Genomic DNA, 55,956 nt, shown 5'->3' on the forward strand with positions numbered 1-55,956 from the left:
GCTGAGTGTGTGTGTGTGTGTGTGTGTGTGTGTGTGTGTGTGTGTGTGTGTGTGTGTGTGTGTGTGTGTGTGTGTGTGTGTGTGTGTGTGTGTGTGTGTGTGTGTGTGTGTGTGTGTGTGTGCGTGCGTGCGTGCGTGCGTGCGTGCGTGCGTGCGTGCGTGCGTGCGTGTGGCGCGCCTTTATAAACATGTTTGTATAATATGTTGTGTATTTGTGAATATGCATGTCTGATGTTTGTAGGTTGAGTGTGTGTGTGTGTGTGTGTGTGTATGTGTGTGTGTGTGTGTGTGTGTGTGTGTGTGTGTGTGTGTGTGTGTGTCTGTGTGTGTGTGTGTGTGTGTGTGTGTGTGTGTGTGTGTGTGTGTGTGTGTGTGTGTGTGTGTGTGTGTGTGTGTGTGTGTGCGCGCGCGCGTGGGTGCGCACGTGTGTGTAAATTACATTTAAATGTGTGCCATACGTGTTTTTCCTGTGCACGAGTATCTTCTTTTCTCTAAACAAACAAAGATACAGATCATCTCCTTATAATGTGTGTCTTTGCCTCATCAGTCCATTCTCTTGTCAGAGAGTGTAAATACTGTGTCTGTGTGGTTACATAATCCCCTGGCCTGTTCTCTGGGACGACAACCAAAAAAACAAACCAAACAAACGACAGCAGAGAGCCGTGTGAGCCCTGCCAACCTCCCCCACACCCCCCCTACGTCCACTACCCATCTGTTGATCCCCAAATATATTCTTTGGAGGTATTCCTGTCACCTGTGTGTGTGTGTGTGTGTGTGTGTGTGTGTGTGTGTGTGTGTGTGTGTGTGTGTGTGTGTGTGTGTGTGTGTGTGTGTGTGTGTGTGTGTGTGTGTGTGTGTGCGTGCGTGCGTGCGTGCGTGCGTGCGTGCGTGCGTGCGTGCGTGCGTGCGTGCATATAACTTGTTGTTGCAACATAAGCATGCATATATCTTGTTGCAACATAAGCATGCATATAACTTGTTGCAACATACCTTAACATGCATAATCTGCCTTCTTTCGGTTGTTTGACCTTGATCCATGATCCAGAGTAAACCATATCTTCCTGTTGGATCAACGGCCCCGCAAGCGTTGACCCATAGCCTAAGGGCTCCACAACTTCCACCCTACTCTTGTGTCACCAGACCTTCCACCATGGAGGAAAGCCTGGTATTCTAAATGGTCTAAAACCAAGCCATGTGATGACTGTGATCTGGTTTAGAAAGAGAAAAAAAGAATTCCGGTTCCGGTTGGCATGCATCACATTGTTTTTGTTCCCTACATAATGCAAATCAATTAGTTTATTCTCATTAGTCGCGCTACGAGTTAGAATAAAAGATACCAAACGATTATTATACCAAAAGAAACTAAATGATTATATCGATTTAAAAGATTTGTTTTGGGGCTTTTATGCCTTTATTGATAGGACAGTAGACCGACAGGAAATGGGGAGAGAGATGGGGGTTGACACTGACACGCAGCAAAGGTAGTCGGGATCGGGACTCGAACCCGCGACACACTGTCAGGCATCAGAGCCAATGTGGTATGTGCCTGCACCGGTAGGCAAGCGGGCACCCTTAAGCCTATTTTAAACTAGAGGAATTGGAGGTGTATGTATGGCACCGGTAGTTCCGACGGTGATTTCGGACGCCTGATGACTACAAAATGACTAACAAAAAACTACAAAAGCTATTTCCGCTCTTGACCGGATCAGAAACCCGAAAATGGTATTGATCCCGGGCTACCTCCACCCAATGCTCTGTAACCATGTGAATCTTAATCCTATAGCTCCTATAGCCTCAATAAGATTAGAGATGTGGCTAATGCCACTCTGACGGGTTTAACAACGTGGCAGGTGGCTTCCTGGTGGGGCACCGGCCTTTAGTTAGCGTCGGTCCATCTGTCTACTGTTTTCATCCCTGTGTATTTGTTTTGATGCATGGCTATAGAGAGGATAAGCCAGTGAGAGAGGAGGATCCCAAGTCATGCGAGGGCGAAGGTTATCGGGGGCGGGGAACAAAACATGACACGATGTGGAGTGAACACCTGTTACCTGTTGCTGTTGTCTAGGTTTTTGTTGGTGTGTGTTCGATATATTTACAGATAGCATACATTGTATCATTCTGGCCAATTATGTCAGCATGATAATACAATTCCAAAGTGATATGAAAGATGTTAGTTTCAATGGAGGTCGGCAAAGTTTTCTTTTTCTTTTTGTTTATTTTTTTTATGTAAGGGGATGTATGGTGAAATGTATTGGCTACATTTCCATTAAACATTTTATAAATGACTTCATAGAAAAATATTTAAGCGGCTACAAAATTGAAGAGAGTAACCTTTAAATTGCCATGCAATTTAAGAGAGTTAGGGTGTATGGCTTAGCATTGTATATTGATATTATAATATCATGCATTATTGCATATTACATCACGCATTGCGATGTTTATATTATGGAAGTCTAAAGGTCCAAAAATTAAATAAAACACACCACCAAACCTTAGACTTCCATAATATATAATAAATATCATGCATTGCATTGCATTGCATTGCATTAATAGCAATAGCATGCATTGTATTTGCATTGCATATTATATTATCATGGATTGCATTTGCATTGCATTGCATATTATATTATCAAATATAATATGCATTGCATTTGCATTTGCATTGCATTGCTTTGCATTTGCACATATCATTATAATATCGAGGGCACGCGGTTGTCTGACATCATGATGACGACACCGTATAGCTCCGCCCCTCACAACGACGACCCCCCCCCCCCCCTCCCCTTACACTGCATTCCTGTTGCTTAAATCCACAGGGAATCAGGACGAAACCATTTCGCTTGTCAGTGTCACGACATTCCGTCTCCCTCCATCCTGCAAACACAACATCGACAAAACGGATAATAGGCAAACATTTACATTACAAACCGTACTGCGGTCTTGTCATTTATTTAACCATCACCGTCGTTTGTGGAAAATAAATATATTGTTTTATGCCGTGAAGTCCCACCCCCCTCTCGTTCTCATTAAAGTGGTGCGTTCCTTCCCCCGTCCATGTTGGATGGACGCAGGCAGAGCTCATCACCGATGGTGCAGTTGGAAGCAGAGTTCCCCCAATGAAAGTTTAAGGATCGTTTCCCTGATCGCGGTTCCCACGGCTTATTTTAGGACCGATCAAGGTCACTTCCCAACCGGAGGACATTCCATAAGATCTTGTTGTTTGCAGCAGCAGTAGCAGCAGCTCCGTGGTGGTGGGGCCTCCACTCCACGTTGGAGAGACACACACACACACACACACACACACCACACACACAACCCCAGATGAGATGATCCGTCTGCAGGCAGAGCAGGCCGTGGTGTCGGCGACAGAAGCCTGCTGCGGCATGGATGTTGTTGTCTCGATGTAATACTTCACACCTTGATCTGAGAAGAACAACTGCGTTTTTCGTTTTGTTTTGATTGTTTATTTATTTTGTATTGGGGGATTTATTTATTTCCCAAACCATGAACAACCACCACCACCCTCCTCCGCCGCGGCGGCTTGCAAACGTCGGCTCCATCCTGCTCACCCCGCAGGAAAACGACTGTCTGTTCAACTACCTGGGCAGGAAATGCTTCGTAAGTATTTAGTATGGCAAATAAGTACGACTCAATGCAGTTAATTTCGTTTGCATGAAGCCTGAAGAGAATGGAAATGCGTTGGTGTTGTTTAGTGCGTGTCAACTACTATGCACAGTGGGCCGCAATAATAAGTATTCCAATAACATTTTGCTGACATAATGAAGCAGTGATAAGTTGCTGTATTCGTGCCACAGTCCGCATCATGACAGCTCAGCAGCCCTTTTCCTCCTTTTGGTTTTTTACTGGAACTGGTGCAGGTTTTTTGCAAAGCTGTTGCCATGTTTGCTTATTACAAGCGACTTTGGGGTCTTGTGTTTCCTCCTGTGAAGTTGCTTGTAAATTACTAGAGGTTTGGGCTGTAGCTCTAGTTGCCGCCGCCATCACCCTAGATTAAAATATAGGCTATCATTCGACATATTTATTAATATTACTTTTATAGCAGCTGGTGAAATTGGCTTGGCATTGTTATCTTGGAAATATTACACTGCTTTCTGGATTTTAGCGATATAGGCCAGGTACTCTATAGATAGATCTATCTGTCTCTCTCTATATATACAACTATTTATAATCTAACATCTATCTAGAATTGCATGTTATGCAAGACGTTGGGGTGGAACTATTTTTGGTGCAGGAGTTTTTCCAGTTTCCACCCGGATGTTAGATACAAAAAAGCTAGATGCCTCATTTGCGGACAGCCCCGCCCCCAGCTATTCATTTCAAAGCAAGTTGCTCAGTGGTGTTTGAAGAACCCGGAAGACTGACGGAAGTAGCTGAATTGGCAAACAAAAGTGAGACAATTTTACGGAAGTGTTGAGCACCGCAAGATGCCGAGCAGGCGCACTAGGGTACGCATTAGCAGGTGCAAAAGGGTATGCAGTAGCATTAGCATACGCATTTGTGCAGTAGTGTTTAATTGCGCTCTATTTATTGGAATGTTTACATTGCCAAAGCAATTGTCCCTAGGCCCACCCTGTAGACAATATGCCTTCCGGTTGGTTCCAAGATTTCTAGCGGAAGTGCTGCGTTTAACAGAAGTTACTTTAGGGGAAAACCGGGGAAGCTCACTTCCGGGGAAGCTAACACGGCGGAAGTTGAACGCTTTCTGCCTTATATTGTCACCAGGCTTTTCTCTTCACAGATGAGTAAAGCCTGGCTACACGAGGCTACCCTAGGCCTGATGTTGCGCGGCTCAGCTGCTCTAGAGAGCTGCATTTGAAAAGACCCGCCCCCCAAAAGACACGCCCCCACACCTGCCTATGACTGGCCTAGCGTTTCTGTGACGCACCCTAACGCTTGCCTTAAAAATTGCCTGGACTGGGGCGCACGCGGACCTGCTGGTCCAGGCGCATACCACATGCTGTAGGCATTGCCACATAGGCATTGATGCCTGACGGCGTCGCCGGGGTGATTCCCGATCCGGACGACCTTTGCCGCATGTCATTCCCCGTCTCTCCCCACATTTCCTGTCAAGTCTACTGTCCTATCCAATAAAGGCATAAAAGCCCAAAAATAGAAAATTGCCTGGACTTTTTTTTACAGACCCCCAGTGCCGAAGGAGGCGTCTACATTTCTACATCACTTCCAGTTAGCGCTATTCCGGAGCGTCCGCGAGATTGAGCAAATAACACAAATGGAAGTCATTTCACGACTATAACATGGTTAATAACGTTTTCTTTTTCTTTTTTTGGGGGGGGGGGGGGGCGGGGGGCTTTTATGCATTTATTGGTAGGACAGTAGACTGACAGGAAATGGGGGCAGAGATGAGGAGTGACACAAGGCAAATGTCGTTCCGGAACGTGAATCGAACTGGCGACGCCGCCAGGCATCCATGCCTAAGTGGTATGCACCTGGACCAGTAGGCCAGCGGGCTCCCAATAATGTTTTCTAATAATAGACTAATACTTGTAGATCTGCTGTTTTCAAATATCCAATATGGATATAGGTTTAAAGTGCTCATGCGGCCTATATTATTAGTCACTTCTTTTGGTTGCTTATTTTCATAGACCTGGTTGCTTGTTTCTATCAAAACCTGGCAACACTGGACCAGACGGGGCCTGGGCTGAATCAACTGAACTAGTCTAGAAGAAACAGCAATAGCATCATGCGTTATTAGCTTGTAGATCTGCTATTCTTGCTTTTTTGCGGAAATATTTTGAATATTTGGAAAATGTAAATTATGACTGATTCTACGATTGCTACAAATTGCAGCAAAACTTGTATATCCAGTCATTTCGGGGCATAAACAAGAAGTTGAAGGATACATAATGATGGTGCTTGTTTGAGACATTGAGACTAAATGCACAGGTGACTGTATCATGTAATCAATTCCACCAATCCCCAAACCTGTTCTTTTGGGGAGCGCTGGTTTCATTGGCTCATTTGGTACCGACCTGCGCGCACATCTAGGTTTTTATCAGTGTAACATGGACAGAAATGCGTCTATAGTGACATTTTAGTCCATATGGTGCAGTCAGCCCTACCTGGCCCTCTGGCAGTGTTGCCAGATTTTGTGAGAGAAATAAGCAACCAGGTCTACTACCAGTAAGACTCCCTAATCGGGAGATAAGCGACCGTTGGTCGCTTATCTCCACAAATAGGCCAAAAGTTTGTTTTACCAATTATTACACTCTATGTGAACATTTACATCAACAAATCCCAAGTACTATGCAGAACGACCCATTTCAAGTTTTTAATGTAGAACAATATTTAGAAAATAGGTCTACAAGCTCACAATGCTACGCATTGTCCTCGTCCCTTATATTCCCATAGGTTATATGGAGATCTCAGTGTTTGTCAGTCCTTGTTCATTTATGCCCATATATGGACATCTCTATATCTACTGTAACAGTCCTTGTCCCTTTATGCCCGGAGATCTCTTAACTGTAAGTCCTTGTCCCTTTTATGCCCATATATGGATATTCCTGATGTCATCAGTATATGAACATATATGGGCTTTCTGATATGCCCATATATGGAGATCTCTTAACTGTAAGCCCTTGTCCCTTTTATGCCCATATATGGATATCCCTGATGTCATCCGTATATGCCCATATATGGGCTTTCTAATATGCCCATATATGGAGATCTCTGTATCTCCATATATGGGTATAAAAGGATACTTCAGGTCTGACATCAGGTTTGTTTATATTGGGTTGCTAGGTTTGACATCACAAACTCCATGGGCCATCTGACCTAGAAATCTATATTTGGGCATAGATGACTCATCGTGACCTCATCATGATTTCAATCGCTATAAAAGGACTCTCAGTGACATACACTCTCCACAGATAAAGCAGTCAACCAGCCTACCAGTCAACCCATTCTTTGATTACTTTGTACAACTAGATTAACTTTTCAATGGCATCCCCACTGGAATTGACCGAAATGTACGACAGACAATGCCGGTCTTATACCAGGAAAGAAGCATTTCTTCGACTCAGACCTTATCGCCAGGGTTGGCTTATAGCAGCTGTCGGTAGATAATGCCGGTCTTATATAAGGGTCATTTGTGTACGGTGTGATTTGCCATGGTTACTCATTGAAGTTGAATCTCCATATATGGAGATAACCTACGCATCACACTAAGTCTGACCTCACCAGCCCATATTTGGGCATGAGCAACTTATGTCTCCATATATGGAGATATGATGACATCACACTGTCCTCAGCCGATGATGTGGCGTGATGTCATACAATACACAAACGAGCCCAGATATGAGCAGGGCAAAGGTGTGACGTGTGACGTGTGACCGACCGACCGACCGACGGACGGACGGACGGACGGACGGACGGCCGGTGGAGGTTTTGATACTAAACTGCGACCTTACGGTCGCAATAAAAACAAGACCCAAATTTGACTATATACTGTAGGCCAGTGGTTCCCAAACTAGCTCGAGTCGAGACCCAAAAGAGAAATTCAACGTTTGCCTGTGACCCAAACTAGTGAAAATAGCAAATAGCAGATCTACAAGGTCACAAAATTGGGTCCCGACCCACTGTTTGAGAAACAGTGATGTACACATGAACACTTTAAACCTACTATATGCATCAGGATTTAGGGTTAGGGTTGATCTGCAAGTTGTGAGCTTGTAGAGTAGCTATTTAAAAAAGCGCAACCCGCAACTGCCAATACTTAGAAGTGACTTTACAGGAAAAGAAATAGCCCAAAGTCGCTTCTAATAAGCAAACATGGCAACACTGCTGATCATCATGATATTGTGTTTCAGCCTGTCGCACTGCAGACAATATGCATTCTCATGGAGGTGTACAACAAGTCAGCCTGGCTTGTCAATCCTATTTACATTTATCCTCTGCTGCTGTAGCTCTGCTGGCCATGTTGGCTATTATTGTTATGATGCCTAGAGGGGCTCTGCTCTGCAATAGATCACTGCTTCGTTGTAGCAAGAAGGCCTGCATGACTAATGACAAGTAGCCTGTTTTTTGTTGCACTTCTTGGATTTAGGCCTTCAAGCTGGTGCCAAACATATTTAGAATGGGCTTTTGTTGTCAATATAAGATCACGGTTTCTCAAACTTTTTCCATGCCAAGGACCCCCAAATGTATATACAGTATTTTCTGGACTATAAGGCGCACCTGACTATAAGGCGCACTGTCAATGAATGGTCTATTTTCAAACTGTTTTCATATATAAGGCGCACCTGACTATAAGGCGCACCTAATAGATGCTACCGTTGCGTTATGCATCCAACAGATGGAGCTGTGCTAAAGGGAATGTCAATGTCAATGAATGATCCATATATAAGGCGCACTGGACTATAAGCCGCACTGTAGTCTTTTGAGAAAATTAAAGGCTTTTAAGTGCGCCTTATAGTCCGGAAAATACGGTATATTTGGCCGGTGGACACCCATCTGACAAGTTTTCCAGAGACCCCCAGAAGAGAAGATGTTTTCAAAAAGATCTTTCCAATTGTTTTCAACAGTGCAGCACCAAGTGAGGTGCTGTGAGCTTGTACATCTGCTATTTTTGAATAGCCAACACATAAATGGATAAAGTGGTTTAAAATGATTGTGATGCTGTATTAACTACTTTATCTGGGGACCCCCTGGGGGTCCCTGGACCCCACTTTGAGCACCAAGGACTTAGATCGATTTCCCAACCAGCAAGATTCTGACCACATCAGTCGATCAGTGTGAACCTGTGGGACTTGACCTCAGCTCATTTGTACTTGGTGTCTTAATATTTTGATGTCAAGTCACAGGAGAACAACCCCAGTCACAGGTTAAACGCTCGTCTTTAACCCTGTATACTTGGTTGACTGGAGTCCCCAAAAGGTCTATACTAAGCGGCCCACCTCCCATTTTCCCTCGACAGCCAAATCTCTTGCTGAAAATGTATACTCTAGTCTAGTCTATGCTCTAGGGATGGGACGATAACGATATTATCGTTTATCGTGATTAAAAAACACTCATGATAATCGTATCGTCGACTCGTCGTGGGGATTTAATTTATCATGAAATCATCCTCCTGTCATGCCCTGGGATCAATTCACCTTTTATTTGCCGAGCTGCATATCCAGTACCATTTAAACCCTCTATTGTAAAAACATACTTATTATATGTACTTGATGCAGTCTCTTTTTCACACTCTACCAAATCTCTTTGCCAAAAAATAGCCGATCTGGACAAAAATGTCACCATAGTCTTTGATCAAATAAGTTAACCATAACTGCTATTTTTTGACAAATGTTCCGCCCCAGGATAATGGATGTTTTGGGATATTTTGATTATCGCCATGATATCGTAAATCACGATTTCTTTGGTCACAATAATCGTGATATGACATTTTCATATCGTCCCATCCCTACTATGCTCTACTGTAAAAGCATGAGTCCAAAATAATAGGTTAACCAACCTATTCCTAACCTATTTATTTTGGTCTTCATACTTATCTAATCACCAAATATTGCTTTTGCACTAATGAGACATAGTACAGCATTGTTTGAGACTTTGAGTAGACCTTCCTTGTTATGACATGGTTGAAAAGTGTTTCCTGGTGTTCCTCCTAAAAATGCTTCATAAATCACTAAGAAGGAAACCAGCCAAGTGACATTTCCTCTTCCTCGTTGGCCCTGCTAGTGAATGAAGCACAGAGTGGGTTTGTGTGCTGAGAGGAACAAAGCCCCGGACAGGATGGTCAACTCGTCGCGGCTGTACAGCATAGACCTCAAAACCACTGACAGAGAGTGGCTATCCTTTCCTTTCCTTCGTCATGCAGTGAAAGTGCAAGCCTTTTTGCGATCACTTCCAGTAGTTATGGAGAAATGCCAGATGCGTGTCTGTGCAATACCTAGCCTAATTTGGCAAATGCCTGTCAAGGATATAAGCCCATATATCTTAGCTTGGAAAGATATAGACGTGCAGCAGGACAGAAGATTTCTATATCAGCAACTTGTTCTGTTGTCGAGAGGTTCTCAAAATGTTGGGCGGGAGACGAGATCACCCCCCCACCAGGGTTCCCAAATTATTTTGGGGGGTACCCAGATGATTTGCTTAATTTGTAACAATCATTCGACAGTAAACCAAACCAATACAGTATTTTTATACAGGGTATCTATCTGCAGATTTCTAAAGTTTACATTTAATTACTTTTAAGACGTTTTTAATGCCAAATTGTCAAATATTACACAAGAAAGAGGCAAACATTGTGAAATTAGCCGATCTAGAAGCTCACAATGTGGAACAGAGTCAAACTAAATGTAATGCCTACAATTTGAAGTGATTGTCAGGGTTGGACTGATCCCCAGCTCAACTATGATTAGTTTTTCGCCCCTCCCGTTTTTATGCGAGAACTTCCGGGGACTCGATTAACCTGTACTGGACTGTCGTCTGGAACTAAAGTTAGGCCATCGTCCATGAGGGTTTTCTCACTTACTACACCACTACAACCACTAAAACCCTAGAATCCCTATTCTGAAGAGAACATTAGTAAAAAATGGTAGATCTACAAGCTATTTTCAGCAAACAGGTTTGGTGTAGAGGGTGAAAAAAGAGCAGACAAGTTTTCTAAATATTGAGTATTCAAGAGGTTAACTGTCCTAAAATACACATTAACAAGAAACCAACTCTACACAATCATAGTGCTGCCAAACGAGTCTAATCTATGATTTATATGCAAAAGTTTAACCTGCAACACAATTTCATACAATATGTAGTGGGGGTCCCTGCTTCATCTCTCTCAGCTAAGGGGTCCCTTGCCTTAAAAAAACGTTGAAGACCCCCGCTGTACACATTGTATGTACACTTCAGCATGCTATCTCTGTGTTTTGTGCACATTGTAACGGTCATCTTTCTCTGTGTGTCCACACACCCAGGCCCTTTGCTCTGCAGTGGTGCAGGTGTACGGGGCCGACCGGAGCTCCTGTTGGGTGAAGAGATGCTGTGGAGTGGCCTGTCTGATCAAAGACAACCCCCAGAGGTCCTACTACATCAGGGTGTTAGACATCAAGGTGAGTCAGTGGTGTAGCCAAACTAGCCTGGCCCTGGAGCTTGGCCCTAGAGCAAGCCACATGCAGGTGTGCAAAGTCTGCATGTGGCTTGAATTGACTGGAAACCCGGTCAATTAAATAATACAAATTTGGGACTTGTGCATAAGTGACTGGGAAGGAAAAATCCCACCCGGTGGGAGTGAGCTTTGCCTTAGCCTATAGACCGATTTCCCAGAGTGGCAACCATAACTGCGGTGTCAAGCGGCACCTATGGGTGTGTGCGGCTGTGCGCCGACACGGCAGCGCTCTGGAAAAAGCTCTATGCCATACCAAAGTACAACGTATCACTTCTAACACTTCAAGGCTGCTCAACAGCGCCACTTGAAGGTTGATCACCCAGTGGTATTGCAGCTGTTGAGGGTGTACTGATAACGTCAGACAGACAGAGAGACGGACAGACATATACACTCGGTCAAGTGTTGGAGTGGCTGGCACCGCAAAAAAAAAGGTCTATCGGAATATGATTGAAATACTAGATGATATGTGGCAGTGTCCGTATCTTTGGATATAAGCTTATGTTTTGGCACTGTTTTACTGTGATTACATTTAGGAATAACGTTAGGTTTAGGCATAGTTTACTTTACGTGTCGGACTCGGAATACCAGGTGAATACTGCCGGATTTGCCCTGGGGCGACTGTGTTTTGGTTTAACCGTTTTGGTATTCGTTGAGAATCGCTCAACTAGTATCTCCATGTAGTACTTTTGTTTGCGAAGTACGGTCGCACTGCACACTGGTTAGTGGGTTGACTAGCCAAGTCCTTCTAGTATAATCTAGCGATTCTAGCCTATTCTCCATAAGGCTGCACTGCAGACAGTGAGCTGAGATTGTCTCTTGCTGTTTGCTGATGTACAGTTCTGAGGAGCTGTTTTTTTTTTAGCTTTAAATGCAATGACACTTTGAAGGTTTGGGTTGTTGCCATTATGTTACTCCAAATTTTGGTGAGATGTCAATGTCATTAAGTCGCTAAAAAGTTTGGTAAAAAGATGCTATCATGATTTAATTCTTATACACAATAAACATGCACAGTGATTTGTCTCTGATGTATACCTACAGTACCAGATCTTCTTGATTCAAATAGTAAGATTAACACCGGATTTGTAATTTTGTGTGCAGAATCCACTTCACCTTGCCATGATAATAACCACAAACAAGCGCAAACAAACTACACAACTCAAACCTCTAGTACCAAATATGAATTGTGCTTTAAAACATTTCTGTAATTATGTTGCAATTCTAGCCTCTGCCCAAAAGCAGCCAGAACCAGGTTGAACTGTTTCTCTCTTTTCTTTTCTAGGAAGGAAAGACCATGTTTGAGCAGGAATTGTACAATAACTTCTCTATCACCAACTCCAGACCGTACTTCATTTCATTTACAGGCGATGTAAGTCTCTAACACTATCATTTAGAATGTATAGCCTCAAGTGCACAGTTTTATGTTGGCTTGCGTCTGTGACTTGGACCCTTTTTTACGGGTAGTAGTATCTCACTACTGTATTAATATGGATTTTCATGAAGGGTATTTTTATGATATGGATTGAAGGTGTATTGTCCCCCAGAGCTCTATTCTAGGACCCCTCCTTTTTTGTCCTCATCAAATCTACACCAAAAATATTAGCCTATTATGATGAGACCAGAATAGCGACGTTAAGCTTATTGTGGTTTAAGTCAGGGGTCTTCAACGTTTTTCAAGCCAAGGACCCCTTAGCTGAGAGAGAGGTGAAGCAGGGACCCCCCACTACATTCATAGTTAGTTTCATAGACTTGTTTGACCGCACAATCATTGGTGTTGTGTAAACTAATGTTTTTGTTTATTTTACGCCCTATATTTTCGATTAATATGTTTTTGGATTAATGCGTATGTTCAGACATTTACCCACACTCAACACTTAGTAAAGTTGACCATTGGTTTGGCTCTGTACTTGGTCTGCTCTTTTTTTACTAATACACCAAACCGATTTTCCTAAAATAGCAGACTTACAAGCTTCATAGCGTAGATCTTTTTGGCTAATGTTCCCCTCAGATTAGAAATGCTAAAGTTGAAGTGGTTAATGTTAAAAATAATTAAATAAAATAAAAATCATATCACATAGATTTGGTGCCCCCCCCGATAGTAACTCTGAGGACCCCCTGTCAAAAACCTCTGGTTTTAAGTGGCTTGATTTCTGTCCTGCAGAGCTGCCAGATGGGCCTGAACTTCGCCAGTGAAGAAGAGGCCAAGAGGTTCCGGGTCGCCATCAACGACCTGCTTGGTCGGCGGCAACGCAAAGCTGGTAATCCTCCACACCACTCCAGAGTCTGCTCCTCCCCCTATGCTGCCTCACTGCCAATGACTTTTCAACTTCCACTAGTTTTTCCCCACACGCTTTTACTAACATGACCAAAAAGCCTGCTCTCTAAAACCCATAGCCTGAATCACACCTAATCCCATTAGGATCTTCAGAAACTCTACAACATCACCTCCATTCGTTTCTCTTCTGTGACATTTAGTGTAGGAACATAACTGAAAACCCACTTGATGACGTAGGTGCATAGAGGCAGTAATAACATGGGGAGAAATGGGTCCAATACCTACGATAAGACTACAGATATTGCTCTACATTATACGCACCAGACACCTCCATCAAATTACTGTATGTCCATTCGTGCAGGATATTGTGGTTTCAGATGTAACGGCAGAATGGGCTACATTACATATCAAAAGTGCATGTTCTCAGTTAGATTCCATAGAAGCCAAGCATGTCTTCTATAGCAGATCTACAAGCTCCCAATGCGTCGCATTGAGAGCTGGTAAATTGACTACTGTACAAGCTTGTTGGTGGGCTATTTTAGTATTTTAACATTGGAGCACAAGTGGTCAAACTAGGAATATGTTCAGAAGCATTTTTCATAAAATCATACTGGTCTACTAGCCAATCAGCGTTGATGTTGTCCGGAGACACTGAAATGTTTTTGGTGTTTGGTTTGGGACCAGATTTTTTACCATCGCGGACCTGCACACCAAAGTGAAGCGATAATCAACTAGAATAGAAGAAATAGCTTGATGATTGAATGGATGAACTCAGCCTGTTCTCATCTTGCATTGCGTCCGAACGGACACACTAGTGGCACTGTTACGTGTAGCATGTTGGCTAATAAGCTGTGTGTGTGGGTAATGACGACGTGAAGTCTCTTTGAAAAAAGGGTATGCACTGCGCGTACGCACACACTTCAGGCAGACACGGCAGCACAAAAGAATAAAAAAGAACAACTATGAAACACAAATATATCTGGTGTGAATGTGCACTCGTAGGCAGCTCTGCGAGACAGGAGGCACTTTCCTGAACATTTAAGAGCCGTGTCGCGTGTGGCATCCTGCACGGTTAGCGATGAGGATTTATTTTATTTTATTATTATTTTCCCCAGACCCTTGACCGGGAGGTGGGAATTTCAGGCTGGGTGCGCCGCCTGGCGCAGCGAAAATAGTACATCTACAAGCTCCCAATGCGTCGAATTGAGAGCTTGTAGATTGACTACAAGCTTGTTGATCGGCTATTTTCGTGTGAGTATTCTAACATTGGAGCATTTGAAGCGGTCAAACTAGCAATATGTTAAGAAGCATTTTTCATAAATTCATAAAGGTCTTTTGATGTTTCATAAAAAAGTAAAGATTAAAGCCTCAATCTGTGCTTTATTCACCTGTTTGGCACAATGTAGAACAGCAGGAACAGTTTTAGAGCTTATAGGTCATCCACACATTTTCAGCTGTGAGATTCTATGAAAGTGACTCATGGATTGATTATAAGGCTTGGTTTGGTGGGGGCCGAGAGGCAACAGTCTGTCTTGTTCATAACTGCTGCTATACTGTAAGCACAGCGGTGTCCTGTCGGTGTGGCTCTCTAGTAACTGCAGCGGCATGTCTCTGCATTAGTTGAAAAGGAGGAGGGGTCTGCAGCGGTCCTCTCCTCTGGCTCCTGGCCAGTTCCTCCCAATCCTCTCCGCATGCCAGGCTTTTGATGTGAGGCTATTTGCACTGTGGTGACCAGTGGTGTAAAGTAAATTGACTTGAGTAATGTACTCAAGTAAAATGTTTAGTTATTTTCACTTTTACTCTTTACTTTTATTTTACTTTTAAATAACTCTACTTTTATTTGAAACCCTTAGTTACTAGTTACTTTGCAGATATAAATGATTATTATAAAACATACCTTAATCCACTTTAGCCCGATCTACAACCTCACAACGCTTTGCGGTGCGTTGTGAGATAGTAGATCTGCTATTTTAAAACATTTTGTACTCTTTTGGTACTTAAAGTGTATTTTGATGCCAATACTTTCGTACTTTTACTCAACTGCATTTTGAATTCCGGACTTTTACTTGCAACGGTATTTCTACACTGGAGTATTGAAAAAAATCTTAGTACGGTACTTGTTCCACCACTGGTGGTGAGCGAGGGTTTTCAAAGGCACACAGCTGGCAGGACAAGCGGGGGGGTGAGATCGGCACGGCAGAGAACCACAGCTCGGCTTTCATACCTCCTTTTTGTTTATAACCTCTAACCCCCTTTCTCCTCTCCGTCGAGGTTTTCCTCCCGACTTTCCTCGACTGTCTTCCTTCCTGTGAGGTAGCATGTTCTCTCTGGCTGCCTCAAACACGTGCAGGTCTGGATCAGACTGTCACATTGGCTTATACTAACTTCTTTCCAAGGCAACGCGCTTTGCCTCTCTGATAATTCGCTCTTTTCCTCCTGACTTAACCTCACGATCTCCACATATCTTCTTTTGCTAGAATTGTTTTGGATGGGTCCTTTTTATGATTTGATTTCAAAACTATAATTGTGATAATTTTTTGTTTTGCAGAGAAGAGACGTGACCCTCCAAATGGTATGTTTAATTATAACTTTAATAATGGCATTATCTTTTTTTTTTTTTTACAAAGGTTCTGTCTCAGTGTTACAGATTGTTGCATTGGCTTATCTAGACAGGGTTTATATCCATAGAAAGTCATAGTATGTCTTATGCAACAAGCAAGCAAATTTATGTCCACAAAGTGAATGCCTTCTTAGTCTCATCGTTGTCTAAACATTTTGTTTGTCACCCAGTTGTACCAAAGGGCACTTTGTTTGGGATTTTTGCTCCGGCCAAACGGATTCGCTCCTTTCTCTCTCTTTTTCTACAAGCAAACTGATGTCTTGAGAGTTTTTAACTTCAGTGCTGAACATGAAATACGTTGCAGTCGCGTGATTACGTGTGTACATACACCAGGATTGGATTGATAGTTGTCACGTGGTGCAGTCGGACATTAAGGCTAAAAGGATAACACAAAAGCAAAAGGCTCCTGTGGACTTTGATGGTCCCCAAAAGTGGTCCTATGTGGGGCGCCCGCTGGCCCACCGGTCCAGGCGCATGCCACATAAGGCTCTGTGTAGCCTGACAGCGTGTCGCTGGTTCGATTCCCGATCCCGGACAGATTTGCTGCGTGTCGCTCCCGGTTTCCTGTCGTTCTGCTGTCCTGTTAGTGAAGGCATAAACGCCCAAAACATATCTTAAAAAAGTAAAGAGTGGTCCTATGGATCAAATTCATCAACAGCATGAAAAATAAATGACAATAATCCATGTCATCAACCAATAGAGAATACTATTATGTAGAAAAGGAAAAGTGGCGGCAGTGAATGGCACCACCTTTCTATGGGGAAATTACATTTACCTCCGCTTGTGGTCTCCTGAAGTCCTGATGGTCATTTTTTTTTATAAATCAGTGATTCTCATCCTGTAATGGATGATGTCGGATTAGTGAGAATTTTCCACATATTTGTTCTATATTTTGACAGTGTCACAGAAAATAAATAACTGAGTGGTCAGTTCCTATGTTTACTAAGAATTATTTTCAAATAGTCAAATTAAAACACATTGTATCTACTGAAAAAAAAGTTTGTGTTGATGATCAGGAGATCAAGTAAATAGCATCAAGCCGTATTTGTGAGCGATTGAGGTCCTCATCATAATACTACCATATCCCAGTTGCTATCTATCGCTTACTAACACCAGGCCTGGTGTTATGAAATCACATCAGTCGTTCAACAAAAACTGTCATGGATGTCCGATGTGATAGACTTGGATGAGTATTGACTTAATTAAAACGAATAGGAAGTTTGCTGACAGCGGATCAGTGGCACACATTCTTCTATTTAAAGCATAGCTTGCAGACTGACACAATCCCCACCCCTCCGGCTCCAGGGTTGATATGGCCTAGAGGAGGCCCCATATGTAGACCACATGGCTTCCTTTCCTTCCTTCCTTCCTACCACGTCTTCTCTCTCCCTCCCCTTTTTAAATCAGTGCTGTAAAAGGAGCAAGTTCAGGGCAGAGCTAATCTCTAAAGCTTCGGTTATAGGTCACCGAATGGCTAATTTAAGGCCCAGACTCTTATGCCTGCCTTGTCAGAGCTGTTAGTGTCATGTTTTCTAAGCTGTGACTGTGTGGCATCTCCAAAGACTAAACACTTTCACCAACTCCTCCCTGGTTGTCGATAACGGGCGATGATCTAAGCCTTAGATCATAGATTCTAAGGACATGGATTAGTCTGTACAGAACAGACCAGAGTAGGGATGTGATGTCCAATTATTTTCTTTGCAATTATTCTACTGATTACTTTTCCACTTAGTTGTGAACATGTGCTTGTTTTTTGTCATTTTTGTAGAAGTCAATTTCTTTTGACTGATTAGTCAAAATTGAATTTTGCCATACAATTACAATCTGTCAACATGAGATTGTAGAGCATTGTGAGAGCTTGTACAACTGTTTCAGTGAACTCTTAGCCTGTAATGACAAGAATCTTTATTTTTATTTAGACCGATTATTGTTTACAATCGATTAGATTCATTACTTTGATTAACTGTTGCACCTCTCTCTCTCTCTCTCTCTCTCTCTCTCTCTGCCTGTTCTCAAATCTCCCCCTAAAAAGCCAGAGGCCCTGTTGAGGGGAGGGGCTAGCACTTAGCGAAAGGAGAGCAAGCTTGTGTGTGACATTTTAGTTGTCTGGCGCAGAACTAACCAGATTGAATAGTTGCCCTACATTTGACTTCATATTTGGTAGATGTTTACTTAACGTGTTCCTCTCTCTTCTTGTGCCTCAATTTGCTGTCGCGCTAATTGTCTCGCAGTATGAGTTATCATGACAAAAGAATTCCCCTGAAATTATGCTTCAGAGAGGGACTGAGGGAGAGAAATATGCTTGTATTGCCATTAGGTATGCTATGCTGCGGTTATCATGAAAGAAAACCACTCACAATAATATTCGAATCGCAGAGATTTGAATTTATGAAATGAATTGGCTTTTGAGTTGCAAATTCAGTAGCACTTAATCCTTCTGTACTTGACACAACAGACCTGTAAAGAGCGCATCTAGCTCTTTATTTCACTCTACATAAATTAATTTGCCAAAATGGCAGATCTACAAGCTCACAACACCCTGCAACATTGTAGATCGACTATGCTGGGGATTCAAGTGGTTAACAAAGGTGGCATGTTTTGATTATCGCGCTAATGTCGTCAATCAATATAATTTTTGCCACAATAATCATGACATGTAATTTTCATATCGTCCCATCCCAGCTAATTGACATGCGGTTTGAGTAATGACAAAATTATTCCCTTGAAAATATGCTTCAGGGAGAGATAATTATGCTTGTTGCCATTTCGTGACTAGTGCTGATAAATTGAGGTGGAAGGGCCTGCCATTCATTCCCTCATCACCCATTGTGAACTCTTTTCAGTGAGGGTTCTGTTAACCCTTTTAAGACCTGAGGCAAACATTTACGTGCCAAGAAAAAATTGGATATTTTCTGCCAGGGACCCCCATAGAAGAGAAGATATTTGGTATAAAAAAAAAAGAACAGAGAATCTCACAGATGCTTTCCCAGTTTTAATGGGTTAAAGTTTCAAACGGCTGTTCCTGATAACAGTGTCCGTGTCATTTGCTTACATCGGTGTCGGTTGAAAACTAAAAGCCTGTCCTCCTGTCCTCTCTGACAAGCTGCTATTCAGTCTTAGTTCTAGATACAAGGCTTTTATCGCTCCTGCTATTTTAGTTCCTGCTGCCTGTGCCAATTTTTTATCATGTCACACAATGAAGTGAACTGGCCTTTACAATAAAATATTCAGGGCCACCGCGGTAGTATGAATGGAGTGGGAAAGGCTGAATTGGACAAAAAACTGCGACGTCTCAGAGAAAACCGTCCTTAAAAGGGTGAAAGACTGGTCCTGCTGACCGTGCATGGCAGATCTCTTTTGGTCCGTTCCCAATTACTCATTATTACAGATGTTTTGACCAATGTTTTGAAAGTGCAATTAACTTGAAATTAACATGAAATTCTTAGATTTAAAGCAGCACTTCTCTTCTACCTCGGATTTGAACCTGGATATCTGTCTGCTTGCTCAGGGGATACAGTAAATTGAATCTTTGACCATCAGATTAAAATCCTTGTCAGGTCCTGTGTCTAGGTGAGACATGGCCTTTGACACAATCTAAATGTCTCAATAGAAGAGCAGGGAGACAAAATATAACCACCCCAATTGAATAAGTTATATTGTACTATTCCATACCTGGGGATGCACTGCACTGAAAAGTATTTGCAGACCATGGCAACCAAAAATGGTGACACAGCAGCTGCGAAATTGCCGGTACTGATGATTTAAAAAAAAAAAAGTCAAACGAGTGCACATCTCAAGGCATGGCAAGATTGAGATGTTGCTTTGGGGTGAACTAAGGTGGGGACATTTATAGGGCACCCAAGGGACTTGGATTAACCGTGGATTAGTGGTAATGTCAGAGGTTGTTGCTGCTACCGTTTTGCAGAGATTATATTAGAATTGAGGCTGAACAATTAATCAAAATCGCAGTATGAACTTAACTACTGCAATTTCCAAATAGCAGAGGCTGTAAATTAATTGCAAATGGACTACCAAACAAAGCTATTAGTCTTTGTCTTTTTTTCTTCTTTAATGCAGTGCCTAGTGACATTTATAATTAATACACGTTTAATCAGTTGCTTCAATCCTCTTTCTATAGTTCCACTGACCTAGTCAGTGTGCTATTGATGGTTCCCTTAACACTTTCTATACTTTATATATAGTTAATTATTTAGATAACTTTTGACTGGGTTTTTCCATTGATTGTACCTTATTTTGAAGACCCACGGAAGCCACAATGGTGTCCATGTTGTGGAAATTCACTATGTTGTAATATCAATCAACATGTTTTCTGTCACAGAAAAGAAAATGTGTTACCACGACAGGCGCGACTGTACGTCGCTTAGATAACGGGCCGGTGAAAAAAGCTTTCTCGCCGATCAACGTGATCTGGAGATCTCCCCAATTTAGTCATTATGTCAATTAGTTCCTTGGAGCCCCCACCAGGAGGTCTACTCCTCCCAGCGAACACTCCCTGCTGACAGGTGCCACCCCAGCCTGTAGGAGTGCGTGCAATGACCAATATCACCCTCTCTCATGGAGGTGTTATTGGAACTGTGTAACAGATGGTACTATATCTCTGAAAGTTGCACTTGTAGAGGAACTTGACATGGTCGGCAACTCGTATGAGAAGTACAGCAACTTGGCAATGAGCTACGTTCCGCACAAGAATAAGATGTTGGGTCATTTCCATTGGTGAAAATATATTTTAGAATTTCTATTTCTGCTAAGCAGGTAGCCGAATAAGGCTTCAACTAATTTGGTTTACAGTAAGAACATCTTAACTCATCTAGTGCCTTTCGCGTGATGTCACGCGATAAGTACTAGAGTACGTATAGTGCCGAATGCGTGATGTCGCGCGAAAAGTAATATATTACTGTAACGGCGAGTAAAAATACCTAGTACAATGGCCGACGCTCCGGAGACGAAATCCGCGCTGATTTGTCATCATCACGGCTCCACGAGCACACAATAGTCATCCCATAACATTGAGGTGGACGGCCGATCTCATCTTTAATGTCCATTATCTCAAAACAACACTTTAGAAGCGAAGATGGAGGCAGATGCTCGCTTATAAAACACATGTATAAACGCTCCTATGCAATCCAGCATGGCACCACGTAAACAATGTTCGGTTCCGTCGCAGGATCCGATGACGTCAGACCGGAAGTACTTCCGGTCTAGACTTCTGGCCTTCAAAATAAGACAATGGCCGTTAATGGGGCCGGGAGGGGGCACTCTGGACCCCCTAATCCGTTAATGTCCTGGGCTCTGGATGAGTTAAGTAGAAACGGAAATTGTGGGGACATCAGCTTTTCTGCATCTTTTCAGCGCTTCCGTTAGGAAGGACTGTTAAGGACTGTTGGCTCATAGAATTTCCAAATGCTTCCGCCTGTCTGGGGAGGCAAGAGTCACGGTGACCAGACAATAGATGTAACAAATATTCCCGCGGGGCAAAGAATGTTCATGTATAATAGAAGAGCGCCAGGTTGAGAAACAAGAGCCAGCCACATTTTCTCTCCTTCACAGATCACAGCACTATCAAGTGCAAATGGAAATGGACACCTCTGTAATACTGTACAGTTAGGGCTGGTTTATTATACACCCTGTGTAGTGAGATAAGTGTTAGTGATGTGTGGAGACGATGCTGAAGAAAGTTCTCCTTGGTTCTGGCTTAATACCAAGGCTCTCGTTTTGAGCTTATATTGAACTTGGACACATTTGTGTTACGTGTGATAATTACAAACTGACAAGAATTGTTACATCTTGCTTCCTCGTATCGTTTTATTTTGTGTTTTAGTACGTTTTTACGGCTTACAAAATATTATAAAATACAATGAATCAAGATGCAACAATTCTTGACAATTTGTTGATTTCAGTGGGTTAGACACAATAAGCCGGCAATTTCTTTATTACTATTTACAGTACTACTAGCCCCCGTAAGTCACATCTGCCCATGAAAGATTGCAGTGCATCATGGGAATGGGCTTATTGTGTCTAAAAAGACATATTTAGACACTTGTACGCATGCCCCCAGTTCAGTAAATGAAAGAACTGGGGGCAAAGAAAAGGAAACTTTTCTTTGATTACAATCTTAAAATATGAACCCTTTTTGTAAAAATGCGACATCATGCGAGAGTGCGGTCTTAGCCAACACCACCTCGGGAACTCCTGAATCGCTGCCTTCCACACACTCTCTATCTAGAATCAGTGTCTTGAGCTCTACAGTGTTGTTGGCTAAGCTGTGTCGCCACAGTGCATCTACGTAGGGTGGTGCGCTTCTTGTCTTTCCTGGCTTTGCCCTGGGTTGGCTCCCACAGTGTCGGGTTTGCTTGCCACTTGTTCCAGGCTCCTGACGGTTGCCTGTTCTCATTGCAGCCAGTACGCTCGGCTCCTGCAGTCATGCAGCTGCAATTATTTGGAAGGTTATTAACTTATAAGCAGGACCACAACTTATCCCACATGAGTTTTAGAACTCCCTCCATACTGCTGATTCAAATTAATGATCAACACGTTATTATCAAGCCCCGAAGTTGCTTAACAAACATCATTTGATACCCCGTGCTCAGATTTCCGGTTTCATAGCAGCAACATGGCAGTGTTAATGAAACACAGGAGGTTGGCTCCAGCTAAAAAGCAAGTGTCAAGTTAAATGAAGAATAAAACACTAGAGACCACGGGATCACACTCAGGCACTGACAAACACATTTGGTGCCGATCAACAGTTTGAGAGCTTAGCCACCCCCACCCCTACACACACACACACACACACACACACACACACACACACACACACACACACACACACACACCACAAACATCCAGAAGCGCCACATAACTTATTTATCATCATCGATACTTTGATATCACATTTAGTCCACAGTAAATGTGTGGTTAACTTGATAGCATCAAGAGGCTTAAAAATTAACACTGTGTTCCTGTGCCATTGGTTGAAATGGTGCTTAATTATGATATTAATGGAGAACTGGCTTTGTTGCAGATCTCCCAATCATAACTGCCCTGTGAGGGGGGTTAGGCCCACTTAAGCTCAGCCCTATGTTCCCTCAGCTTAGTATTAGTATTTGCGTTGTGGTTAGGCTTGTCATAGGCCTGAAGGAACATAGACCAGTGTTGCCAAATTCGCTTTGGGCTTGTTGTTCGGTAAAGTCACTTGTATTTTTAGTTGTGCGTTGTAGTTTTTTGGGCCGTTTCTAAAGTATAGTTGCTTATTTCGGTTTAACCATTTTAACTTTAAGTATACATCAGCTACCGGTATTTGAAAATAGCTGATCTACAAGCTCACAATGGGTCTGTGGATGTTTTGAGCTTGTAGATATGCTATTTTCAAAAGAATCTTGTTTCAAATGTTTTTTTAACCTTTTTACAACACAAATCTTGTATGAGGGTCCCTGGTACAAAATGTGTTCAGATCAAGGTCTGTGACAGTCTGATACATATTTCATTTTGGTGGGGGTCCTTGACTGAAAATGTTTGAGACCCATTGCTCTAAAATGAGACAAGGTTTGACTGAACTGCCCTAGTCGCTGATTTTGGGCTTGTTTCCATAGACCTGGTTGCTTGTTTCACAAAACCTGGCAACACTGACCCGTTCCCCTGCTCAGCCTCGTTTGATCCCAAAGCCTCATAGCAGGTGTTTTTCTGGTGGATATTGTTTTGTGGATATTGAATTATTGAGAAGTGGGGAAATTGTTGGAGGATGTTTTGACAGAGAATGTGGGTTTGGAATAAAGGTTGGAGATTTAATAGAAAGCGGAATATCACTTAGGTTTAGAAACGTTTGAATTGTTTGACCATAACCGTTTGTGTGATATAAGATACAGTAGTTAAAAGACTTATCTGTGCTAAACGGCAAAGAGTGTCATTGTAGTCCATTGAAATTATTGAATTATTGAATGTAGAGCTGGCATGAAGACACGATTTGAATGTAGAGCTAGCATGACGTGTGCTGTTTTGGCATCAGCCATTAAATGAAATGAGAGCTGATGAAAGTAATGGGCGTCCTAAGATTTCCTTCTTTTACTTCTCGTCCCCTTTTTATGGATTTCCTATCAAACATTTAAACCAAGAAAATACTTCAGGGGACAAATGCACATTTCTTTCTCTTGGCGGTTCTTTGCGATTATTATTATTTCACACTTAATTATGAACACTTTGTCACACTACCCTTGAAGTACACGTTCAACTGAAAAAGACTGTCTTTCAACACTAATTTTATGTTAAGAATTGAGTGTGTTTCAGTATCGAGCAAAAGTGTTATAGTGGCGAGGTATACAAATTTGCCTCAAGAGGGCAGAGTAGCATTTCTACAAAACCTCCCCATGTCAGAGGATAGAGAGGCATACATTAATAGCCAGCACATACGTAACATGACATAACGTCTCCCGTCCTGCCTGCCCTCCCTCCTTCCTTCCCTCCCCTTCTCTCTCCGTCCTTTTTCTATCCCTCACTCTCTCTCGTATGTCCACTCCACACACCAGGCCCAGCTCTGCCCATGGCCACGGTGGACATCAAGAACCCCGAGATCAACAATGTACGCTTCCACAACTCTCACCAGCACCACCATCATCATCACCAGCAGCAGCCCCAGCAACCCCAGCAGCAGCAGCAGCAGCCATACCACCTCAACAACATGCTCAGCCACACCGGCCTGGGCAGGAAGGACAAGAAGATGAAGGGGAAGAAGAAGAAACTCACCAAGGCCGACATCGGCACGCCCAGCAACTTCCAGTGAGTGGGGAGAGGGGACGGACGCCTCTTGATGCGACTCTCAAATGTGTTTAAATTTCAAGGACCCCCACCATAACTCTGGAGAGACTCTTACAGGTCCATTTGGTTCCATTTGTGTGCTCTCAAGAGTTAGACATGCAAGGGTCCACTTATAAGAATCACTGGACTAACTTACACTAATTGATGCTAATTTGGTCCATTATGAGTTCACGTGGGTTTCAGATTCAGGGGATTTTGTTACGGAGATGGTCATTTAGTTTGTGTCTGTTAATTGGACAGTGTGGTTGAGCGCGCTAGTAACACTTAACGTTTAGACTGCGATTTGTATTTCTTTTTGTGCGTTGGTAGGCAGCAAGACATGTTCCAGATCGTTCTGGTTTGGTGGGCAGTGTTCTTTCTGTGCACTCTGTACAGTCAAGTTGTGTGTTGAGGGACATTATTGAGGTTGGCCACTCATGTTTGAGGGGGTCTTTGCAGTGGCCTCGGACTCTTGCATTCAATGACTCGATTGTTTGGCCCGCGCGGTATGTGTGACTGTTTATGTGCGTGCGTGCATACGTGAGTGGGTTTACATGGTGTGTATATCGTCACTGTCGGGCAGAAACCTTGTATTGTATTTCCAGGTTTCAAATTTGTAATTGTTTCCGTAAAGTAAAGCCCTGCTTCATCATACAAGACTGTTGCACAAAACTAGTGAAAATGGCTGATTTACAAGCACACTACTGTACGCCTCACATCGTGAGGTGTTGGGTGCTTGTAGATCAGCTGTTTTCACTATTTTAAATCATTTCTAAAATGATAAATACAAAACGAACGGTTTTGGACATACAAGGTTTTCACCCGACAACAACCGTGTGTGTGAGAGAGAGAGGACACATGTACTGTATGCTCTTTCTTCATGTCTGTCCCCCTTGTTGTCTCCTTCTGCAGGCACATCGGCCACGTGGGCTGGGACCCAAACACAGGCTTTGACGTGAGTTAAGAGGCACACACACACACAGAGACGTGCGCACACTCTCACAGGGCACTCGCGAGAGTCACTCGCCACACAATGGTGACCCGTGTGATTGATGCATGGTTGCGCCACACAATGGGCTGTTGTTGCGTACTGGCTCATACTTTTGTTTCTTTTCTTCTATTGCATCCAATGCTGTCATAGAAAATACAATCACACAAAACTCTGAATTCGTGCTGGGTTATTTGCTTTGTGGATCATCCATCTGGCCACGTCGACGGAGAAAGTAAACGCGTTACAATGGGATGTAATTATTCTGGGTTTAGACTGGGTTTGGCACACAGGCCTGATTCAGTTCTTATTTGAGGCGTTCTGCTTTTCAGTCTTATTGTGTTCCTGCATGGTCAGAATACTGATTAATACATTTCACAACGTTGCCCCTACAGACCCGGCTGATGAATTACATTGCGTGTACGCATGCATGCACACACACACGCACACGCAGCCACCCACTCATGTCAAGTACCTACCTCAAAGGATATATGCTGTGGGAAAACAGAATCCATTGAGTTGGCAAGGGGAAACAGAGGGTATCATCATCATCATACCCGGAAGTTATGCGGGAAATCCGGGAATGCCAGAAAAGTCCTTACTGATTGCATTAAACGAAATAAAAAAAAAATCAAACTCACTTTGCCACTCAATATGCCATTCACTTTATGAATGTCCATACCCTCTATTCATACAAAAATTAATAAACTAGACAACTAGTCTAGTTTGTTCTGCTTGTTGTACAATACAGGCCATCTCCGTTGTATTTCTGCTTTCTGACCACTAGGTGTCAGACTAGCTCTTCTAATCTTGAAATCTTTTACTGCCACAAAGTGTAAATTAACTGTATCCACTGTGCATATGGCTATATGGCTAAGTGTGTATCTATAAGAAATCCCTTTGCGCTGGTTAGAGTTAACTTGGCAGTAAATACAAGTTCACAAAGAATGGAGTGAAAGGAGATGTTTTTCAGCTTGACTCCGTAAGCTTGTGCCGTTTCATGTGTCATGATGACAATGATATTCCATTCCATGATTACAGGATTAGGTCATGCCCTAATTTGAAGTTACGGGCCAATAATACAAATCGTGAATAATAATAATAATACAAATCTTGAAAATACAACGCGCGTGTGTGTGTTTTTTTCCCTGATACATTTGCCTGGTAAACTTATGATATACCCAGAATAGGGGAGCTATAGTTCATGTGGTTGAAATGTATTGTTGCAGTTGGACAGAAACCTCATCTCCATATTCAATTATTTGTTGTTGTTGTTGTAAACTAATACCCTACTTGGTCATACTACAGCGTCACGCAAAAGTAGCAGATCCACAAGCTTGAAACGTGGCACGAAGCTACACGTTTTGAGCTTTTGGATCTGCTATTATTAATATCTTTGAATTTGTATCCTGAAAAAAAAAGAAGTTGAGGTTTCCACCCGACACAAGACGATATGTATACAAACCTTAACTGAAGAAAATGTTAAATTTACCACAGAGCACAACTAGTTATTGATAATTTGCGCATTACATTAATAACATTGTATATCTTCTTGTGGCACAGCTGAACAACCTGGACCCTGAGCTGAAGAACCTGTTTGACATGTGTGGCATCTCGGAGGCCCAGCTCAAGGACAAAGAGACCTCCAAGGTCATCTACGACTTCATCGAGAAGAAGGGCGGAGTGGAGGCTGTCAAGAATGAGCTGAACGAGCTACGCCGGCAAGGTGAGCTTACTGGACCACACACCCTCGCTTCGAGCTTGTAGATCTGCTATTTTTCATACTTTTGCGTGTAGTATGATTAAGTAGGGCGTTAATTTAGGGAAAAAAACACAAGTTAAGATATGGAGATAAGAGGTTTCTGCCCAACGGCAATGTTATGGTGCGTGGTTCTCACCTCCTCCTGGTCTGTTGATGAGATGTGGTGATTGTCTCCGACTCTGCGCCAGGCCGAAGGCGCGGCCGAGACTATGCATGTGTCTGTCGGTGAGCAGCTCATCTCTAGCACAGGGGTCTTCAGCGTTTACAGGCCAAGGACCCCTCAGTTGAGAGAGAGATGAAGCAGGGACCCCCACAACCCATAGATACCATATAGTTTGACGGCGCAATCATCAGTATATTTTGGATTCATGTCAATTTGTGTTTTCAGATATTTAACCTCTTGAACCGTCCATACTTAATAAACTTGACCTTTCACTCTGTTCTTAGTCTGCCCTTTTTCCCCTCTACACCAAACCTCTTTGCCAAAAATAGCTACAAGCTCACAACGCCTCGCAGCGCGAGGCGTTGTGAGCTTGTAGATCTGCTATTTTTGTCTTAAGTACTCAGAATATGGACGCTAGGGTTCAAGTGGTTAATATAAAAAAGGAGGAGAAAAAAAGTTTCTATCACTCAATGATTTGGAGGACCCCTGTAGTAACTCTGAGGACTCCCTAGGGGTCCTGGACCCCCTGTTGAAGACCCCTGCTCTATAGTCAAGCGATCAGGACGGACTTTTCATATTCCATCCTGATTTGCAAAATACAAACTTTGCTAGCCCATAAAAACCTACCTGAGACCTGTCCTCCGAGGAGTGCTTTTTGTTTCTGTGACCTCATAAAGTTCCTCTAGGCCTGGTTTCTTGATGATATGTGATGATGTTTTTCATGTGGAGTCAATGGGATTTATGTGGTTGTTTTTCTCAGAGCTGCCCAGGTGGTGTGGTGGGTAACTATCTCATTATGAATGCGTGTGTGTGTGTGTGTGTGTGTGCCCTCTCTCTGCCCTTGTCTTCAGTTCTCTGTTGCGTGCTCTTTCTATCTCGGACTTCCTCGCTTTCTCTGCTTTTAGGGGAGCAACAGTTATTCGAACTAATCAATTATAAAATATAATTGATCATTATTTGATCATTTAATATAAGGTACAGGTATTATCATAATCACTTTTAATGCCAGCCAATTTCAGTGATTTTTCACAACCACAAGAGAGCGCTGTCTACACGTCTATCCGCTCTGTCCAGTCTTTTCTATGGCCTGGGTGACGCCAAAATCCACATCCCGATAGGGACAGAATCGGAAATCTTCATCCCCTCGACTTTACGGCACCTGCGTGCAGTCCGAAAGATGCGTAGCCAAAAGCTCCCAAGCCGCGAGTGGCGAAATCACTCCTCGTCTGTTTCTCTGCATGACGTCATGCTGTGGTTCTTACTCTTGAATCTGTCGCTCACTGTGACTGACAGGTGTCTGAGACCAGTGGCGGAAAAAAGTACTGACATGTTTTAATTAAAGGGAACTTCCACTTCAAACTTTTGGTCATTTTATCGTCTAATCAGGTTTTTATGACCACCCTGAACAGATTTTTATTTGCTAATTTAAATATTTGATGAAAGTGAAATATCCCTTTAATTAAAAGTTACAAAGTTACTCTTGTTACAAGTAAAAGTCTGGAATTCAAAATGTACTTGAGTAAAAGCATGAAAGTGTTGGCATCAACATTCACTTAAAGTACCAAAAGTAAAAGTACTAAATGTTTGAAAATAGCTTATCTACTGTACAAGCTCACAATGTGTTGCAATGCGGTGTGAGCTTGTAGATCAGCTATTTTCAAATAGCCAAGGTATACAATGGGGCTAAAGCTGTTTATGTATGTTTTATAATATTATAATTTATATCTGCAAAGTAACTAGTAACTAAAGTTTGTAAACTAAAATAAATGTATGTGAGTAAAAGTACAATATTTGGATCCGAGATGTAGTGGAGTAGAAGTAAAAGTTTTGGAAATTAGAAATACTCAAGTAAAGTACAAATACCTCAAAATTGTACTTAAGTACAGTAATTAAGTAAATGTACTTAGTTACTTTACACCACTGACCACTGATTTACTTAATTACTTAGTTACTACGGTAGTTACTTTGTAGATTTCGATTATCATCACAAAATGATCTACAATCTCACGAAGCGTCGAGATGCAACGTATCGTGAGCTTGTAGATCTGCAATTTTCAAAAGATTGTTTAAACTTGAAATGGGACTTTTGCCATATGCATACTTTTACTTTTGGTACTTTAAGTATGTTTTGAGGCCAATACTTTTGTACTTTTACTCGAGTACATTTTGACTTCCGGACTTTTACTTGTAACAGAGTATTTGTACTTAATAAAAGATGTGAGTACCTTTTGCATCCACTGCTGATAGGTTTCATTTGCTGCGCGTTGTTTTGCTCTGCTTTGACCTCATATTGACCGTTTGAAGTTTTCCTATCTTGGTTTGAGGTTTCTTTTTGCTGAGTTTGATTGAGTTTGATGTGATGATAATGATGACTGCAGTTGCATATTAATTAACACTTTTGTAAAATAAGAAAAAACATTTAGTTTGAGGCTTGGTTTTGGTTGAAAAGCATGACATTCCAAAATGATAGCGCTAATGGTTTTGTTCCGAAATCATCCTCCTCCTCGTGTTCTCTCCCCTGTCTTTTATTTATAAGGGATTTGAGGGTTTCGGACACAAAATATACAGTACCATTGTTTTACCTCGAACCATTTTGTACCTGATTTTGGTAATATTGTTTTATGAGACGACAAGGATTTGCAACTCAAAAGCGGTTTTAACAGTTTTCTGAAAGACTTGTGTTGCTATATCAGCGGTTCTCAAAACTTTGGTGGACCTATGTTGTTCAAGAGACTCCAGAAGCAGAGATTCGAGTCAAAAATATATCGTCGTTTTCGGTTGGAAACCTTGTAAGTCCAAAACCGTTCGTTTTTATCATTTAAAAAAATGAACTACACTAGTGAAAACAGCCGATCTACAAGCACACAACGGCGTTGTGTGCCTGTAGATCTGCTGTTTTCACTACTTTAGTGCGATGGCCTTAATTGTCTGATGAAGCACGGCTTTACTTCACGAAAAAACATACAAATTTGAAACTTGGAGATACAAGGTTTCTGTCCGACAGTGACGATATATATCAAACTGTCCATTAGTAGTGAAAGTAGCATATTAAACTGACAGTAATAACCTCTTTTTTTCACCCCTCAGCCCCGCCTCCTCCTCCCTCTCGTGGAGTGGGACCCCCGCTCCCTCCCGCCCACAGCTCCCCCGCGCCCCCACCCCCGCCCCCTTCACGAGGCGGGCGGGGAGCCCCGCCCCCGCCGCCTCCCTCCCGCGCCCCCACCTCGGCCCCTCCCCCACCTCCGCCCTCCAGGCCCAGCGCCCTGGGAGCTCCGCCTCCTCCCCCACCACCGACCAGAGGACACCACACCTCCTCGTCCTCCTCCCTCCATCACCACAACTCCTCCTCCTCTCTTCATCATCACCAGCAGCATCAGCAGGCCCCGCCCCCACCACCGCCACCCTCGCACGCCGCCATCGCTCCCCAGGTAAGGCCTGCTCACGCTTTTGACGTTAATTATTTGCGCCAGCAGAGCACAAGTACTGTAATTGCCGGACTGTTAATAAGCTGCGGCTTTTTTCCCATGTTTTGAACCCTGCGGCTTATACAACGGTGCGGCTTATATAGAGATCTTTACAGCAAACGGCCAGTTAGTTAGTTTTACAATGGTCTTTAACAAGGATTTATATATAGATTTGTACAGCTAATGGCCTCCAGGGGAGCTCTAGCGGGAAGCAGGAAGGACACCTGCGGCTTATAGTCAGGTGCGGCTTATATATGTAAACATTTGTTTTTGTTCTAAATTTAGCTGGTGCGGCTTATATTCAGGTGCGGCTTATAGTCCAGCAATTACGGTACTACTTTCGGTGCAGTCTGTTTCCGGCCGACAGTGCAAAGGCAGGGCCTTTAGCCACCAAATGCCACCTGATATAATTAACAAATCACAATTTGGCACCTCGACGGAGTGCCAACTTGCCCACCCACATACATAAAGACGGCACTCATCACCGATCACAGGCATACTTGTGGCACACAAGTGGGCCATATACTGTATGGCCAAGAGCGCACAAGCTGCAAGTTGGCATCTCGGCAGTTAGTCTAGTTATTAGACTCGTCTCGATCGGATATCGTGATTGGAAAACCGGGCCTGATCACGTTATTTTTAATTGAGGAAAAGATCAGATTATTATAATTTTTTATGATTAATGTAATATATTGTCCGTCTGTTGCGCAGAACATAGAGTTTGGTCTGAACTGACTAGGTTTATTTCGCTGTGCATGTATATTTACATGATCCACATGCTCTAAATGCATTGGCAAAATATCGGATCGGGACTTGATTGGTATCGGCAGGTACAAAAAATATAATGAACGGCTAAAAGTCCAACATTGAGGGAACCAGGAATCGTTTCCATATCGCATTTGGACCGGTTTCCATAACCGTCAGAAAGCCTAAAAGTCAAACAGAAATGTGATTTATTTTATTTTATTTTAAAAAGTAATCGCTGTAAAGGCAATTCATTTGTATGACGGTTAATCGTCGTAAAAGTCAAGATGTCATAATGGTAACCAAACCCTTACGTCTCCCCCCCAGGCTCCTCCCCCTCCACCCCCGCCAGCGGCAGGTGGGGGCGGCGTGGCTCCTCCTCCTCCGCCGCCTCCACCTCCCCCGCCCCCGCCCGGCCCCCCTCCCCCGCCCCAGCTGGACACCGTGGACTCTGTGGACTCGCCCGGCTCCCCTGTGGTGTCGGGGGGCGGCGGCGGCGGGGGTCCGGCGGCCCTGCTGGAGCAGATCAGAGGCGGCACGCAGCTCAAGAAGGTGGAGCCCAACAACAAGCCCCCCGTGGCCACCAGCGGGGGGCGAGACGCCCTCCTGGACCAGATCAGACAGGGCATACAGCTCAAGAACGTGAGTTATCACAGAACCGTTATTGAATTTGTTATATTATCAGTTTTATTCCACATCAGTGGATGGCACACACTGAATTAGGGACTGTTAATTGGGACTGTTGACTAAATGAACCACCCAACGTTATTGGAAACGATGCGACTGTCCCTCCAAATTATTGAAATGAATAATATAGGATGGGTTGTAAGCATGCTATGATAGTGGCAGGAGAACTTACTCAGTGTACCTATAACATTTTTAAATGTTTCAGACATGGTTGGACAGAACTAGTAGTGGCAGTGTTAATGAAGAAAGTATAGTAGTAGGCATCACCAAGTATTTTTGGCCCTGTATTTATTGACACCGGCACTGGCGCCAGTGTAAACCCTGGCAATATTGCTGTGTGTGTGTGTGTGTGTGTGTGTGTGTGTGTGTGTGTGTGTGTGTGTGTGTGTGTGTGTGTGTGTGTGTGTGTGTGTGTGTGTGTGTGTGTGTGTGTGTGTGTGTGTGTGTGTGTGTGTGTGTGTGTGTGTGTGTGTGTGTGTGTGTGTGTGTGTGTGTGTGTGTGTGTGGCTGACCCGGCATGTGTGAACACATGAATTATTGAAGCAGTACCACATGAGAACGGTGTAACCGTCTGACCTTGAGTGTGATATTGCTTTTATAGCCTATAACACTATTCTACTATCAACTATTTATGATGTTTGGGGGAAAACGTTATATTAGTTCCTTCTGCACTCCCATCCTCAACTTTTGTCAAGCCACATCATATGGTTGCACTTTAACATTATTCAGACCCAATGCAAAGCAGGTTTGTTGGCATAATTCACAAACTGTCAATAGCTCAACAGCCCATTCCTCATGTGCGGTGGCCTCCTCCAGTTCAACATATATCCTTTTTGGTTTGCGTTCTGCAACCGCCTTCTTCAGGTCCCACCAGAGATCTTATGTGCAGTTGAGATTTTTCTTTTTTAAACAACTTTGTGGTTTGTCTACTCTTAATGATAGTTAGTTACAGTGGCTGAATGTTGTTATTGTTGTTCAGGTGCCAGATATCCCAGAGTCTGGTCCTCCAACACCAACCCCATCAGCGGGCATCGTCGGGGCTCTCATGGAGGTGATGCAGAAGAGGAGCAAAGCCATCCACTCCTCAGGTGAGATGACTTCAATGAATTGTCCTGGTGATTAAGTCATTAACATGAATCGAAGGTTCTCAAACCTCTTTCCCATGTTGAGGGCCCGATTACCCAATTTCCACCCATTATGATACGCCCAGAATTGGGATACATTAAGGACTGTGTGTTCATATTGACAGGAAAGTTTGATTTTTAGTTTTATTCTTTTGAATAAAATTCCAGTTTTGTGAAGATATATTTTAGTCATCTGAAAAGTTTTACTTTTAGTCTAGTTTTAGTTGACTAAATATCATAAATCTGCAGTTGATTTAGTCAACTAAAATCTATTTTGGCAGCCTTGATGGAGTCGTAATTCCTGATTTGTAGACCGGCTATCGAAAATGGCAGATCTAGATCTGCTATTTTCCGGAGTGCGACAGCCACATGCAACCAAGCATGAAATGACTTGTCTTAGTTCTACTGCTTAGCTTTAGCTTTAGCTTTTTAGTTTTCGTTAGTGAAAAATGATATTCGTCATAGTTTCATCCAAGATAGTCAATGAAATACTAGAGTTGGTAACCTTTGGAACCAACAGTTCCCGAGCCATGTGGCCCATAGGGCAGTAGCCCATCTCGTTTCTGTAGCTCGTTTTTATAGTCTTTAATATGACCCGTGTCTGGGATTGAACCCTGACCTGTCACCTCCCAATCTCAGGCCGGACACCACAAGGCCATATTCAAAGGTGTTACCAATAATACTAATAATGAAGGCTCTGTTCCATTCTGGTCAAACAGAGTTAGGGTGCTGATATGAACCTTCAGACTTATGGGTAGTCCCCGTGTTGTGTCCGCGACCCACAAATGGGCCCCAATCCAGTGCTTTGGAACCAGTGGCCTATTCATGGGTTTCATTTGTAGTCCTACACCGTCCATGTTGAGGACCAACACGGGTGTTTGTCTCATTGGCATGGAACTACAATGCTCTACGCCAATCAGAACACCTGTGTTGGTCCTCAACATGGCCGGTGTAGGGCTACATGAATTGGATTGAGTGATGCTAGGGTGAATGTTTTGCTGAAAGGACTGTTTTCCCCTTTCCTTAGACGAAGACGAGGATGACGAGGAAGATGAGGATTTTGAGGATGACGACGAGTGGGACGACTGAGCGACGACGCCTCTCCTCCCACCCTCCCTCTGACTGACGCTAAAAAAACATGGCTTCCAAAACTAAAAACTGTAATGTAAATGTTGTATGAAAATGCTGTATATTTATTGTTGCCTTTTTTTGTTGTTGTTGCTTCCTTTTTTTTTTTTATTAATATTAATCTGTGCAATACCTCATCCATTTAATATGTAAAGTTTGTCGCGCACAACCATTCTGTATAGTTACACGTTTCCCCTTCAGACTTCCCTGTCATAGAATGCACTTATAACACTGTTAATAGCATGACATAGAGACTTATCTAGTTCAGCGCTTCCCAACCCGTGGCCCGGGGCCCCACTAGTGGGCCGCGAGGATATTGCAAGCTGGGCCCCCAAATAATTGGCAACCTACTCTGATTTATTGATAACATAACATTAATATAAAAAAAAACGTAATGTTTTATTTTATTTTTCTATATATACAGTATACATACATATATATATATATACCGATAAAGAAGACTGCGTTATAGTTCCATAGATACGATACACTTCTCATTAAAATCCTCTGAAAATGCATGCAGCCCACTAATCTGACCACCTGCTCAGATGGGTGGGCCACGAACGCTTTTTGGGGGGATTTTCAAGTGGGCCCTGATCCAAAGAAAAAAGGTTGGCGACCACTGCTCTCTAGGCTTTTCTAAACCAGAGTTATCGGCGAGCTATCGGCTAGCTAAGCTAACTAGCTGACGGCTCTTTTTAACGGCTCACTAGGTTAGCTGTTTATTAGAACGTAAAATAAATAAAGCACTGGCTGAGCCCTGGGTCTAAGCGTCTCGTTTTTGCGGGACGGAGTCCGCTTGCAGAAAATAACAGAGCGCGGCGCGGTCGAAGTTGTATATATTGAGTTTAATGCTACCTGCAGACCATTGGTGGTAAAAAAATAAAACATAGTCTTGGTTACCATGTCACCTTGCTGTGCCATGTTTATTATACCAGCTTAAAAAAAAAAACCTCTGTAACAGTGAGCTCGAGTAGTACAGTTAAACCGCGTGCAATTTATTGTTGGGGATATATTTTTTATCGGGGGGGGGGGGGTAATCTTTTTTGAATATTTCCGTTCCTTGTCTGAGAGAAAGGGAAAAGGGAGTACGTTTGTGACGTAAACAGGCGGCGTCCTCCTTTTTGTGTTGATATTGGTTTGTTTAATGCAAGATAACACTATTTTCTTATCATACTTTTTTCTGTACCTTCCAAGTTTCCTATTAAAGCCTAGTTTAGCACACTTATTTTTCATAAGACGTTCACTTCCTAGAATATTGAGGCCCTCTTGTGGTTGTTAAACGCTGTTACATAATTTGCACACAGGTGTGTGTGTGTGTGTGTGTGTGTGTGTGTGTGTGTGTGTGTGTGTGTGTGTGTGTGTGTGTGTGTGTGTGTGTGTGTGTGTGTGTGTGTGTGTGTGTGTGTGTGTGTGTGTGTGTGTGTGTGTGTGTGTGTGTGTGTGTGTGTGTGTGTGTGTGTGTGTGTGTGTGTGTGTGTGTGTGTGTGTGTGTGTCTCTCTCTCTCACTGCGTGCTTGTCTGTCTGCAAACAGAAAGGGGTTGGTTCTGGGGAAAGCTTTTGCTGAAAATAGCCAATCATTGGCTATTTTCAGTGAATGCTTTCCCCACGATAACATAAAACTGAAAAGACACTAGTAGATTATAGAGCCCTGGGGTTTAAGTGGATATATCTCTCGTCTACACAGTAAAATCCACAGTTTTATCTTCACTACGAGAGTGTAATCACTCTGCTATTTTTAGTCCACATTAAGAATTTTAAGATTCCACAGATGTAGTAGGCACTAGGCAGAGATCCAAATACAAGGGGGAAATGTTTTTAGATTTTGAACCTAAATCCCATTATTCTGATGTGAGGAGATAACACACCCATACAGTGGATGAAGATATATACATACTGTATATGTATGTGTATTAATTACATTTGTATACTGTAACTGTATATAAGTGTTTATTCATATACAGTTTATCTGCGTGTGTGTATTTATAGAGATGGGGAAGAGGGAAGTTGGGGCAAAATACCCCATTTCTTGTGTGTATTTCCCTCCATCATTGGGCTACATGACGTCTGACGTGAAACAAGGCATTTAGCTTCAGAATCTGCCAACGTTTTCCCTTATAACACAGAGGATGTTACTGTGTATACTATCAACAAGAGGTGCAAAGATGAAAGTGAGAATTTGCATTGGCGCATCTTTTTTGCGTGTGTGTGTTTAACAAGCTGCAAACATAACTCAGCGGTTGCTATTCTCACACAACCATTGAGAGCTACAGAGGAATCTTGTCCTTTTGAACTTTCCTGGGCTCAAACGCTCTGGGGAACAACTATACGCATACACATACATACTGTACAGTAAGCACGAGAAGTATCATTCATTATGCCTCCATTCGGGGCTATGTTTCTATTTGTCTTTCTGTTTTTATTTTAATTGTTTCTCCAGAAATAACACACACACACACACCCTACTGTTACCCCTCCCCCCGCCCCATAACCAAACTTCTAAGATGTTACCTGCCTGCTCAGTATTTCAACCCCCCCCCCCATCCCCCCGACATTCAAAACATCTTTCCCTTATGCCTGATCTATACTTGGGTTTATAGATCTGGTCGTTGGACTAAAGTACAAATCAGGCTTTACTTTTGTCCAATGAGTCGTTAAGAAGATTTTTATGCAAGTCTGTAATTGCCTCGCTGTACAAGGGCAAAAAATATTGAACCAAAATTTGCATTTGCAAGAAGCTTCTTGGTTTGACTGCTTTCAATGTGGCAATAACTATGCCTGTGACGTTTCCGTTATACATATGTACAGAAATAATAATGGATGCTTGTTTTAACTCTTAATGTCTGTCGAAATCATCAGTGGTTCTCAACACAAAAAAAACAGCCCTCATAACAGAGAGCGTACAAACGGACCCATTCGTATACTCTGGAGAGTTACAGACCTGCACGAGGGTCCATTTGGAACCAGCCGTCAAGGAACCCCAGAAGGGTCCCTGAGCTGGAGCCCACTTTGAGAACCACTGGTCTAAGGTTTTTACCATCCTCCACTGAGGCTTTTGCTGCATTATGAAACCGTAATACTGATATGGAACCTGTGAAATGGGTGGGTGGGTGGGGGGGGGGGGAATGATGAAAATACTAAATTGTATACTTCAAATAAATGTTAATATTTACAAAAGGCATTGGTCTTTTTTATGTATGCGTGTGTGTATGTCTCTGTGTTGTGTGTGTGTTACACTTTTCTTTTTCCTTGTTCGAACTCCCCGTTAAGTGATTCTCGACACTTTTCGTCTGAAGGACGAAATATTGGAAGATATTTTATATTAGGCATCATGAAATAATGACAACCACGTACATTTACTCTGATTTCAGTTATTTTGTAAACACATTATCGTCTTTTTATTCCAGTTAAATAAAATTGTCTAGTTTTAGTTAAGTTAGATTAAGTTCATGATAATAAAACCGACACCAGACACACAAGACAACCAATACAACAGTCAATACATGCTACAGTTGCTGTCTAAATATGTGCACGAAGAATGACATCTTATTGAGTGTCTCTCTGAAGACATGGCCGCTGTAATGAGAGCTCTCTTTTTTTTCCCCCTGTGAGAAGGAAGACATTCGTTTTGAAAACAGCTGCTCACTTGACCCCATAAATAGATTGTGAACATAGTTCTGTATTGGAAACCATCTTGGATGCTGATGGCACTAATTTGCTAATTTGAAATTTCACTGGGGCATAAGCCCCTTGAGATCTTGTTTTCGAGGGGTTCCTCAAAGAACACACAAAACTAGAAATGACATTTTCTTAAGCATAAGAAAGAAATGAAACTAGAAAGATGCAATTGGAAATTGCAAGTGTGGTTGCTGTGACGCAGGGAACACTTGCAAATATCTGTCAGTCTTGTTCCTATTTGAGTGGAGCTAACCATTCTGTGTTTTATGCTCATACATGGAGATCCCTGATGTCATCAATATTAAGCCCATATCTGGGGAATGCCCATACATGGACATATTGTGTCAGTCTCATGTGGTCTATGATGTCAGACATCTACGATGTCAGTCATCTCCATAATTGGGAAAAGTTAAATTTGTAATTCAAGTCAATCCCCCTTATATGTTTAAATACAATACATTTGGCAATCATTGTTGCAAATAAACAAACAATTATGCCAATGTAGGCTCATCTTAATAACATGATACCGTAAATTAATACAATCAGGAATAGCTGATTTAAATGCTTGCTTAAAGAGTAGACCTATACAGCAAAGTATAAATTATGAGCGAGCCCCCTCAAGCCTGATGTAGGCCAGCCTTATTATATGAAATTGCCTCCTAATTATATTGACGCCGGCTCATTAAAACTTAACGTTTGCAATCACTGCACTCCGTTCACAAGATAACTTGGATTCCCACTGTTAATTCTGAGCTGGGTGTCTGTCTTTCATTAGTCATTACTATGCCCTTGACATGTGGAAACGTCTAATCCATTTTCAAATTGGAGAACATTTCACTTGATTGCTTTAAATTGCTTCAGAGGAAGGCTGTGGTCTGTCTGTATCATCTTCATTTGTTTTGTTACTTTTTATGCAGGGTTTCGTTGGAAACGAGCTTGCTCTCTATTGACCTTCCTGCAGAATAAAGGTTTAGTGCTCTTCCGAGCAATTTAAAACAGGTCTCTGCCAGGTCAGGAAGGTTATTGTGGCCTCCTGGTGGCGCTATTTTTCCACATTTGTTTAAATAACAGACAGTGATTGACAGGTGGCTGCACCAAACCGAGTTGGACGTTTGAGAAGGATAGGATACACGGAAGAGCAAGCGGAAGAGGAGGAAGTGATCGACAGTAAAATGGCAGGTACACAAATAATGTAGCCTATTTAATAACTAACAACACAGAATGCTGAACCCTTTTTCATAGCAGCCATTTTGATGGGTAAAAACAGTTGAATTCACTGTTAACTCTGGATGCTTCATTTTGGAGTTTCTGACAGCATGAAGTGTGTCCATGCACCACAGCAGTTTAACACACAATTAGTGCTAATTACTCCTAGCTGTGTTCACCTGTCCAAAATGTCTGAAACGTTTATGTCGAAAACTCACACTGCTATTTTGCAGTGGGAAACAGTATAAGAACTTTGTTGTGGGTTTGCTTGTGAAGCCATAATAGAAACAATATAATCCTATAATGCTTTTATTTGTCTACACCAGTAAGACTCCCTAATCGGGAGATGCATACACACACTTTAGAAGGCAATGGTAGGCAATATGGGAAATGGGACAGATCCATGTTGATGACATGACTTTAGTGTGTATCGCTTTGCGTGATTTTAGGGCAAAATCTGTAGGAGCAGTGGCCAAAAATGTTTTGCAAAAATCAGCCTGATGGTAGCGCTAGACGGGACAGATGACATGACTGTAGAGATACTGTGTATCGCTTTGCGTGATTTTAGGGCCCAATCTGTAGGAGCAGTGTCCAAAAATGTGTTTATCAAGAATCGGCCTCATGGTGGCGCTAGAAGAGGGCCATGTGAGAAATGAGGTGTGGAGGTTGTGGTTTGGCAGCCAAGGAGTGTGTGTGCAACATTTGGCATGGATCGGGCCAACGGTACTGGCGGAGATAGGAAAAATGTGACGTGATGGACAGACAGACTGACTGACTGACAGACAGCCGGTGGAGCTTTTCATACATTTATTTGACACGCTGTAGCAAAATACACCAAATAGCAGAAACACATCTACCATTATAGGCAACGTAATTTAATCATATGATCTTTTTCTACTCAAAATATTGTATATACATTACACATCAGCAATTGAAATACATTATAAAGTGAAGGTTGTTTGGGACATTTTTCTTTCCATCCATGGTAGACTTCTAGCTCGTTTGCTGTGGTGGATCCACCTGAAAGCATTGGAAGATCAGACGAGGCTGGTTAGATAAATGCAACATGTGACCATGGTGGTATGCGCACGCACGCACGCACACACACACACACACACACACACACACACACACACACACACACACACACACACACACACACACACACACACGACCCATGACATCAACCATCTGTGCTAATTGGTGGATAAGTGCATGAGTGTATTTTAGGACAAGTGAACTCAGTAGAGAGCCAGAGAGAGAGAGAGAGACATGATAACAAGATGAGAGAAATAGCTTGGGATTCCATGCATTGCAATCATGTCGTTAGAGGGGTTACTTTGAGTGCACATCATTTAAGGCGACATGTATAATCATCTCTGTTAGGTGGGAACCTCTTATGTCCAAAACCAGGGTTCAAATTCAAACACGGCAAAAGTAGCAGATCTCCAAGCGCATAACGCATCGCTTCGAGCGGCGTTTCGAGCTTGTGGATCTGCTACGTTGGATGTTTTTGTGTGACGCTGTAGTATGATCAATTAGGGTGTTAATTTACAGAAAAGGTCAAAAAACACAAAGTTGAAATGGGCTATGCAGATTAGAGGTTTCTGCCCGACAGAAACAATATGGCTGCACTCTCTGGACACTGCACTTTTTACACATTGCTAGAGAGCATGTGCTGTTGTAATCGACCACTTAAATAAATCCTATAATACTTGTGTTGACCGGACTCAGGGTTCTATAATAGGCCCACTTGTAATTCCCTCTACACCAATTCTCTTTTGCCCAAAATAGCCAATCTACTAGCCTCACAAGTCACAACAATGCACAGACCGCAAAGTTTTGAGCTTGTCCAAATGTTCTAGCCCAGCATAATAACGCCCAAGTGGTTGGACTTTTAAGAAATCATATTTCCAAGTGATTGGTGAAGGAGTTGCTAGTGTGTAGTGTCAATAATACAATGGCCTGCCAAACTGGCACCAGGTGGGCACGGATTAAAGTTCTCAGTCGCCACGACGGATTTCAGTTATTTGGATTCCATAGAAGCCACCATGACTTGTATGGGAAAATAGGCCATATCTACAAGCTTACAACACATCGCAAGCTTGTAGACATGGCCTATTTATTTTAATATGAAAGAGTACTTACACATTTTAGTGTATGGGAGGGGCTTACAGTACATGTACAGTATATATGTATCAACATATTTCTTTTTGTAGGCTAATTTCTGATTTGGGCCTAACTATAGGTTAGGCCTAAATGGGTTAAGTGGTCAAACTATTGAAAGAATGCATGTTTAATATTCCATAAAACCCTATAGGGGTTCTCGGATATTTAATAAAAGCAAAGGTTAAAGCTGTGTCTGTACTGTATAATGCTGCATTCACACTGGCAGATGCAAAAGATACAAAGCTACGCAGCATATTTGTTGCTTGTTATCTTTGTAGCTTGAAGTTGATAACAGCTCCGCCTTTTTTGTAGCATGTTGGAGCTGTTGTAGCTTTTGTAAGCAGCCACAAAAGTCAGCTGTATCTTTGTCAGCTGTCTTATCTTCATGTCACTGGCCTCCACAGAAAATGAATGGTAGACTTTATCTGTTGTAGCTGAAAGTGTGAAGGCAGCCCAAGGCTACCAAAACATCATAATTTTACATAATGTGCTAATTGTTTATGACAGCACTAGCGCTTGTGAGGGGGGGGGGGCTCATTTCACGCTGTTTTCACAAGTGACAGATTTTCAGGACTTGGCCTTACAACTTTTCTTGAGTCGTGACTTGTGAGATTTTATTTTGCTTTAATCCGTGGGTGGGAAACGAACCCAGGTGGTAGTGGGTGTTCTACTTCTACCTCTATATCCCCCCCACCCCCAGACTCCCCCTTTCTCACCCATCTACTCCAATCAGTAGTGTTTTCTTTATTGTTCAATCTTTACCTTCTCTTTTTTTTTAACTAAACTTATCTGTGCACACGCACACAAACACAAGATTTAACTACTATGTTACATTATGTTTAATTATGCCTGCTGCATGTGATGTTGATTGAAATCAACTTTACTAAACTACTTGGTGGAGGGGGAAAAGTAGTGGACTAAGGATAGAGCCCTGTTATATGGGCCTCATGGCTAGGCAAGGCTTACTTATTGTCATTAATTAGAGATAAATTCAATGTTTTTAAAGAATTTCACACCGTTTTTAAATAAAAATCAAATACATTCCATACATTTAAAAACAAAATGATTATGTTAAAAGAAGTAGTGAGAATAGCCGATCTGCACGGGTCGCAATGCGGACACGTTAGGAGCTTTGTAGATCTGCTATTTTCACTATTTTGTATCCTGGGGAAGACATGTATAACATTTCTCTTTTGGGTCTCGAGGCTAAAACGTTTGTGAACAACTGATATAGACCTACTGCTTGGGTTCTTCTCACCACGCTCTGTGACAGTAAAAACCATCTCGTTCAATGTCTCAGTTAATCTGGCTCTGTCTGGAGGCTTGGGATCTATGCAGTCATCAATATACATTACTGTTGGGTTAAACCTAGCACACAACAGCTGGTCGGGGGAAGGCAGCTTGTCTGCATGTGTATCAGCGCACCGCTCCGTTCCGAGCCATTCATTCCACTTATCAAGTCAACAGCGAAAATGTCCAGCTATTTATAGCTGCCGAAGTGTGATGGAATTCACAGCATTGCAAAGGGCTGCGCTGCCATAATGACAGCAGGTCGCTCCCTCAGGGAAGTCAAGTCAAGTGTATATGTTAATTATCACTGCACCATAGGTTCAGGGGCGTCACAAGGGGGGGGGGGGGGGGGAGTGGGACTAGGGCCCAAGGTGGAGGGGCCTTAATTGTTTTTATACAGATCTGCAAGCTCACATCTACAAGCTCACAGCGCGGCACCGAGTGCCACGCTGCAAGCTTGGAGATCTGCTATTTTTGAAAAGTGAAAATGTGTCAAAATCTTTGAATATATGTGTTTTAAGCGGACATTTGTAACTCAAATTTTGCTTCTGGGGGGTCCCTGGAACTAAATATTTTGAGATGGGGGTCCGCGGCCAAATACATATCATTTTGGGGGTCCTTCACTTGAAAATGTTTGATCACCACTGACATAGAAAAGGAAAAGGATTTGAAATATTCAAAGACTTTTCACGGCTTTTCAAAAATAGCAGATATCCACAACTTTCCAACGTCCCATCGTGCATTGCGCAGAAGGAGTGTGACATTTCCGGCGACACAGCCAAGAGTGATCTACAAGCTCACAACGGTTGCATCTGCGACGCGACGTGAGCTTGTACGTCTGCTGTTCTCCGGAAGTGTCCCACAAATAATTCTACAGTAAATTCTCACGGAAACGGGAGATACTTACCTGCGATTTTTCAATAGTTAAAGCACAAAATGTGAGTGGATCCTTGTACCCAGGGCCCAGAATTTGGTGCGACACCCCTGTATAGGTTACTTCACTTTGTTCTTCACACCCTAAACTGTGTGTGTTATTTTTGGAGCCGTGGGCGGAGCCCATGTTCTCCCTCTGAGTGGCAATGTGTGTCCTGTCTCACCAGTGAGAACTGTCCCGTTGAGTTCGAACAGTACCTTTTATGACCACACATGTTAAGGGAGGGGCGCTGTTTTCAGGCCAGGCACACACACGCACACACACACACAGGGGGGAACACATAGAATCAAAAACATAGATCTGGAAGTGCTCAATTTCACGGCTCCACTTCGAACCAAGGTTTGATTTTTGCTATCTCTGTCGTGAGCAAAGATTTTTGGGAGCCACTGATGTGTTATGTTACTCCACTTGTTCTTCACACCATTCTGTGTGTATTATTTTGCTAGCACTATTCAGTGGGACATGCTTACCCTTTTTAATGACCTAATGGGAGATACTTACCCTCTTTAATGACCTAATGCTACTGCCACGAATGGCCTCCATCAGGTCATCACGGGCCGGCCGCAGCGGAGTGAGGGGCAGCAACGGCGGCTCCTCTCTCTTCTTCCGCAGGGACGGCTTCAGGGAGTTCTTCAGCTCCTTGAGAATGTCCGCGCTCTCCCTCTCGTTGGCGCCATTCTTGACCTTCTTTGATTTGGGTCTCCTGGGGCTTGATTGACCCTTTGTGTTGTTGGAGACCTCCTGCTGCTTGACCCGCTCCGCAATCGTCCTCGTCGGAATGTTCTTCTCAGGTGGCGGCTGTTCCGGGGCGGACGGCGGGGGAGGAGGAGGAGGTGGTGGCGCCGAGGGAGTCTTAATTTTACTGTGATTTACGGCGGCTTTAGAGGTCTGTAGACTCTGCGCTGATTTCTTTAGTGTCCTATTAGCACTGGCGGGGCCAGAGGGTTGAGCTTTGGGCGCGATGATGCTGGCAGGGCCAGAGGGTTGCGCTTTGGGCGCGATGATGCTGGCAGGGCCAGAGGGTTGAGCTTTGGGCGCGATGATGCTGGCAGGGCCAGAGGGTTGAGCTTTGGGCACAATGATGCTGGCAGGGCCAGAGGGTTGAGTTTTGGGTGTGATGATGCTGGCAGTGCCAGAGGGTTGTACTTTGGGCGCGATGGCGGACGCCTCTGCAGGACAACCCTGCTCCTTCTGCTGGCGCAGCCTCTTCTGCCTCTGCTGGTCCTGGTTGCGGGTCAGGATGCTGGTGGCGGTCATCCTGGGCCCCGGCAGGTCGAACTGGTACCCCAGCTTGAGCAGTGTGGTGTTCTCCCTCAGCAGCTGCACCATCTCCATCTCCACCTTGCCGCCGCAGATGTGCCTCTGGTTGTGGAAGCGCAGCTCCGCCAGCGTGCCGTTGTGGCGCAGCGCGGCCAGCAGCGCCAGGATGCCCTGGCCCGACACGAAGTTGGACTCGATGTTGACGCTGAGCACGGAGCGGTTCTCGCAGAGCATCTTGGAGAGGGCGAAGGCCACGCGGTCGTCGGCGTGCGTGTTGGCCAGGCTGAAGACGCGCACGTGCGTGTTGGCGCCCAGCGCCTCGGCGAAGCGGAGCAGCGTCTCCTGGGAGACGTCCTCGACGTTGTTGAGGTTCACCTCGCACCGGGCGGGGTCGTTGCGCAGGACCTCCGCCAGTGCCTCTGCGATCACAATGGGGTTCCCGGCTGGGGTCTCCGGCTCGACATTGTTCCGCTCGGCGGTCTCGGTCCTCAGCGCGTTGTTCTTCCTGGAGGAGGTGTTGTTGCCCGCAAGGCCTTTCCAGGCTCCATTGCAAGTCTTGTTTTGGGGACCGGCGGTCTTTGACGAACCCTCCTTCTTACACTCGTCTTTCTTCTCCTCCTCCTTCCCCTCTCTGGGTGACCTGCCTTTGACTTTGCTCTTCTGGAAAATGTTTCTGTTTTTTCCGCAGTCCTTGAAGGGCTTGGCAGCATCACTGCCACTCAGTGTCATCTGTTCCTTGTGGCTCTTATCTGGCTGGCCCCCCTCCTCCTCTGTGGTGGTGGCCTGCGTATCAACAGGATGGAAAAGCAGGTCAAGCCCTGACATTCTGCTGTGTCTGTCTGCCTGATTGACTTCTAAATGAAGAATAGCTCTCCAACACTGTCACTGCAATCATTATTAAAAAGCTTGGTTTCATGTATGTACATTTCGTATTTTTAGACTGTTTTCCACTGAGTATGTAAATGTGAACGGCATGCTGAGCTGTGACACACATGGCAAGAATAGCAATGGATTTGAATGGAATTTATTGTTTGGATTGTTGTTGTTTGTTGTTTGGCACAGTCACTGTCTTTGTGTGAAAATGTATATTTATGTACTTACATATACTATTAATGTATTCAGCCTCAGGGCTCTATTGACTTTAACTAAAGCTGAAACTCGATGAAAAGACAAAAAGACAAGACCTCAGTGCAATCAGTTTTCACTGATTGCTTTGCTCAGTGGTAGTCTTGGATTACAATTACAGTAATCACTCAAACCCTATGATTTAGATTTAGTTGACCGGTGTCCACCAGGGGTCCATACACAGTCTGCTCCTTTTTTCTGCGTGCAAGCGTGTTGGATTGCAAGCTTGTAGATCTGCTGTTTTCACAGAATGTTCACTCCAGAATAGAGATGCTACAGGGCTAGTGTTCTCACTCGCAATGCGGTACACTCAAGCATTACGTTTAACCAATTGAACCCCCATTCCGGGGGAAACGATGGCCAACAACTAGCCGCTCTACAAACTCAGTGTGGTACCATCCTCTATTTTCTGCAAATAATTTGGTGTGGCAGGGGAAATAACATTGGACAAAGCGGTACAGTACCAACTCAGGTCATGTTTATCCAGAAGTACAGAGGTTTGAAGTGGTTAAGAGTTGCTGCATGTAAAGATGGTACAGTGGGAGTAAAGTAGTAAAGAAGAAAGCATCACACATCCTGAAAGGATGTAGAGGAGTATGTGAGGATACAATGAACAACAACTTATCCAGAATATGACCCTGGTTATAAGCTGGATTGTGGAATCCTCTGTTCCAAAATTGTTTTTTCAAATTGCGGCCCGTGTCAAATTCGTGATCAATTTAAGGGTCCTTGAGATGAAAACGTTTGAGAACCACTTTAACGTAAAACAGTGGTTCTCAACCTGTGGGTCGGGACCCCCAGGGGGTCCCCAGATGACTAACTTAATGTGAAACCTTGTTTTCTCACTCCCTCAACAGTAAATAAACCAACATAAAGTTTTGGCCAAATTGTGAAATATTAGAGGCAGAAATTGTGAAAATAGCTGATCTACATGCTCACAACGCCTCGCAAGAACCTTAGTATACAAAATGTAGTGCCTCAACTCTTGGTGCTCGTCAGGGTCCCCAGTTAAAATATGATTATTTGGGGGGGCCACGGCCTGTAAAGGTTGAGAATCACTGACGTAAAACACAGCCACTTGGACATTATATCCCCGGCCTTCTCACCTGTCCAGTAGGGCTCTGGTGATCCCCCTCCACCAGTTTCTTGTTCTCGTCGTCCCAGTACTTGAGCAGAGCCTCCCTGCTGTAGACGCCTGTGGGCGACTTGGCCGTCTGGTCCTTCTGCCTCAGGCCGATGGGGACATGGTCATCGGGGTCCATGTCCGCCAGCTCCCTCTCCAGCTCCTGGAGCTCCTCAGACGACAGGCCGGCCAGGAGCTCGTCCTCGTCCACGTCCTCGTACTTCCCGATCTCCCTTCGGTACCCAAAGGTACTCATGGTTATAGAGTTACTCGTCGCTGGAGGTTTATCGAGGACGGCACAGGAACCCACTTATTCTTGTTTTTTAGGTTTTTTTCTTTGACTTGATGGTTAAAATGTTCCACTTCCAACCCTGCTCCGTGGAGTCTTGGGTCTTTACTAGTTCAGCACTCAAAAGTACAAAATGACTTCGCCGGCGTCTTTGGGATCACTGCTTGTCTCGAGCACAACGTGTCCACCCCTATCAGCCAGGCCAGGATTAGCGGGGTTGGCTGCCTATGTGGTCAGGGATGAGGTGTATGTTGTTGTGGGCGAGTCAGAGAGGGAGAGAGTGAGTGAGTAGTGGCCCATCAGGGTCTTGTCCGCTGCCAGTGGACCCTTGGAGAGGGAGGGGTTGGAGGGATGCAAAAAAAAAAAAACTAAAACAAGTGGCTGTCAGTGATATTCTGGATCTTTTTTTAGGGCGGGGGGTGGGGGGGTGGAGGTGTGTGTGTGTGTGTGGGGGGGGGGGCAGACTTGATAAGACTTGATTGTGAGCCTCAACTCAGTTGAGACTCTCCCTCACTCACTGAGCCTTGTCATCAACTCATGCCTAGAAAGACTTGAAAAGCAAACAAAAGCCACAGGGAGACATCGGAGACGAAGCTCATCTCTCCATGCAGGCTTGATATTTGCTGGGGTGACATTACATAACGTGTGAGAATACACAGAGCGTCGCAGCTTCGTTATGGCAATGTTGGGGGGGAAAACACTTGTCCTCCCTGAGGAGGAGGTAGGCTTAAATACAGTACGCAACACTGACAACACTGCTGCTTGGTAGCTGTTTACAAGACCGGATAAAAGCAGTCTAAAAATAAGTGACCGGGGGAATTTGCAGCAGTGCAAGGTGGCTGGCTATTAAATACTCTGCGAGGATAACTTAAGAAGTCAAACCTTGCGGATCGAAGGTCTGTGAACTTGTGCGATAAATAAGCGACCGACGACTTTTAAGTTGATGGTGTGTTGATTGGTTGCCAACACAACGGCCAGCAGTAACTATGTATGTCCATCTCTAAGCACCCCCATGTGTGTTGAAGTCATAGGGTGTTGGATTATTCGAGTCATACTATATGGTGTTAGATGGATTATGTCATAGATATAGGTGTTACTGTAAAGCATGTCTGGAGTCAGATTGCTTTGATTAACCTAACTAGTAGACATTGTCATTGTTGTATTGGTACATTGTAAATGTGCCCTTTGACCAAATAAGTACATTTACTCAATTACTGCGAACTACTTTGAAGTATCTTTGAGCGGTACTAACCGCTCATATATGTGACAAGTGTTTTCCCATATCAAATACTGATATCCTGTGATGTCATGTGGGTATATCATCAGCAGCAGCAGCAGCACACTGCTCACTTCACACCAGTGTAATGTTTATTTTCTTTAAAAAAAAATATTCTAGAGTACTTCCAATTTTCAATAATTTTACTTCTACTCCACTACATCTCAAAGGCAAATATTGTACTTCACTCCACTATAATTGTTTCTACTTAGTAGAATTTGATTACAAAACCACTTCAGACCTATATACTTTGGCATTTGAATTTTCAAATGCCAAAGTAGATCTACAAACTCACAACGCGTCGCTTTGTGAGCTTATGGGTGCTATTTTCAACAAAAATATATATACTTTTGAAAATATACTTTTGACACCAAATACTTTTGTAATTTTATTCATGTACATTTTGAAAACCGAACTTTTACTTGTAACATACTATTTCTACAATAGAATATTGATAAAGAAATGTGAGTCCAGCAGGTGAGGTCCAGATGGCCATATTTAAAATGGAAAGTGGTTCAGTTGCAGAGCATACTTTATTACTTACTCAGCTAAACCAATCATGTTTGGACTCTTGTGTTTGTGGATGTTAGATTAAGGGACTCAGATTACCATCGCTGATACGGCCATGTCTTCTAGTGCAGTTTGAATGGAGCGACAGAAGAAAGCGAATATGAGCTTCAAAGTTGCACCAAAGATAGTTCAGACTGTGAACATAAACATTTCACACTCTAACCACTACTAATGAGACTCCATGATGTCACAGACAGACAATTTGTTCAGCTGGTTTGGGAGGTGGCTTTGAGGACAGAAATGGCAACAGTTCAGTGACTTTACCAGGAAATTGGTATCAGGGCACATAGAATTATGAACAACATCATGCATGAGGGAATAAGAATAACTGACTGTGCGGCTTATTTGCAGCTCAGCACTGATTGGCTAGTCTGAGGTGTTGCTACTTAAGGAGTATGTTGTGTTTGTCCTACGTCTCATCCTGAAGAAACGTTAATTTATAATAAATCCTTTACAGGTTACAGTTTCAGTGTGCAGACTTCTACTTTTTATCTTTGGTTTTTCACCTTCTGTTTTTTACCACATTTTGGTGGTATAATTAATTCATCCCCATGTTTGTGCCGAATCTGGGGGAAATGAGATCAGTGGATCTCCCTCTGGTGCCTGTTGGCGTTTCTCACTCTCTTGAAGCAGTTTGACGTACAGTACATAGACACTGATTATCTTGAAGACCAAGCCCATTTTGCTGTAGGCTCATGATATTTCATGATATTCATGCTCTTAATATGCCTTAGTAAGTTATGGCATTTTATTGATTCATTCAGACAGTGATATAAAAAAAATCACACCCAGCCTGTCCATACCTTTTTTATTTATTTTTATTTTCTGCACATTTTGGGGAAGGCGTCAGTCCAGTCCACTCACATATATCATGAGTCATTACAGCATCTTTCCTGATCTTTATGGCAGTCTGCTCCCCCCTTTTATTTGTATGGGGTGCAAACTATTAATTAAGTATTCAATCAATCAAACTCATGGGGTGCATTGGGGTCTAGTATACATGCATTTCAATCTGCTTATAACTGTATGCTTGTATTAGAGTAGTTAAATAGGCTACTCATGACCCACATTACATAAGGGCAAGTATCATTCATAATTGATTGATTGATTGAATACTTTCAATCAGTTTCATGACAGTACAGTTCATTGGTACAAGGTCAACTAAAAGGAGATCCAAGAAAGCCTTACAGCTTAAATATTTGGCAGCAGTGGGATGGTCACTCATAGATGTTCTTTTGACCATGATCCTATAAATGAATCAATCAATCAATCAATCAATGAAAGAATGATAACATTTCTGCCTACAGAGGGGATGGAAGATGGATGGATGGAATAAAGTCGGACAAGTACTATAGTCTGGTTGCCCTTCTGGGGCAACCCCACTAAATATTGTTCAATGTTATGTACAGTGTCAGTATACATTGATAGTCAGATGATATTGCAGCCATGGTTGGTTGTTTCTACAGTACAATGTTCATAATGCTATGGCCCACTAGAGGGCAATGTTTCAGCATCATCGATAAACAAGTTATAAGAAGCCAATATCTATTGGCCATTATAAACTAAACATACTTGTAATTTGCTTACAACACTGCATATTTATAGTTATATAAGTACTCATAATGCTTTCTAACAATAATCACAACACATTATAAAACATTTTATAACTACTTATGAGGTGGAATAGGCTCTCATAATAAGCTACTTCATAATTGCTGGACACTCAGACATTTGTTTTCCACATGTAATGACATTGCTGGAGGTGAAGGCAGAAATGTTATCATTCATTCAATCAATCAATCAGTCATTTCCCTTAATACACAGGACGTGTTAAGTCCTGTGTAGTGTAGTCCTGTAGTCCGTGAGCCAGGGGGGTTGGTCGGTATCAACTGAGGGGATTAATGCTCATAGTAAGTTAGAAAATATGGGATAGCCTTGCACCAGTGGTAGCTTTATGGGTGCTATCATGCATTTCATTTTATAACATTAGCGAAAACTACATAGGTCAATATATGAAAACGTACTACTTGACCCCCCCAAAAAACTATACAACGCTTTTTCAACTAGTTCTACTACCTCTAGGCATGCTTGAGAATATAATAAAAGTCTAGAAATGTATATGTCTTGTAAAGCCATCATTTTCAAGATGACGTCCAAATGGCTGCCTGGAACTTAAATAGCTTCATGATACTGTTCAACCTAGAAAGGTGGTATTTGGTCTCTAACCCTAGGTTTTAGGGTTCAAGGAATGTGGCTGAATCAGTGAAATAACCATAAACCAGTAAGACTCCCTAATCGGGAGATAAGCGACCGTCAGGTCGCAGCGTGATTTTAGGGCAAAATGTGTAGGAGCAGTGTCCAAAAATGTGGTTCAAAAAAATCGGCCTGATGGTGGCGCTATATGGGACATCCATATTGATGAGATGAGTGTAGACATACTGTGTACCAATTTGCGTGATTTAGGTTGTAGTTTGGCAGCCAAGGAGCGTGTGATATTGGCATGGATCGGGGCAACGGTTGCGGAGATATGAGCAGGGCAATAGTGTGAGGTGTGACAGACTGACTGACGGACGGACGGACGGACGGACGGACGGACGGACGGACGGACGGACGGGACGGACGGGACGGACGGACGGACGGACGGACGGGACGGACGGACGGACTCACAGTTTGTGGAGGTTTTGATAGTAAGCAATTAATTATGTATTGCCAAATAAAAGATGGTGTCCATCCCAAGGTGCGGTTTCATTGTACTAAATTATTTTTATGTTAAAAAACAACAAATTACTTAATTGACACTTTGCAGGTATGTTGGAATCAGCCAGAACAGCTATATAATGTAATGTTATGTAATGTTATACAGTCAATCCTCAGCTGCATTACAATACTGTTGCAAAGTTCAGTACTGGAAATGCATGTGTTTGCGTATGGGGCTGACAGGCAAGTTCAGTGGTAAGTCCTGAGTGTATCAGCAGCACTCTGAAGTGGTTTCTATCAAATGTGAGGGAGACACATTGACAACTTGTCACCTTTTCTCTCATGACACACATGATGAAGTACTTCTTCTGTGCTGGCCATGTGCAGTATGCTTGATATCCGACCCAGTGCCTGATGAAGATGCATGTGCTCCATGCCATAGAGGCTAAGCTACACCTTGTCTATCAGCACCATGATGGATTCTGGATCACAGTCTCTGCTCACCAGTCTGGGGAGCAGACTGCCATAAAGATCAGGAAAGACGCTGTAATGACTCATGATGTATGTGAGTGGACTGGACTGACGCCTTCCCCAAAATGTGCAGAAACCGTAGAGGGGGAATTGAAGCACTGGTCGTAAAAGACAAAGTTGTGAATGTTGTGAATAGTAATGTCCTTTAACCACATGAGATGTCATCCTGATTCCTGAAGAGCAAGAACATTTAGCAGAAGCTGTTGATCATGTTGTACACCTTCAGTGCTGATGATAGATATTACATTTAGTCATGATGAGGCAGACATAACCATGATTTCCTAAATTCCTATGTTCCTGATGCAGCCATCTCGGGAAAGGATGTGGTTCACATGCTCAATGATTAAACTGATGTTCTTGTCCTGTTGGTGTATTGGGGTGTATCATGTGGAACTACAGTTTAAAGTACAGATGGAGCATTGGGATGGGACAGTCTTAAATGTACGGCAAAGGCAAGATCAGAGCACACAACACTTCCCAGGCTACCCTCATGTGCTGGGTGGTGGTGGATGCCTACCACCACCCAGCACCCAGTGTCACTTTGGATAAATTGTTTCCTATGGACCTTTGCATCATGACTTGAAGTAAAATGTGTCTTACTGACTCCACTATGGAGACACAAATCAAGAGAAAATCAACTTTATTATCAACATTTCTCTGTCCCAGCAACACACACTGTGATCTGGCACCAGTAAACAAACGTACGTGAGATTTACATCAGGCGCGTACGCCAGCGCCCACTTACAGTAGGAGACCAATTGTAGGATTCGTGTACCATGTCATCTCTTTGGCTCCAATTAAGATTGCGTATCTTCCTATATTAAGGAGACAGGGTTTTGTCGTTCCTACCTACTTCCTGGACGCGGCCAGTAATAAGGTAGTCTCGTGTGGCCAGACTGTTGACTCCCACAATTTGCAAATGCTCCCCTCATACAGACTGAGGGACGGAAGTTCTAATCATGAGTATACGATAAAGCGGATGTGTCCCTTGGTGCAGTAGCGATAACAAGTCCTACTGGAAGCGTTCTTTCAATATTTTTCGGGGCGTTGTTTTGTCTTTCTCTGGTGTTGTTGGTGTCACTTCCATGATGTTTTCAAATGTTTTCTTAGACTATACATGCATACTGTAACAAGAATATGCTGCTCGAATGACTCTGTCTGCTAGTGTGCTTCTGTTATGTTTCCAATGGGACTACTGTTCCGTGCAGCAGTGACTACTTCCGTTACTCGGCTTTCGGGAGGTGTAGTTCCAGACTCTATATAGCATTCGGAGATTGTGGAATAGTTGTCTGGCTATGCGAGACTAGGAATAAGGTGAATAGAGAGGTTCTATTTAGAGGTGACACACTTTCTGTAGCTGTTAATGAGAGAATTCAGGTCATGCCCTCTGACTGAAGTGTTGTGGAGCTCGACAGTCAGACAGGCCTCTGGTCTGTGTCTGGGTGTACATGGCATCAGAAGTGTGAGATATGAACACAATGTTTTTCATCATCAAAACACATTACTGACCCACATAATAATGGAAAAACTGCACATGATGCAGTCTAATAATAGTAATAAGTAAAGCCCCCTTTCCACTGCAAGGTGAAACCAGAACTTTCCAGAACCTGGACCTATTTTTTTTTGGTTCTGGTTTTGTTTCCATTGCGCACGGCCCGGTTTCAGACAAGGTTCCCGTTACCTTTTTTAGGTCCTGCTCCTGAGGTAGAACTAAACTATGGACGAGGCCAGCAGCGCTGCTACTTTTTTGGGGGGGACTTTCTTGGTTAGGTCTGGACTCTGGATACATGTAAACGTAAGCAGAACTTGGTCCCGAAACGTCACATGTTCTTGAAAGTTCTTGGTTCTGGAAAGTTCTGGTTCTAGTTCTGGCTCAGCCCTACAGTAGAAATAGGGCTTAATTTAACAGCGTGACATAATTTCCCCTAGTTGGAATCAGTAAAGGTTGGTCTGTCTGTCTGCCTACAATTTACAATTTAAGAATGCATAGAATCCAAAAGAAGAAATTTGTTATTCTTCTTAGAAAAAAGCTTTCACGACCAAGGAGAGGATAAGTGAAGTCAAGAGGGACTTCTGTCTGTTTGTGTCATGTAGTTTGTGGCAGTACCAATCATCAACCATTATGAGGTCAGTCCGCTGTCTACCCAGGTGCGGCAGCAGGAGAGCAGGGCCCAGGATTACCTAGGTAATTGGCACTGGGTGAAAATGGGTTACAAAATCGTGGGATAAAAATTATTAAAAAAAATAAAAGATAATAATTCATGCAGTCTGAACCAGTGGTTCTCAAAGTGGGGTGCGGGGACCCCTGGGGGTCCTTGAAGGGGTTCCAGGGGGTCCCCAGTCAAATGTGTTCCCATGGCTATTTAAAGAATAGCAGATATACAAGCTCACAAATTGTTCCACTGCCACCTCGTGCCACACTGCCAGCTTGTGCATCTGCTATTTTTGAACATTTTTGAAAAATCTTTAAAGTATTTATTATTATTATTATTTATACAAATCTTTTCTCCTGGGGGTCCCTGGCACAAACATTTTCAGATGGGGAGCTGCGGCCAAATGCAATCAATTCGGGGGTCCTTACTGGCACAAAAACGTCTTATGTTTAAATTAATTCAGGATTGCAACTTGCTTGAGTGATGATGGGTGAACTGTGTCTGTGTTTAACAGGACGTGCAGAGGTGCAGTGTGGAGATGGGTACGACAATAGATGGGTATGATGACCATAGATGGGTCTGACCACCCCACCGACAGCTGCAACCACCCAGACAACAAGAGTACAAAGTAAGTATAACTACACGCAGTGGTGGAAAGTCATTATTAAGTAAGTATTTTTTTCTTCACATTTACTTCTACTCCACTACATCTCAGAGGAAGATATTGTACATGGAAGCGTTAGTTTCTTTGTAG

General features: G+C 43.1%; 2 protein-coding genes across 6 annotated transcripts; one reads left to right on the top strand and one right to left on the bottom strand.

The window, feature by feature from the left end:
- Window positions 1-3,062: 3,062 nt before the first annotated feature.
- On the top strand, window positions 3,063-35,904 carry wasla (WASP like actin nucleation promoting factor a). 5 transcript variants are annotated; one of them, XM_080737705.1, is made up of 13 exons: window positions 3,063-3,618; window positions 10,953-11,087; window positions 12,423-12,509; window positions 13,302-13,398; window positions 15,964-15,987; window positions 24,573-24,822; window positions 25,753-25,795; window positions 27,392-27,554; window positions 28,514-28,531; window positions 30,841-31,181; window positions 32,289-32,603; window positions 33,628-33,736; window positions 34,800-35,904. In XM_080737705.1, the coding sequence occupies exons 1-13, from the start codon at window positions 3,505-3,507 to the stop codon at window positions 34,859-34,861; spliced, it is 1,758 nt and encodes a 585-aa protein (XP_080593831.1). In that variant the 5' UTR covers window positions 3,063-3,504; the 3' UTR covers window positions 34,862-35,904. The 5 variants fall into 5 exon arrangements, with proteins under 5 accessions (XP_080593831.1, XP_080593832.1, XP_080593834.1 ...); XM_080737706.1 differs by lacking the exon at window positions 28,514-28,531; XM_080737708.1 differs by lacking the exon at window positions 28,514-28,531 and having other exon boundaries at window positions 30,943-31,181.
- A 4,769-nt stretch (window positions 35,905-40,673) lies between these two features.
- Window positions 40,674-47,942, bottom strand: lmod2a (leiomodin 2 (cardiac) a; the record flags this gene model as incomplete). The annotated part of the gene is made up of 3 exons (XM_080737078.1): window positions 40,674-40,805; window positions 44,680-46,221; window positions 47,670-47,942. The coding sequence occupies 3 exons, from the start codon at window positions 47,940-47,942 to the stop codon at window positions 40,779-40,781; spliced, it is 1,842 nt and encodes a 613-aa protein (XP_080593204.1). The 3' UTR covers window positions 40,674-40,778.
- Window positions 47,943-55,956: the final 8,014 nt, after the last annotated feature.

The sequence above is a fragment of the Nannobrachium achirus genome (assembly GCF_963921795.1).
Source record: "Nannobrachium achirus genome assembly, chromosome: 11".
Lineage (NCBI taxonomy): Eukaryota > Metazoa > Chordata > Actinopteri > Myctophiformes > Myctophidae > Nannobrachium > Nannobrachium achirus.

Excerpts from the sequence above, each read along its gene's own strand:
- wasla (XM_080737705.1), top strand. The coding sequence starts at position 3,505 with ATGAACAACCACCACCACCCTCCTCCGCCGCGGCGGCTTGCAAACGTC. Across the intron at positions 3,619-10,952 it reads ACCTGGGCAGGAAATGCTTC|GCCCTTTGCTCTGCAGTGGT; the intron begins GTAAGTATTTAG and ends CCACACACCCAG. Across the intron at positions 33,737-34,799 it reads CAAAGCCATCCACTCCTCAG|ACGAAGACGAGGATGACGAG; the intron begins GTGAGATGACTT and ends CCCTTTCCTTAG.